The sequence below is a fragment of the Acinonyx jubatus genome, chromosome B1 (genome assembly GCF_027475565.1).
Source record: "Acinonyx jubatus isolate Ajub_Pintada_27869175 chromosome B1, VMU_Ajub_asm_v1.0, whole genome shotgun sequence".
Lineage (NCBI taxonomy): Eukaryota > Metazoa > Chordata > Mammalia > Carnivora > Felidae > Acinonyx > Acinonyx jubatus.
This window is the reverse complement of record NC_069382.1, coordinates 194,663,430-194,733,898: the sequence shown is the minus strand read 5'-3', so window position 1 is coordinate 194,733,898 and position 70,469 is coordinate 194,663,430. Positions and strand designations below refer to the sequence as shown.

The 70,469-nt window shown below is 55.1% G+C and overlaps 1 protein-coding gene across 1 annotated transcript; it reads right to left on the bottom strand.

The window, feature by feature from the left end:
• Positions 1–9,767: 9,767 nt before the first annotated feature.
• Positions 9,768–54,224, bottom strand: WDR1 (WD repeat domain 1). Its single transcript, XM_053217570.1, has 15 exons — positions 54,067–54,224; positions 53,498–53,619; positions 40,938–41,028; positions 36,160–36,307; positions 34,935–35,115; positions 27,303–27,380; positions 26,681–26,761; positions 26,224–26,457; positions 23,532–23,624; positions 21,650–21,801; positions 20,273–20,360; positions 16,620–16,730; positions 14,310–14,483; positions 12,433–12,577; positions 9,768–10,880 (listed from the first exon to the last, which is right to left on the bottom strand). Exons 1-15 carry the CDS (start codon positions 54,080–54,082, stop codon positions 10,774–10,776), a joined length of 1,821 nt encoding a protein of 606 aa, XP_053073545.1. The 5' UTR covers positions 54,083–54,224; the 3' UTR covers positions 9,768–10,773.
• Positions 54,225–70,469: the final 16,245 nt, after the last annotated feature.

Genomic DNA, 70,469 nt, shown 5'->3' with positions numbered 1-70,469 from the left:
CCAACTCCTGCTCTGTCTCTCTCTCTCTCTCTCTCTCTCTCTCTCAAAATTAAATAAACATTAAAAAAAAAAGTGAAATACAACACAGAAGAACCTAAAGGTAAATATTCCTCTGATTTGAGAATAAATTTCCCAAGATTGTTTTAGCTTAGAAGCAATAAAAAATCATGACATTTATTGATAAATTTGACTGCATAAAGATTGAACTCTTTTTACCAGAAAGCAACCTAAATGAAGTTGGAAGACAAAAAATAACCCATGAATATGAAACAGTATCAACTCCTTGAGATATGTCAGGAGCTCACACTGACGTTCCAAAGGCTAGAGATTCATATAAGGAAAAGCAAAAATAATGAGTCTATCAGAAATGGTCAACGTCACAAGTGCAAATGGAATTGCAGTGCCATATTGGCAAAATTGGAGTGATGGTTCCCAAAGTTGGTGAGGGGTGGAGGGAGACAGGCGTCCCCTCACTGTTGGGAGCGATGCAAATGAAAAGAATGTTTCTGGGGAGCAGTGTGGACAAATCGTTCCTATATCTTGAAAATGTGCGTAGTCTTTGTTATAGTTATCCCATTTGTGACCATTTGTCCCGAGCGGGAATCACAAATGCGATGACTGATGTTAAAACACGTTCATCAGGACATCTGCACTGGCAAAGATGGAAACAGAGTGAATCACGAAACAAATTATGGTATATCCATCCACTTGTCCGATACAATGCAGATATTAAGGGAGTGTTTACTTACAGCCTTTAATGACAAAGATGAATTCTTATGGCTGTACGTTAAACAAAAACAGCACTGGAATCCTCGTGATAGACTCTTCCCGCCAAAGAGACGGCAGGTTTTTGGTGGGGTTGGACACATCGGGGTCAGATCCCAGCGACACTACCAATTTGCTGTGTACCTTTGCAAAGTTGCTTCATCCTTTGGAGCCTCAGATCTGCTCAGAGCATTGCTTTAAGGATCCAATGAGATCACATAAACAAGATAGCCCTGCGTATTCTAGGTCCTTCAGAAATGTCCTGCTGCCTCTTGTTAATAACATAGAACATGGGGTTTATGTGGCAGGCAGAGGGAAGAGGAAAGGATACCAAATCACGTATAGACTGATTATGAGTTTAAAATACATCTTTCTCCACTAAGAGAAGGGTGGAAACAGTTGGTGTCAGTGTTCCATTTTTAAGGAAAAGTGGAAAAGAGTTGCCTGTCTGCATTTCCAGGAGAGTGGGGCTTCTGTCTTGGGTGGAGCCTGTGACAGTCTTGGGTTCACAGGACCCCAGCACCCGATTTTCAGGTGAGAAATCTCATACCAGTCTTATTCCCTAACACTCGACCTCTGAAAAAAATCTTGTAATGCTCTAACCCAGATGGGAAATGGGGTCTGGTGTGTGACCAGCCTGCCATGCTGGTCGTCAACTTTCGCTGTGCATCAACACCAGCAAACACACAAAATGCAGATTACCAGGGTCCGCACCAAGAGATTCAGATTTGGTAGGTCTGGAACGAGGCTGAGAAGTGCGTGTGTGTGTGCGTGCATGTGTGTGTGTGTGTGTGTGTGCGTGTGTGTGTGTGTGTGAAACATATTAAAGTTTGTCACTCGTAAGCATGAGCTCAATGCACATGTATACACCTGTGCATGTAGGGTATATGTGCATATGTGCTATATATGTACCGTGGTATACATATGGTATACTACGTACAGATAATACACCAACGTATATACCTGCATGTATACGTTTTTTCACATGTGTATATACGTGTCTAACCACCATTCATATCCAGATATAGAACAGTTCCAAAATCCCATACACCCCCTCCCTTCAATAATCCCTACCCTCATGCTGGGTAACCATTATACTGTCAACATAGATGAGCTTAGTCCATTCTTCTTTTAAAAAAAAATTTTTTTTAATGTTTATTTATTTTTGAGACAGAGAGAGACAGAGCATGAACAGGGGAGGGGCACAGAGAGAGGGAGACACAGAATCCGAAGCAGCTCCAGGCTCTGAGCTGTCAGCACAGAGACCGACACAGGGCTCAAACTCACGGACCTTGAGATCATGACCTGAGCCGAAGTCGGATGCTTAACCGACTGAGCCACCCAGGCGCCCCGAGCTTAGTTTGTTCTTAAATTTCATATAAAGGAAACCATCTCATATTCACTCCTTTGCACCTCGTTTCTCCTGCTCCACCGTATGTTTACAAGATGGATTCCAGGTTGTTCCCCGGAAAGGTAGTCGGTTCACTTTCATCGCCCAGGGTGGACAAGCCACAATGAGTCCCTCCATTCTTCTGTGGGTGGGCACCCAAGGCTTGAGGCTCTTTGGAAGAGTGCTGCTCCAGTGTTCTTACCCGTGTCTTTTGCGGGACGTAGACTCCCATCCTCTTGTTCATACTTGGGCGTGGGATCGATGGGCTGCCAAGGCAAGATGCGTCTAATGCCAGTAGACATTACCACACAGTAGAAATCCATGTTTGTATAAGGAGTTTTGACGCAGGTGGTCTTGGACCACACTTTGAGAAACCCTACTTAGCCACAAGCCCCATTACGCGAGCAAACACATTCCTTTGAGTTGACCCTTTCTTGGGGTGCAAGTGGGGGCAAGCTTGTTGACACTGAGATGCCAGCTAAGTGATTTGGGGAAGGGGGGAGAAATGCAAAATTAAATTTCCACCATCCCTTAGCACCTCTTTGGAACAAATGTTTGCAATTTACTGCTTGTGCCCCAGAACTTCGAGAAGCTGAGAGCGGCGAAGTTTTGATGGGGGGGCGGGTAGGAAGGTGAGAAGCCAGGCCACTGTGCCCCATCAACCAAGCCCTAGCTCACCCCGACCACGAGCCAGAGTAATGTCCACTTAATTGCTGATAAAAAGGGATACGCTTGGGACCTTGGGTTGTCCCTACGAGGAACAACTGTCCCTTCCACTCACCTTAAGCTAATTGCAAAGCCATTTCCCCATGCTCCTGACAAAGGAGGTGGCTTGCAGGAGGTGAGACAGATGGTCTTCCTCCTGCTGTGCCCAGCAGGTCTGACAATAAAGGCCGGTTATAGGAAAACTGGCTCTTTTAGCCAAGTCTGGCCGTTTCAGCACAGACTCAGCCAGCTTGTCTGAGGTCAGAAGGCCAGGAGGCAGGGCTTCGTGTTGGCACACTGGCAGGGGTGTGGGAAGGAGGGCCTGCCTGTCCAGCTGGCCAATGCCCTGCTTCCCCGGTCTCTCAGCCAGGAGCCGGTCACCCTCCCGGATTCCGGTGACCTCAGCAGGCGTGATCTCAAGCTGCTCTCTGCTGTTTTCAGCAGAGCACTGCAATCAGGGGCCGCAGAGACCGGAGACACGAGCAGGTCTTCTCCAGAAATGGGAGAATGGCTTCCACTTGGAGGCAGGTGGGGGGACGGAGACGTGGGTTTAGCAAAAGAGCCGGGGCTCTGTCCACGCAAGGTGGGTGGTAACCCCCACCCACCCCACCCGCCGGGCTGGGCCTCACGTCCCTCCCTCGGGCCCCACAGCTCCCTGTGTGTCGTCTACCAGAGGACTCCTCCCTCACACTCTCTCCCACTTCTCTGGAAACCCAGTGAAACAGGACAAACCGTGTCTGGCTTTCCTCAAAGCTGAGTATGTCCCCAAAGCTGGACGTGTTGCCTGGTACAGAATGATGGATGAATATTTAGTTGAATACACGAATGGATAAATAATTGAGCGGACTTTGAACGAAAAGGAAGAAGTCCAATATCTCATTTGTGCTCTCTTTAAGAGAATTAAGCCACTAGGATCACGGAGTTATAAAGCTCTTCTGCCCACAACAACAACAACAACAACAACAACAACAACAGATCCCTGGCTCTTTCAAAATGAAATCCCTAGCTCTTGTCGGAACTGGCAGGGACCGGAGATACTTGGGATCATCACAACCAAAGTAGGAAGCTACCGGGATCTAGGGTGTAGAGGCCACAAACATCACCAAACCTCCCCAGATGGACAGGCTGGTCCAGCCCAACACAGCGGTGTCCCGGGCAAACTGTGAATAATGCCGAGGCCGAGAGGGCGTGATGGGAGCGCGCGGTCTGCTGGACGGCTGGTGTTGACCTTGTGGGTACCAAGTGGAGGCAGCAAATCTAAATCTGCCGGGGAGAAACTTGCTCCAGTCAAAAGCAAGACTGGAAAACTGAAACCAATAACGACCGCTCAGAGATTTTACAAGCGTTATCAGCAGAAGCCAAAGATTTGGTACATCTGTGTATCAGCAAGTGAATGCGTGCTGTTTCTATAGGACATCCCGGCTAAACCCAGAAGCGTGTTTGCGTCTTGTAGCTAAGGTAACGCACTGATAAAGGCGCTTCCCAGACCGAAGATTGTGGGTTTTGGCTTTTTAATTTGGCCAGACCCGGAATACTAGCTTCATCTAGACAAACAGTATTTTGCAACCTTCATCTATTTTCAGTGTTCTACCCATATGCAATGAGTTGGATGCTATAATGGAAAGGAAAGAAGGCAGGAAGAAGGGAGGGAGGGGGGGAAGGAAGGAAGGAAGGAAGGAGAGGAGGAAGGAGGGAAAGGGAGGAAGGAAAGGGAGAGAGGGGAGGGAGGGAGGAAGAGAGGGAGGGAAGGAAGGAAGGAAAGAAGGAAGGAAGGGAAGAAAGGAGGGAAAGGGAGGAAGGAAAGGGAGAGAGGGGAGGAAGGAAGGAAGAAGGGAGGGAGAGAGGAAAGGAGGGAAGGAAGGAAGGAAGGAAGGAAAGGGAGGGAGGGAAGAAGAAGGAGTGAATTAAAGAAGATGTTAATAATCAAAGATAGAAGTTATTCAGGGCACAGGCTCGACCTGCATTCATGCAGCACAGAGGACACCCAGGTGAGCACAAAGGCGGAAGACAAGGCCACTTGTGGCTCTCCTGGAGCAGTCAGAAGTGTGACCTCCCCACTCCCTAGTTTGCTAAAAAAATAACACGTCTCAGACTTACCATCCTCGGGATGCCGGGAAGTCTAACTTATGCCCAGATCGTTAGAGAGCAAGTTGATGGTCATAATTCAGTTGCCAGTAAGATGGCATCTGTGTCCATCTGTGAAATGATGCTGCTCCCCAGATGGCCACGCCGATGGTTCCAGCCAGCATTTCTTACAATCTTTTGTGGGGGTGGGAAACAAGGGGATACACAACATGACCTTCGGTGAAGGCTCTACTAGTTTAAGCTAATTTGTTTATTATACAAGAACACAAGTCCTGGATTAAGTTCTTAATAATAGTTCCTTGCATTCTTCCCTCAATAGCCCTATTAATACAAATCCCCTCCAAATCTGGCTTCCCTGCGTCCCCCACGCCCACCCTATACCCGGAGGCTCAGCGTGGACACTTAGCCTGTCCCAGACCCCTCAGGAGGTGGGCGGCACATCGAGGGCTAACGGCTCTTCTAATCAGCGTCTGATGTTGGACGTGGGTCCTGGAAATGCACTCCTGCGTCTCTGGTCTGCTTGCTTCGAGCCTAATCGGTCCAACGGCGCCTCCTTTGCTCTGCTGCGCCCCCAGGCAAGTCACGAGGTCTCTCCCCTCCCTGCTCACGGTGGCCCCTGCCATCTGACCTGCTCCACAGCAGCAGGGGGACCTGCCCTCTGGGGCGTCCAGCAGGGCCCGAGGCCTGTCTGGCAGCCAGCTCGGTCACTCTGTGTCCTGTGTCCTGCAAATCAACTGCTCCCCAGATCTAGTCCGCACGCCTGAAAATGGGACAGAGCGTGAACTCCCCCACCAGGCTGGGGAGATCGTCCGCTTTGTGATGTGAATGATTGAGCGGCTCCCCCCAGGCATCGTGGTTGCCATTTACCTGTGAGACACGAGTCTGATGGGCAAGACAGTGTTCATCTTCCTCATTTTTTTTTTTTTTTAATTTTGGCATAGAAGGTACCAGAACAGATAAACGCAATCACGAAGTGCAGCGGTATCCAAATCAAAAGGCTCGATTTAGGGTCACTGGAGCTAGTCTGGCTCGGGCACAAAAATGTTATTTTATACGCTTCCCTTCTTCACACGGGATTTCTAACATCCCGGGACCTACTGGGTCGGTTGTTTCCAAGATTCTTTTTTCCTTTCAAAATTAGTCAGTTATTGGGGCACCTGGGTGGCTCAGTCGGTTAAGCATTCTATTCTTGGTCATGATCTCACAGTTCATGGGTTCGAGCCCGCTGACAGCTCAGAGCCTGCTGGGGATTCTCCCTCTCCCTCTCTCTCTGCCCCTCCCTTGCTCACTCTCTTTCTCTCTCTCTCTCTCAAAAAAACTTAAAAAAAAAAAGAAATCTACTAAAAACCCAAAATTAGTCCGTTATTAAGAATTAATTGCATTCACTATATTAATTTATAACTAATAGTCATTAATAATTAACCAAAGTATTGATTTTAATTATTACTATGATGATAAACCAAGAAATAACTAAATGATGGGGCACCTGGGTGGCTCAGTCAATTAAGCGTGCCACTGGCTCAGGCCATGATCTTGCAGTTTGTGAGTTCGAGCTCCTTGTCAGGCTCTGTGCTGACGGCTCAGAGCCTGGCGCCTGCTCTGGATTCTGTGTCTCCCTCCCTCTCTGCCCCTCCCCTGCTCATGCTCTTCCTCTCTGTCTTGCAAAAATACATAAACATTAACCAAAAAAAAAAAGAAAGAAATGATAGTAAACTCATAAATGACGAGTCACTTAGAAAGGGCACTTCTGTGGTGACAAGTTCTTTACCTTGAGCAGGAAGGCACCTGGGTGGCCCCAAAGTTACACCTCAAGTGGAACGCACATACAGGTAGGTATCCCTCGCTTTTCCAAACTTTGCGTGACGCTCCTACGAAAGCTCCTACGACGCTTTTACGAAAGACCTACATTAGTACCCGTTTTCACTAGCTGGAAGAAGTCCAAAGAGGATTTGCACTTTTGTGAAAAATGGCGAAAAGCAAAAGGAGCGGTCGGAGCTGGTTTTGCAGCGAGGGGAGCCGGTGCAGAGGCAGCGCCCCCCCGCGCCTTCCCCGGGAACCACACTCAGCCCTTGATTGTCAAGCCGCCAGCTTGGCACCTTGTCTGTGAGCCTCCGGGCGGCATCCCGACTTGTCGTGTGCGTCTGTGAGCAAGGTGTGCCCGAAAGTATGGGAAAAGCCTTAGAGAAGTTTCATTTGGGGGTCTGGGGACGCTAAAAAAGTTTTCTGTAGAAACAAATGGTAACTACTTGTTTGCTTTTGGCCATTTTGGCTCAGAAAGTTTCACAGGCAGACTGTACTTTCAGATTAGCCAGGCCACCCTGTATGTTGTCAGTACTCAATTCCCTCATCCTCTAAGGAGATTCTCTATGCCCCGTGGCCCTCAGAATCCTGGCTTACAGTAAGCCTATGAAAACAACCTCCCCTTCCCTCAGTTTCTGTTCCCTAGTAGTTGCTAATTACTGATTTTAGACAGGATTATGATAGCCAGGAGTAAATCCGAAAACAGCAGACTCCCAGAAATCTAGGACTTAATGCAAGAACACAGGGGAAAAAAATCGAGGTTTTTGTACTAAATGCGAGGTTTATAATTGTTTATCTCCGTAAAAGGGACAAATGAATAAATCCAAGCAAGAACACCGGATGATATTAAACCCTGTCTTGGGTATTTTTCAGGAAAGTCACGGCCGGATTTCCCGTTTAGCTTTCTGAAAGCCTCTTCCCAGCCTCGAGAGACCACCTGCTCCAGGAAGCCTGCCCTGATTTCCTTCCTCAGAGTTCCCCCTGGACTTCACGTGGGCTCCTCCTGGGGCACAGGTCACTATTTGTTGTATGTTATCACTAGGTGGGTACTCATTTGGTGCCCCGCATTCACAGTGCTAACTTCCGTATGTGTGTTACTTGCAAATCAATTTCCTAATACCTTCTACATCTACAATGTCTCACATTTATGGCGTTAACTGTGGGCCAGACACTGATGTAGGCTTTACCTGGGGTATCTCACATAATCCCTGCACAACCGTGAGGTGTGTACCATTATTACCCCCAATTTACAGATGTAGAAACTGATGCAGACACCAACAGCCCCGATACGCAGGTCTTTGTTTCTGTGTTAAGCCAGCTTGGGCTAGGCTCTGCTGTGGTAACCACGAAATCAGTGGATTGATGGAATAAGGGTTTATTTGCTGCTTGCACCGCAGTCAGGGTGGGAGCAGAGATGAACACACAGCCCTTACCCACCTCTGCCTGAAAGTGCCCCCCACCAGCCCTTACAGGGTGCAGTATGAAGGCGTCCCTCCTCGAGAGTAGAGATCTTGGGTCAACTCAAGCTCTGCTTTAGAAAGCCTCTAGTGAGGGGTGCCTGGGTGGCTCAGTCAGTCAAGCGTCTGACTTCAGCCCTGGTCACAATCTCACAGTTTGCGGGTTCGAGCCCTACATCGGGCTCTGTGCTGACAGCTCAGAGTCTAGATCCCACTTTGGATTCTGTGTCTCCTTCTCTCTCTGCCCCTCCCCTGCTCATGCTGTCTCTCAAAAATAAACAGTAAAAAAATTTTTTTAAACACAAAGCCTCCAGTGAGGAATTGAGGCGGGTGACTCCCTGTGCTGTCTGGTGAACGGCCCTCCTGCCTCCCAGCTTTGTGTCTTCTCAACCAGAAAGCCTTGGTTTCAAGATCCAAGCCTGTGGTCTTTTTCCATAAATGTAGTCACTTTATATGCATTATTCTATCAGTTTTCTATCAAAAATTTTTAAAATGGTCTCATGTATGCACATATAATTTCCATTAAAAAAAAAAATCCTGTGTGCTCAAGGAAAATTATACCGAGCATAAAAATGTACACATCCTTGGGCCTAGTGCATACAGCATGGCGTTTGCTGTATTTTTAAATGTTTACTGTGTTTTTTCTGCTTCAGTGCACTTTAAAAAAATTACAGCCAAATGTAACATTCTTTTATCCTTTATAGCTTTTCTCATTCTTAGCAATACTCATATCTGTGTGGACACAAAGTCCCCGGATTTCTTCTAGTATTATTGAAACTCTGTTGTTTAAAATCAAAAACTTGGATCTGCTTTTGATTTAGCCTGGTGTAAGAACAAGGTACACAATCTTATTTTTTTCAGATTGTTACCAAACTTAATCTTCATTGTTTAGTGAATAATTCGCCATTTCCCCATTGATGTGAAGTGAAAAGTAGCCCGTCCCCAGTCCACACAGGAATGAACCACACTCCTGGACTTTGTGATTTGTGGTGGCCCCAGCTTTAGATATTATAGACTTCACATTTAATTCTCTCTTCCTTTCACAGGTCCTTTTTATACATGAACTATGGAAGCAGTATGATGAAACCAGAAGAAGAACTACAAATTTAGACAGCTTTACGATGTTGTCTTTCCAGCCAAGAAGATAACCTTTCACAATTAAAAGGAGTGTTTGGGAATTTCGTTTTTTTCCCGACATCTAAACGCACGCTATTCCTTACTTTTGAAAGCAACCCCAGAAAGGTCACAGACTGCCCCAGCACTTGAGAATCAGTGAGATCTGGGGATCATCTGGTCCTCTGTTTTCAGTTTACAGATAATCCATTTAGGCCCAGAGAAGGGAGAGGAGGTGGCCCAGGTCACACAGCAATCTGGCAGCTGGGATGAGGATCCAGAAGGCCCCTTCCCTGGGGCTGCTCTCCCACCACTGGGTAGATCCAACCATCCGGGTTCCGGAACTGTCTCCCTCTGAGGGTGCAGGCCAGGGCGAAACCAGAAGGTCCCGCACAGCTCTCCCCGTCCCCACCCCCACGGGCCCCCCACCACACAGAGTCAGCAATCCACAGTGAAGAGAAAGACATTTAATCACTTCTTGGTCTTATCTCTTAAAGCGCTCAAAGTGTTTTCACAAGTGCAAAGGGAGCGATTGCTCTCGGCCAACATTTACCAGCAATTTCCGACACACGCAAAAGAACTACAGATCACCGTGCTTTATACTTACTTTTAATTTCTGCACTGAAAAAAAAAAAAGGTGAAAACCATAACAGGTTAGTTTACAGTGACTTCACCTCTGCCTTTAAATTAACCTTTGCTCTAGAGGGCAGAAGGGGGAAAGAAAGACAGGAACACATCAGAGCGGGAGAGCAAACGGGGGCCGAGACACCTGGGTCCGGCTAACAAGGGCTCTGAAACCCGGAGGTGGTGCCCTCAGCGCGCTAGCCCGTAAACACGGACAGGCAACAGTTAAGATACACTTAAAAAAAAAAAAAAAAAAGCCCGCAATTCCGTTCTTAAAATCAAGCACAAAAACGAACAGTGAACACAAGGTCCGCTGCGGAGGCCACCACACAGCGCGCCCCCCGGCTCCGAGCGGCACCTGCTCTACACACAAGGCCGGCTTCGCTGAGCTGCCCGGGGCGCGCCCTCTCCTCGCCGGCAGGGGGCGCTCTGCAGGTGGCGGACAGAGAGCAAGAGCCGCGGGGGCGGGGCCGGAGGGGGGGGTGGGGGAGCGGGTCTGTGTGCTTTCGAGGCTCTGCCTCTGGAATGTTCTGCACTCGGGCTGGGCTGGGCTGGGCTGGGTGGTGGGTTTTAGTTACGCTCCACACGCTGTTTAAGTGCTTGCTTTATTTTTCATGTGCAAACAGTCACTGTCTAAAGCTTTCAGAAGGACGTGTACAGACAGGAACACCCTGCAGAGACGAGACGAGACGCGGGTGCTCGTGAGCTAAGGCCCCTCCCTCTGGAGCGGGGCGGGGGCGGGGGGCGCACGACAGAGAGATTTAGAGAAATGACGTGTTCTGCTGCGGTTAGGCGCTAGTCCCTGATTCGGTCCGTCCACGGGAGGGGGGCTCCTCAGTAGGTGATTGTCCACTCTTTGACAGAGGCGTCGTGGGAGGTGGTGACCAGCGTGCGCTCGTCCAGCCAGGCCAGGCTGCTGACGTGGTGGAGCCGGTGCGCATCTGGGAAGAAAGAAGGCGCTCTGAACGAGGGCCCGGCGTCCCCACTCCCACCACCCCTTCGGCCTGGGGCACCAACAACAGGCCCGGAGAAACCCAGTTGGACAGCTATTCATCGGACCCCGCCCCTCTCCGCAGAAGCATGGTGGGGGGGGAAGGAAGGAAGGTGGGCGCAGGCATTCTCGACCCCCTCCCCCCCCCGGACCCCCCGCATGACTGACGCTCGGGCTCAGCAGCGTCCTTGCTGGACCTCCCAGACACAGGTACCGTCCTGACAACCGGATACCTCCCCTGGGAGACAAAACTGCTCCTCCCCCGAAAAATCTTTCTTTTTGTGCATAAAACAAGACACAGACAGTACACAAACAGCTTCCTGGGCTGTCTGCGGTAATAAAATGCGGTGGCAATGAATAAAGGCTGAGAAGCACTGGGCGGGCGGGTCTCCTCACCCCACCCCTCTCTGTAACAGGTGCACCAGGCATGACCCGATTCCTCCCCAGTCTCATGCCCTCGCCCAACGGACACCTGCACCGGGAACTTGCTGGGTCTTACTACACAGACAGGAGGGCGCGTGGGAATCTGTCCTGTGTGGCCCGCAGTCTGCTGTGCCCTCCCTCTGCCTACAGCACCCACAACAGGCCTCGAGGTGGACTCAGAGATACTATTAAATAGAAAAGCCTCCCATTTGTTTTAACACGAAAGGCTGCCCGCTGTGCAGAAAAGGGCGAGGGGGACCAGATGGCACAAGGAGGCCACTGAGGAGCAGTTCAGGAAGGAGAGGCGGGTAGCGGGGGTGGGGGGGGTCACCAGGCAGAATTTCAGATCCACCTCGGACAGGCGTGGTCCCTCCCAGGGCTCTGAGCCGCGTGTGACTACAGAGCCACAGGCAGAAAAAAATGTGTTGCATTAAATAAAACTTATGGAGAATAGTTTCACCTGTTTTTAAAAAGGGGGGGGGGGGTGCTAGGAAAGCGTGCAGGCCAGGTGAGGCTCCACTACACTGCCCGCCATGGGCCGAGAATCTACCCTGCTCAGCGGTTTGGTGCAAGGGGGTGAGGAGGCGGAAGGGAAGTGCCGTGGTCTGAGTGTTGGCGTCTGCTCCCCAAAACTGCACGCTGAAAACCTAGCGCCCAAGGCGACGGCATTAGGAGGTAGGACCTTAGAAGAGCTGGGGTCACGAGCGGGAGCACTGCTCCTTCCCCCCCGCGTGAGGCCCGACGAGAAGTGTCTGACCTCGAAGAGCCCCCCCACCCCTCCAGCCACACCGACCTCGTCTCCGGAGCCGTGAGCAGTCACTCTGTGGTTTGAGCCGCCCAGCCTGTGATGCTTTGGCACGGAGGCCCAACGACTAAGACAGGAGGAGAGGTCAAGAGTGACCCCCGTGCCCTGTAGACGGAGACCACCTGCTCTCACGCTGGGAACACGAGTGTGCTTGGTCACTCGTGTCTAGCAGGGGCTGGCAGAACGCAGCAGACGGAACCGTGCCTCCCGGCCAACTCCCCGGAAACAGACGGGACACTCAGGCCCGGGGAGCCGAGGCGGGAGCGAGAGTCACCTTGGATCTTGACCCTGGTCTCGGGGTCACTCAGGGTCCAGACGTACACCATCATGTCCATGCCGCCGGACGCAAAGTGTTCGTTGTCTGGGGACCAGGCCAGGCAGACGATCTTTGCATGGTGTCCATAAAAGACGTTGTTCTCCTAGTCGCGGGGTGAGAACAGAAGGTGGTAGTCAGGGTTCAGGCCAGAGTGGCATGTGTCACCTCGCCCGGCCCTCGCGGTGACAATGAGGGTCGACTTCAGAGGCGCTTTCTCTGCCAGGCACCGTGCACGTCTCACGGACGCCTCAGAAGAACCCGCGGTGCCCGCTGCTCCGTGAGAGGAGGAAACTGAGGCCCAGGAAGGAGCGCCCCAACATCAAGCAGCAGCCACTGCGTCCCCTGGGCCCCCTGCATCACAGCACTTATCCTGAAGTGCTAGATGTGTGCGCGGTCCACACTGAGCCCTTGGGCCAGCAAGGGGACAGGAACACCTGCCGAGAAACAGCCCCCCAGGCTCAAGGGGGTCCCGCTCCGTGCAGGCAGCACTCAGTGAAGTGAATGCTCAGGGCAGAGGGAGGCTGGCCTGCCTCTCCCCTCACACACCTGCCCTCTACCCTGGAGCCCAGGCTGGGGGCAGGGGCCCGGACAGAGGCTGTGAGCTGGACGAGGCCTAATGCTTCCCTTGATGCTTTAGGAATGCTTTTCCTTCAGAGCATTCCGTTTTCTTATTCCCTAGAAAGGGTCGACCTGATGGTGATTTTCTTTCCCAAGTGTGCCTGGTCCGTGCACTGCTGGTCCCGCTCCCGAGGACCGCTTACTTAGCAGGCTGTGAACCAGACCTGGGCGGTATACAGACGAAATCATTTACATAGAGTCTGAGGAACGTGGTAAGGGGCCGAAGGAAATCTGGGAGGCGGGGTGTGATGTCCGTGGAGGTCCGGGTTCCAGGCGTGTGCCTGACTCTAGCATATACCTGCATTTGCTCACACCTGCCGTCAGAAGTGACGTTACAGGAAAGACATAAACTAAAAGGAGACTCCCCTCTAGTTAACGATACATAAGCCTAAGTATTTACGGGGAAACCTACGGCTGTCTGTAGTTTACTTTAAAAGCACCCAAAATGAAGATGAAAATGACTGGATGGATGAGGGGACACAGCGAGACATTAATGGCAGAATCTAGATGGTAAATTCTTCAGCCTCTGCCATGTTCCAACCCATCCTAAGTGCGGGGGCTGGCACACTGAAGGGCCCAGGGACCCGGAACCCCCCAGCCAGTGCCCCCTGCTGTGGCCACAGACAGCAAGCGACAGAATCCCTAGCTGAGCTCAGTCCCCTGTCTGTGAACCGGGGCGAACAGCTCTGGGCCCGAGTTCTCCCCACGATGAATGCTCCTGCCCCTTGGCTGTGAAGTTCCTTGGCTGTCCTCCCAGGCCCAGGCACCTCTACCCTCGCCGAGCCGCTGCCCAGCTTCCTACCCACCGCCTCCCCCCCCCCCCCGCCCTGCCCCCACATGAACAGTGCTGGGATGATCAGTGTCCACCTTCCCAAGACTTTAAATGGCAGTGAGACTCCAGAGGAAAATCTAGTCTCAGCCCTTTGACCTTGGCGAAAAAGAAGGTCCCTGAGACCCGGAAGTCACTTAGCCAGGCAATCCGGGTGACCGATCGGTCTGTCTTCCCAGCACGCCTCGCCGGTGCCCGGGGCCCTTCTTGGCAACCGTTCTGCCTCGTTAACCAGCCACAAGCTCCTGGACGACAGGGGGTATCTCCCTGCCCTACGTCACTCAGCTCTGAGAGCATGGGTGCCACGTGGTTTTGGGCATCCATGGCTCCCCACTTGCCATCTGCACCGCCCGGCACGGGGACAGAGCCGCGCGACCCGCCCACTCACCGAGTAACCATCAGCGACGCTGAAGACCGTGACCACTTTGCTGGCGTCACACACGGCGAGGAAGGCGCCATCGTGGGAGTATGCCACATCGGTCACAGGGCCCTTGGCCTCCAGGAGCTTGCCCTCGTCCTTCAGCGTGGTGCCCAGGATGGAGTACAAGCGGACATTCCCATCCTGCAGGACAGAAGAGCGGCAGGTCACTTCCCGTTGTGTGCACACGAGTGCACACAGGCGTGTACACATGCGCACGCGCACACACACACACACACACACGCTCCTGACACCCTCCTAAAACCTCTCAGCAGTTCCCAGGGCTCGCTCAGCACATTGGGAAGAATTACTCGGGAAGGTAATTGAAATGCAGAATGCTAGGCACCCCCAATTCTGATTCTGTGTTTGGGTGCTCAGGATTCTGCCTTTTTTCATAAATGTTCCAGTAAATTCTAACACAGGTGACCACAGGCCAAGCTCTGAGAATGACCTATACACGACAGCACTCCAGTGAGGGCCCTTGGTCTGGCTCTGTCCCCTCTGGCCACACTGCCTGTCCCCTGTGCTCTGTCCCTGCCCTGCTTCCTTCAGGTACCAACTCACTCCGACCAGGCCCCGCTCTGTCCCGCCTGCTGTTGCCTAGGATGTCCCTGTGGCTGCCCTGGGAGGCAGATGGAGGGCCAGCCCACCCCCTCGGGGCAGCCGAGCTGTCAGTGTGGCACAAACAATCTCAGGTCTCCTAGCTATGTCCACGACGCACTCCTCTCTGCCTCTAACATGGGAGGAACAGCCACGTCCAGACCCCGCAGGGTTCCTGACCATGGGAGTCCTAGAGCTCACGCAACAAGCCCATCCGATGCCTAATGCAGCGGGGGTCTGGGCTCCACGTCTCGTGAGCACACTGCCCACGAGGAACACATTCCAACGAAGGAAAAGCCTATGTTCACAGATGGCACATGAAGCACATCCTGGGAGGCCCACACCGATGTCCACTACTGGGCCAAGTACGTGATGGGACAGCTACCTGCTGCAAGGTCATCAAAATAAACCAAGACGGCTAGTGTGTGTGAGACGTGGGGAAACTCGGTATAGACATACGTATGTCCTGTGCCATCATGGCGATTCATAGGCCAGGAGTGGTAGACAACCAGGAAAGATGGAAGCTGCCGAGGCCTCGGGGTACCAGCTGAGGAGACGACGAACTAGCCATCTTTCTTTTCAAGAGAAACAGTAAAGGTCTGATAAGCAGGGCACAGTGGTACGGCCTTGCAGGGGGAACACCAGGTTCAAACCCCACATCTGACCTTGACCTCCTACCCCAGGACCATGGCTGTGAGCTCCTCCCTAAAAAGGTGAAACCTGTTTCTCAGAACCTGCCAGAGGACAGCATCTGGAAAGGAATGGGGGACGGGCCCAGGAAAGACCACTGGGACTGCAGGTGCGCAGGCCGACGGGGACGGTGTCTGGGCCGGGTGGGAGCCCTGTGGGAACCGCTGGGGCTGTGGCCCAGTCCCGGCCTTGGGCTGCCTGGTGGGAGGAGATGCGGTGCGCCCTGTGGAGGGGCAGCCACACTCACAGGGACACATCTGCTGCTGCACGGACAGGCAGCAAGGACAAGTGGAGTGGCCAGCGCGGAGCTGATGCACCCCACGCGCCAGGTGCAAGCCACGCCCTCAGGCCAGCCTCTCGACCCTCACGGCGGCTCCATGAGGACGGCCGTGCGCCTCTCGGTGGGCAGCTGGTCCCCGGGTCCTCAAGCGGCTGGGGAGCAGGCGGCCCCCGGCCGGTCTCTGACACGGCAGGTGCTGCCTGACGCCCGCTTCCTTCCCTGGAGGCACGAAGGTCTGCCGGACCTCCTCCGCCAGGGGCCCCCCAGGACCAGACGGGAAGAAGGGAACCGGTTTGCCTCGGCCTGGCGGGCAAAGACCAGGCCCGAGGCTCTAGGTTTAGAGAGCGGGAGCGCCACACGGCGCACGACGGGGTCAGCACTGAAGGAAAACCCTGAACCTATCGGGTCAGCGCTGCTTCCGAGGCGCTGAGCATCTTCTCGTCACGCTCCCTTCTGCAACCTGCAAGCCCAGCTCATCCATGCCGGTCCTCTCAACATGCCAAGTCACGTGTGCCCCAAGTACTCACGTGGCCGATGGCTCCTGCCGCAGGCCCTCCGGCCCAGTACTGCCCCGCCCAAGATCACTGCCTGGGGCCCCCACCACTCCCCTCCCGTCCTGCCTCGGGTCAGCCCCGCACTCATACGGCTCGTGTCACCCCCAAACCACCCAGACAAGCCAGGGCAGAGGACGTGAGGGACGGGAGCCTTACCGCGCCCCCGACAGCCACCGTCTCACCGCTGGGGTGCACCGCCACGACTTCGGGCTCGTAGCCAGGGTCGTCGATGCTGAAGCACTTCTTCTGATCTTTGAGCAGGACGATCTGAAAAGCACAGTCCACTAGTCAAGGTGCAGTGGCCAGGGTCAGATTGCTCGGCCCTGCTCTGAGCTCTGTCCCGAAGATCGCTGGGGGCGGGGGCCCTGGGACCCTGGTTCCGTGCGCCCTCCCTTGCTAGCCGTTGGGGACAGTGACAGTTCCTAGTCACGGTATCACAATACCAGCTGCTGTCACCATCGCCACGTTACTGCCATTGCCACTACGAGCACCCACTCCTCGGGGAAGCCATCTGCCATCTGAACTCCCTTCCTCTCGTTACACAGTAAACGAGCCTTGCCGAACAGTGTTCTCACGAGGTTCAAGAGACACAAACGTTTGGCTCTAAGGCAACACTGGGAATGAACGGGACACATGACGATTCTCAGTTCTGGTTTCCCAGGTCCAAAGAAACCAGCTCCGATCTGCAGCGTGTGAAACCTCCAACGTGTCAGACGGGCGTCCCCCGCGGCTGGGGAGATGGCGTTGGTACCCATCTTGCAGACAGAAAACCGGGCCCCAGGTGTGGGCGCCAGTGGGCAGAGAGCAGAGCCAGGCCCAGGTCCACGGAGGCTCTTTCCCCCCAACAGGCCTCCTCCAGAGCGCGCCTGGTCCCAGGGAGCGGGAAGGACAGCGCGGGTGGCACACAGAGAGGTGGCTGGAGGCGCCCCACCGCGCCCCCTGGCAGCACATCCCTGCTTCCCTCGGACTCCGTCGGGGGCAGGACAGAGTCCTCAGGCAGGGCTGAGCGCCTGGGCGTCCCAGCCCCACTGAGGGGCTCCGCACACAGACCTACTCAGCCTCCCAGGCTAAAAGACGCTGGAGGTGCCTCAACATTATCAAATATAGTCCCCTCCAGAAGCGAAATAGCCTGAAGTTCACGCAGCGTTTGCCACAGCCTTGCCAATGGTGCTACACGCGCTGTGGGCCCCTCCCCCACCCTGGAGAGGGCACCGTCACCCCACCCTGGAGAGGGCACCGTCACCCCACCCACCGTGCGGAGGAGAAACTGGGGTACACCCAGAGCCACAGGTCCAAGGCCTCACAACTCGCAAAACCAAGCTGTGGGGCGCCTGGGTGGCTCAGTCAGTTAAGCCACCATGATTTCGGCTCAGGTCATAATCTCACAGTTCGTGAGTTTGAGCCCGGTGTCGGGCTCTGTGCTGACAGCTCAGAGCCTGGAGGCTGCTTCGGATTCTGGGTCTCCCTCTTTCTGCCCCTCCCCCACTCACATGCTCTTTCTCAAAAATAAACATTAAAAAAATTTTTTTAATAAAAAACAGGAAAAAAACCAAAATAAACCCAGAAAACAAACAACCAAGCTGGGACGCACATCCCGGCCCACAAGACCTCAGCGTCCCCGGCTAGCACAGCCTACCTCCTGCCATCTGGTGGGGACCCTCTGCTGCCCTGCACCCCCACTCGCTCCTTGCCTCCCCTCTTGCCACCAGCTCACTGGCCTGTTCCCAGACAGCATGGCCCTGATCAGGGACAGCTTTGTCTTCACCCCACCGCACCCCGGCCCGAGCTGCCAGCTGTCTCCCCCCCCCCCCACCCCTCCCCTCCAGTGGCTTCCGCTTCTGGTGTCCTATGGGCTGGGGGCCAGGGGAAGAGGAGCAGGTGGGTGGGTGCCGGTACCCTCACTGAGACATCAAAATGCACCTGAACAACCTGCCCCTGTCACCCGCCCAGCAGGTGCGGGCACTGGCTTTACCCGACAGGGGAGGCCTTAGGAGCATGAGCATCTGAGACGAGGCTGGACCCTGGCTGTTTCCTGACCTAGAATCACAGCCCCCTTCTGGCATGTTCCGCTGACCCTACGGCCTGCACTGGGGAGTTCAAGAGAAGCTTCCTACCCGGAGCGGGGGAGGGGCAGGGCCAGGGCAGCAGCGGCATGGCACGGAACTCCGTGGCCCCCCTGACCTGCTTGCACTCGCCTCGCCGTGAGCCTTGGAGGAGGGCCTGTCAGGACGGCCCTCCGCAGGCAGGAAACTGCCGCCCGAGGCCCTGCCACAGAGCCCAGCCCCGCCCATCCTCCTGGAAGGCTGCCTCTCCGTGCCCCCTCCCCCGCCCCACAGGGCTCCACGCGGTTCACTCCAGTTCTCCCACTGACCACCCAGGCTGCCTGGTAATCGCCCGGCTGAAGTTCCTGTTATCTGGGACGCGGAAGTCCGCTGGCGCGGCTACTCGGAGCGGCCAGCCTTCTCTAGCAGGGCTGTGGCTCCTGCCATCAGGGACTCGGTCACTCCTGCCCTCCCTGATCTACATGCCGGGACGCCCGGGTGTGCGGACCCGCACCGCCTGCTTCGGAGCAGGACGTGGTATGGAGCGGGTCAGGCTGGGGTCTCGGTCAAGAGACCAGAGATGCTGACATGCTGAAAGATCAGGTGTGTAGGTGGCCCGTCTTGAACAGGAACCCAGGCTGCACAGCTGGAACGGCCCAGGCGCCCCGGCCATCACGCAGCCTCGGGAAGAAAGCAGACTACTGTCTGCCTCGGCCTCGTTTACGAACGAACTTACACGGGCACGAGGGGCCGGACCCACACGTCCTCGAAATCCTCCCCGTGAGCTGCTGGGGAGGGAGGAGAAAAGCAGAGCCCAGAGAGGGCGAGGAACGTGCACGGAGTCACACAGCTCCAGGGCTCGGGGCTGGGAGGTGAAGTCCGGTCGTGAGGAGGACGCCGCCCCTGCTGTGCCTCCAGCAGGCCGTGTGGGCCGACGGACACGGGGGGTGCTGTGGGAGGCCGGACCCCGGTGCCAGGCTGAGACCGGGTCGAGCAACAGCTCCCTGTTGCCTCAGCCAACCCGGTGGTTCCCCCTCCCATTCCCCCACTTGCAAAGGCATACGAAAGCCTTGTCAAGGCTGAGAAATCTAATTCCTGAAGCCTGTGGTCTGTGGGTGTTGGCAGTAACGTTACCCACCTTTCTACCCCGGGTCAAAGAGAAACAAACACGGGAACTGTGTTTTGCTAGCAATCTATCAACAAGGTCTTGTTGTGACCCGTTTAGAAAGTTCACAAGGTACACAGAACTAAATGTTTTGGCTGGCAGTGATCATGTGAAACCTGTTTATTCTTAGAATGACCTGACCCATGAGAGTCTTGATATAAAAGATTGTGTACGGCAACAATAAAGCCGTCACTTGGGCCATCAGCCCAGGGGACCCTCCTGTTCCCAAACTGGCTTCTCTTCTTCTTTTTTTTTCTTACGTTCCCCTACCCTCAGGACCCTGATCTCGGTGTTTGTTGCGCCGGTCGCAACGGGGTGCCTGATGCCCGACAGCTGCCCAGGTACGAATCGCAGCTCCGCCCTCTGTCCGCCGCAGACCGTGGGCAAGCGGCTTACCCTCCTTGTGCCTCTGTGTCCTCATCTATAAAATGGCGATGATGCTGTCCTAGAGGACAGGACTGCTGAGGATCGACTGAGCGAACACACGTGCAGTGCTCGGTACAGACAGGTGTCAGAGCTCCTGTCAAACGGGAGAGCAGCACAGCTCGGACCTCAGACCTGGCGCTCTGCCGCTCCCTCCGGCCAGACCAACGCGGACCTACCTGCCCGATGCACACGACCACGGTGTAGCCTCCGGGGCCCACAGCCACGCACTTGGGTTGGACGTCCAGCTTCACAACCCCCTGCCCGCTGTTGGAGACGAGGGAAAACACATTACACCCGCCTCACGGGGGGCTCAGTGTGCGTGTCAAGCACACCACACACTCATTGCACACCCGAGCAACTCGGGGTAGGAAGTGGAAGCTCTACTCCGTCCGTGCCACAGGAGCCACGAGCGGAGACCTGGGACCACAGAGAAGGACCCTTTCTGGGACAGAGACCAGAGATCACACAGGGGCTGGTGGCGGGCAAGAGGAAGTAAGGAAGGGGGCCCCTGACGAGCTGTTGGCCCTCGTCCCTGGCGTTCCCAGGGCACAGATCGAACTGAGCCCACCCCTCACACCAGCAGCCACACAGCCACTCTGCTCAGCACGGTGACCCTTCCGAAGAAGCTGGCACGTTCATGGGTGAAAATCCTGTTTGCTTTTGGCGGACGCCCTGAACCACGCCCTAGGGGAACTTGCACACACAGACCCCTGTGACCAGGCCAAATGTGGGGTCCACATGGCTCGGGGGTCTCCCCCCGGTGAGGCTCAGGGCGCCGCACCGCGTGCAGCTCCCGGGAAGGCTTTCACGGGGGCCGTGCTGATGCGGGGTCACTACGGGGCAGCATGGAGGGCGGCTGGAGTCTGGACACCGGGTTCTGGGCCAGCTTCTGCCCTTCACTGTGAGGCTCGGCTGACTCCAGGCCCGGTCCTGCCAGGCGCGGGGGACACACCGCATCCAAGTGAGGGTCATCAGCATGTCTCCAGGAGTCTGGAGGGACGGGGGTCCGCGCACGGAGCGCAGTGGGAAGGCAGGGGGCGGGGGGAGACAGGTGCCCCATCCGTGCTTCTACGAGCCAGACCTTGCTCTCCTTCTTCCCCACTGTGCACGGGAAGCTACAGGCTATTTGCTAACAGCCGCTATCCCAGCTCCGGGGCCGGCCAGTTCAAGACCCCAGAGCCAGACCAAACAACACCGCCTCTTACTCAGATCACCTGGGTGCCTGTCTGTCCTCTGGAGCCACCTGCCACGGGCCAGGGGCCTTCGAGGGCCTTGCTGGGCCTTCCCAACAGCCCTCAAGGCAGCCTTGCCTCCTCTGTTGCCTTCCTTCGCTGTTGAGGAACACAATGAGGAAGGCGCTCGGGCTGAGATGTTCTGCCTACTTCCCAGGCAGAGTCTACACCTGGACCCTAACCCGGCCCGTGGTCGAAGGCCTGGGCCCGGGAGCCTTTGGGGACAGCGCTGAGAAGAGCCACGTGTCATCGGCAGCACTAAGCGCTGCAGGCAAAGGGCTTCCTGTTCCAGGGCGCGCGCTCCGGCCATGGCCCCCTCACCTGTAGTCCCTCAGCGTGAGGTTGGTGTACCGCACCGTATCGTCCATGCTGCAGCTCACCAGCTGCCCAGACTCGTCCACAGTCATCCTGGACACCTGGTTCGTGTGGCCCTTGCCGGCGAAGGAGTCGTTCTCCCCTGTCTCTGAATCCCAGTAATGTGGGGCGGGGGGTTAAGGAAAGGCCACCTGCAGGACATGGTGCAGGCCCCACTGGGGAGGCCTGACCATCCCTTGTTCGGGGCGGCATATTCGGGACAGGACCGTGGGCACGGGGCCCGAGGGGAAGCCCAGGGCGAGTTTATGTCTCAATTCCAGGACAGGCGTTCTGGTGTCGCAGCGAGCCCGCAGTGAGCGGGCCACTGAGGACACGCTGAGTTACAAACAGTGCAACCTGAGGCCACGGGAGCTGATTGTGGGACCGCACCAGTCCCTGCCAGCTGACGGTGTGCGCGGGTCACAGCCCCCCCGTGACGGGCTCCTGCAGTGAGGGGACGGGGCCCTGCCAGAGTGGAGGCTGGCCAGTAACCTGTCACCGGGATGGGACGCTGTGCGGCTGAGTCCATGCTACAGCCTGCTTTCTGCGGCGAGCCATCCAGCCTGGGACTGTCGGCAGGAGTCTGGTCCCTCCCCACGCAAGCCGATGGCCAGGTAGGACCACCACGTAACAGGCCGGGGCTGACCCACCTGGCAGGGCGGGTTTATAGACCGTGGGTTTGGGGTGTTCCGGTAGAAGGTGTGTTTTAAGCTATGGGACTTCTCTTTCATATGAACAATCGCAAATCTCACTTTAAACAAAGATCATCACCTCCATTAGAAAGCTATAGTTGTGTTCCACTGTTGACATGCTCTTGTGATGGAGACTCCAGCCCTCCATACCCGAGGGAACATTAGTACCTGGGAGCCTTGGGGGTTCATGTCGGCGTGCTCCCATGCCGGGGCAGACCTGGAAGGGGAGGGGGGCCACGCCAGGGCAGCTGAAGATGGCACGCTGCTCCAGGAGAGACAGATTCTAGAGCCTTCTCTGCCTCTGATTCTAATGCAGCTCCCACCGTATGCCACCCTCCTTACATTTGACGGGGTATAGAGTGACCTATGTGCCCCCTCCCCTGGGGTGTGGGGAGACCTCCTTAGTCGGATCTCTCCTCTGAAAACCGCAGAGCCTTGGAGGGATGAGCCGGCTCTGCAGGGGTGAGGAAGGAGCACACGGTTCCGGGACAGCCCCTTCCAGAAGCTAAGAAGCACGCAGACTAGGAAACAGTCCACACAGGGGCAGGCCTTTCACATGGCGCCAGCAGCTGGATGACCCGCCCGGGCCCCACCCAGCACCCTATGGACCGCAGTCCTGGGAGGAGGAGGGGCTACCGGCCCCAGGCCACAAACAGCTCGGCTGTGAGGGCGGCTTCAACGTGCCTCCAGAGAAAGTCTCCAGGGACCGTCAGGAACCTCACCAGAGGGAGAAACAGGCTCCAGTCCCTTGCTGCCCGCAAGCAGTGTGAGTCTGCGGAAGGCCCTGGAGAGTTCTGAGCTTCAGTCTTCCATTTTTAAAACAAGGGGACCGTCCTGAAAGGTTCTAGCTTCTACTGAATTCTGAGACTCCTGACTTACTGCTTATGAGAGGGATCGGGCCGCTCGAGGGGCCCACGCGGAAGAGAGGCAGCTTGGTCCAGAGTTCCATCCAGAGCCACTCCCAGCCGCCCAGGAAAAAGTGACCCGCCAGGTCTGGGCTGCAGCCTTGTCCCCAGTGTGGACACGGCCTGTCTGAGCAGCCAGGGCTGGCTGCGCCCTGCTGCTGCCACCTGGCTGTCCTTGCCTCTGGCTCCGCGAGGACAGAAACCTCCCACATCTCCTGCCAGCGGCCCCACAGCCAGCTCTGTGAGTCAAAGGATATTAATGTGTCCATCGTGGCTCCCAGAGTAGATGTAGGACTTGCCTCCGTTTTTGTGCACCGTCAGACACTGGATTGACTTGCTGTGACCCTGTGGGGGACACGGACGGGGCAGGGTGAGCGCGGAGCACAGAGTCCTGCCGCTGCAACTTGCCAGCCACCCTCTACTGACTGACACGTGTCCCTGGGTGACAAAGAGGCGGAAGACCCTCGACACTGCTGCTGACGTCAGTGGCAACACCCGGCGGCCCCCCGTGTGCCTGCAAACACCTCCCCGGAGCCCTGGTCGGCTTTATCCCCAGCTGACTGAGCAGGTGACAAAATCGTATCGTGCAGCCTCTTCCCTCCTAGTACCTCAGCTCAACCCGGACCAAGGACAGGATCTAAGGGAGCCCAGGAGTCAAGAGCCTCGTCTCAGTAGCGCCCCCGAAAGGGGGAAATGCTGCTCACACCTGTGGAGCTGCAGCAGCTAACAGACGGGTCTCGGGAGGGTCTGGCGCTCAGAGGCGGGTGGAGAGGCGTCCGGGCCACCCAGAGAGACCCAGGCAGTCCTGGGGTGCTGCTGACAGCCTGTTCTCTTCCCAGACCTGTAACTCACAAGCTGTTCGAGGGCTCTGACCACCCCCCCCCGCCCCCAACCTCCCTCCCTGGCAACGTGGCAGGCACAGGACTCTACAGCCGGACCTCTGCTGCAAAGGGGACACGTAACCCCTCTGTAACTGCTAAGGGGGGTGGGGGGCCTGATCACTGATCCCCCTTCACCAGGGGTGGGAGGAGGGCCTTTGCCAGTAACGCTCTGCTGACGGTTGGCACAATTTTGCACAGGCCCTCACCCAGGAACTTCCAAGCTTTCTGTGGGGTTCCACTTGTTGCCACGATGCGGCAAGTGTCTTCAGAGGAACGGTGCACAGTTCTCAGGGGACATATTGGGCTACTCCCACCTCCTGTCTCCTTCTAGGACAGGGCCCTGCCAGCCCTGACACTTTAAGTGTGGTCCTCAGACCAGAGTCTGCCCCACTGGGCATCCACCTGTGTCCTGGGGACTCGGGACCTGCACTCGGTAAGATGCCCTGGGGCTCTGTGCACAATCCCTGCCTGGGGTCGCTGCCTCACCTGGGAACTTGTAAGAACCCCGGGCTCTCGCGTGCCCCACAGATGTCCACGGACGAACCCAGCTGCCGTGTTTTAACAAGCTGGCCCTCTCGGATGAGCCTGATGGACCTTCTCCCTTGAGAATCGGTGCTCCGGCTACACAGGAGAATCCCCTGGGTGTGTTTACAAGTACCAGCACCTAGGCCCATCCCTACGGGGATGACCCAGTCCCTCTGGGGCAAGCCAGGCACCAGCCCTTTTTAAATCTGAACATGCAACCAAGGCTGAGAACTGCTCTTCTGACTCCAGTCTTTTCCTGGGCTCCCACATGTGGCTTAGAAACCCCTGCAGCCCAGGATCGGCACCAGATACGTTGGGATTCACACACCTACACACTGGCAGGCACGGGGCCAGGAGTCTCTTCTGAGAACTGTAAAAGCCCACAAGATTCCCTGAGCTGGCCTGGGAGGACGGAAGCCTAACTTGTGGTCCCTGTGCTTCTGGTGGCCTACGGGAAACCGCGCTCCTGGGCACAGGTGGGCTGATGGCGTTGCCTGAATGTCTCAAGCAATTTCTCCCCATCACATCTGGAGGCCCAGCAAAGTGACTGTGTCCTGGGGTGGGGCCCACCCCCAGCTCCCCCATGCTCAGTGTCAGGCCGGATACACCTTCACGGCACGTCCATCACGCCAGGCTGGGGCCTAACTCAAGGAGGGGTCCCCACGCCTTGTCCTCAGGGCCAAGGTGGGTGAAGCTTCATGAGAGCAGATGGCACGAGGCCAGCAGTGAGGACAGATGTGGCCGTTGCAGTGGCTCAGTCCTCCCTCCACGCAGCATCCACACCTGAATGGGACACAGTGGTTCCCACCCTGGACCATGCCTCCCTTGACTCCTGGGCAGAAGCAAGGCCTGCAGGGATAGCAGCAGAGCCCGCCCTGTCCTCAGGGAGCTCCTGGCTCTTGCCTGGCTGCTGATTTCCAGAGATAGCGAGATCACAAGGGCTGAGGCGGGAGAAGACGCACCCATCCCTGTCAAAGGAGGGGCACTGGGGGCAGACCCTGGGCATCACCTGGCCCAAGGAAGCCTGCAGGTGACAGGACGGGAGCCGGGGACAGGGTCCTACCACCTCCCGTGGCCTGCTGCTGCACAAACTCCCAGCTGGGCATTCAAGGCCTCTGTACCCTAAGGTCCACCTGCTTCTCCAAGCTCATTCCCTGCCACGGGCCTTCCCTGCTTGAACCACCCAAAACCCAAAGTCTCTCCTTCCCACGTTCAAATGCCACCTAAACTAAATGCCAAGGTCCAGCGCCAAGGCCTCCTGGTCCTCCTCGAGGCTCTCTGCGGGCCCTCCGTGTCTGTAGCGATGCCCTTGGGCTCCGTGTGTTACACCTGGAAGCTCCGAAGTGAGGGAGGCTGCCCCAGGGAGGCCAGAGGGGCTCCCGACCGCAGGGTGAGGGCCACCGTCCAACACCCCAGGCGGCCCTGAGTCCTGGCGCTTCTAGAAACTCAAGGGGAGAGTCGACATCCGGACTCTCACTTCTGCTGAACGCACGTCCCACTTGCCAAGCCCCCAGGGCCGGCCCCTAACTCAGCCTCACCTTGATGACCCGCAGGGGTTTGCTGGGGTTGTTTCTGTCCAGGTAATTGATGTACCCGGACAGGGAGACGCTGAGCAGGTGGTCCTTCTGCCACAAGCAGCCCAGCTGCTGGTCCAGGACGGTGGAGCCCATCGTAAACGTGCTGACGACAGAGTTCACGTTGACGTCCCAAATCTTAGAGGTTTTGTCTCCGGAGGCAGAAAGCAAGTGGGTGCTGTCAGGACTCCAACTGATCTGTCAAACGGAACAGTGGGCCATGTGTCAGAGAACAGAGTGGGAAGGGGCCTCAGGAAGCAGCCTGTCCACAGCCCTCAGCCCGGGAGGGACCCGCTGGGACCACGACACCCTTTCCACGGGACCCTGAAGCCCACTACCGCCGCCCCTGCTTCCAACTCTTCACTGATGACGGCAAACACGGACGCCGCCCGACCACAGCCACAGACAAATCTGTACTCACGGCGTAAATGCCTCCGTCGTGAGCCTTGTTTCCTCCCAGGGCACACACTTTCTCTCCCGTCTTTCCGTCATAGATGTAGATCTTTCGAGGAATAAACACACACACACGGGTCACAGGTGTGAGGATGCTCTCGCCAGCTGTGCGTGAAACCAGCCCTTCCTGCCACGGCTCTATCGTCAAGAGTTTGCTACCGTGACTCCTAAAAAAAAGCAACCTAAAACGAGTGCTAACGGGATTTCCAGCTCTATTAAAAAGGAGAAAGGCAGGGCGCCTGTGTGGCTCAGTCAGTTGTGTACCTGACTCTTGATTTTGGCTCACGTCGTGATCTCAGGGTTGTGGGATCGAGCCCCACGTCAGGCTCTGTACTGAGTGCAGAATCTGCCTGGGATTCTCTCTCTCTCCCCCTCTGCCCTCACCCCGCTCACACTCTCTCCAAAAATAGAAAACAAAAGGAGAGGTGAAAAGGGGTCCACCAACCCAGTAACCCGAGCGCCTTCCAGGAGCGGGAGGGAGGGGGAGTTCTAGTTCCTCATGGGAAGACGGGCTTTGGAGGGTCTGCCTGCCCGGAACCGCTGGGAGACCATGGATCCGCCCCTGCCCCCGCCCCTGCCCCCGCCCTCACCTGGCCATCTGCGCTGGCTGTGGCAAACCTGTTCCCGTCAGGAGAGAATCGCACACAGTTGACGAAGCGGCTGTGGTCCTGTGGGAAAGTGCACAGTTATCCACCAGACGACGGGAGGTTCTGGAAAGTTCTTTATGAAATATGCAGTCTGCTTCACACATCCACTCTGGCTGCCGATGTGAACTGCCAGGCGACAGGACGACCTCAGGGCTTAAATAAACAAGTCTGAAGCAGCCCCTGACTCACTGGGAGGGCCAGGCCTCCCCATTCCCACACTCCGGGTGCATTCCTTCCCCTCTGGCAGACACAACCCGCCCTCCTCCCTCAGGGGCCCAGTGAGAACTGCAGTCCAGAACCTGGAGGCCTCTTGGCTGAGTCTCCAGGGTGCAGCACCTTGGGTTGGAGCTAACGACCAGAAATTCAACGATGGTCATGTACTTCCTGGGAGTAAGACTCCAAGTGACCCTCCAGGGGTGAGTCCCTTTCCTAGAGGAACAACTCATTCTTTCCCAAATCGAGGGTTCGTATAAGAAAATATCCTCTAAACACCCCCTGCCCCTCCCCACCCTGGCAAGCACTATTAGCTCGCCCAAGGGTAGGAAGGGTTAACTGCTTCTGTGGGTATAAACAGCTAACCTTCAGGAAAAACCCCCACTCATCACCTGCCTCACAGTGCCCTCCAAAGCCAAGCACTGACTTAATCAGGAGCTGCGTGCGAGGGGTCCGCATGTGCGTCTGTCATGTTATGGGTTGAATTATGCCCCAAAGACACAAGCTGAATTGGTGCTATCTGAATGGAAACCTCACTTGGAAAGAGGGTCTTTCCAGAAGCAATCAAGATGAGGTCATTAGCACGGTCCTAATGCAATGACCCAGACGGGTGGGGGGGGGAGGGGGGCAGAACAAGCCCAGATGGAGGCGGACTGGGGTTAGGCTCCCTTGAGTCAAAGAACCCCAGAGGTAACAGAATCGGGAAGGAGTCGGGGGGTGGGGGCACAAGCTGGGGACACCTGGAGCTCAGGCTCAGGCTTCTAGAAACGAGAACAAATGCCTGGCGATCACGCCGTGGGTTGCCGAACTTCGTTAGGGCACGTGGAACGCGTCATCCAAGACGCTCCTGTGGTCACAACCCTTCACGGACACTGTGACCACTGTCCTCATGAAGAAACCCAGGCCAGGAAGGAGAAGTCGGGGCCGGGTTCCCGGGCAGTGGAGCCCCAGAGCCGGGATCAAAGGAATCCATGTGTCTGCAAAGTCCAGCTGGGAGGGGGAGGACGGGTTTCCCTGGTGGAGGCAGCCCTCGCTCCACAGCACCACATGACTGCGATCTGGCTCCAGGCCAGGCGTCAGGCCCCACGAGATGCGGTCCCCGTCCTGAGCTGGAGCCCAAAGCAGGCCCGGCACCTCCTATTCAGCACTTCCTCCCCTTCCCTCAGCTGTAGGCCAGAAGCAGCCGAAGCCACATCTCACCGGGAGGGACCCCCTGCAGGGGTGGGGAGGCCAGGTCACCCTCGAGGGACCAGCTGGGACAAGAAAGGAGAGACCAGCTGGGACAAGAAAGCCTGAGCACCGAGGGGGGCGATGCTGGTGGCTGGTTTACACAGCCTGCTTTCCTTTCTGCCTCCTTCCGGTGAGCACCGTCATGGGGCTGGGACTTGGCTCTGACCGAAGAGCTTGTCCTCTGGGGCACCATCACCGGTGCCCCTGACGGAGGCACGAAGGGCTCATGGCTTCAGCCCGCACTTGGCTTTGGTTGTGCGACCGCTGGGAGGCGGTCCCTATTACGAACAGGCCACCCACCCGCCTCCCGGGGCCCAGCTTCCACCGGGGTGACAGGGACCTGAGTTTGCTGTGTGTGCTCATCTGTGTTAAGGCTGGCCTTCCCTGCTCCCGGGTCTGTGCTCCGAGACCAGCAGCAGGAGCAGTCTGGCAACGTGAGCCACAGCGGAACCAAACTGCTCTCCAAACCAGGATCCTACGAGCCCTCCTGGCTGCTTCTGCCTCCACCATCATCACCGGTCACCCGCCACCTAACCACCACGAGGGCTTCAGGGAGCCTCCAGGCACTTCCCAGGAGACAACAGGGCTGGGAGAGAACCCGGGGCTCCCATTTCTCCTCCAGAGCTCTGCACTTGACCGCACTGGCTCTGGGGCCTTCCGGCGGGGAGCCACCCAGGTGCTGTCCATCCAGCCGCGGCCAGCCCAGGGAAGCAGGGCCCCCCAGACTGGGATACCAAAAGCACGCACGACAAATGGAGCAGACCCTGGGCTAAATAGGTGGCTACGGTGGGGTGCTGATTCCCCTTTACACGGTGGGGTGCTGATTCCCCTTTACTGGGAGTAAGGAATATACTATGAATTAGCTGGCCAGCCATCATTTAATTCCGCCTCGTAACAAACTTCAGTTTTGCCGGTTCCCTTAGAGAACAGGAACGTCCCCGTATCCCAACCCCAGCTGGCCTTAGTCAGGACGCCCTCCTGAAGGGCACCGGACACCCAAGCCCCGCACCTGCCCAGGTCCAGCCAACAGCTGGAGTGATCCCACTGTGCTGCCACGGCCTCTCCCCAGACCCTCTGCCCCATCTCTCTGGATCGGGTCTCTCAGAGCACTCAGCACCCCTGATGTTACAGGGGACACCACACAGGGTCTGTGGCCCTTCTCCCTGCTGGAACGCAGCATGCCCCTCCCCAGGCCCGGGAACAAGGCAGGTTGTGGGACAGCCCCGGCCGGTCTGGCGCGGGCCAGGCACGGCAGACAAGCTGAGGCCCATGCGCTGTGTGAACCCAAGGCCTCGGGCTTTAGAAACTCCTCCCCGTCAGCTTTTCCTGCAGCTTGAGCCAAGAGCCCAAATGAGCTGGAGACTGATGTCTGCTCCTGAAATAGCCCACTTAAAGGGAGACGGCAGTGAACAGCCCGTTAACCAAAAAAGTGAGGGCTAAAAATAGCCCGCTCCACGGGGAGGTGAGGCCTGAGTGCAAGAAGGACCGGGTCTGGGGAAACTTCACAGGGAGGGTTCAGACATCCGAAGGCTTCCTGCGGCTGCCTAACCCAGCCACCACCTACTGAGCGGGGGCTCCCGGCCCCTCCCCAACCCCCCAGAGGAGTCACGGCACAGGCCATCCCCATCCCCTGATGTGGAAGGCCCTCGGGGTCCGGTCTAATCCTGTCCGCCCATCAGTCACGGCGAACACTCACTGGAGCTCTGGCGGGGACCCTGTCAGTGGATCCTCCCCAGAACGCCCCACTGTCATTATCTCCCCATCATCACCTGACCCCCCCCATCACCCCCTCTCGACACTGAGAACACGGAGTCGTTGAAGCCATTAGGTAATAAGTAATGTACCTGAGCCCACGTCACTGATAGGGTCAGAGCACCACGGAGCTCCCTGGCCTGACTCCAGCTGGTCAGCTCAGATGTCCCCTCTGGGAGCCCTCCCTGGCTCCGCTGGCCTCAGCTGTCCCCTGAACATACGACTGCTACTGACACTCACAGCGACGTGCCCCAGGCCCACCTGCCTTGTTCCCTGTCATGAGCTCGTGGAGGGAGGAACAGGCTCCAACGCTGGTGCCCTCCCCCTCCCCGAGCCCAGCATCCACAGCCAGTGCTCTGAGAAGGGGTTTCTGCCTTGACCTGAAACATGGCGTCGCCTTGCTTCGGTCTGTGTCACCTCCACACCCGGCTCCCCCCCTCCCGCTCCGAAGTCTCCCGCATCCTTCGCCAAGTTCCTCGCCAGCCTCAGCCTGGCTGAGAAGCACCAAAGTGACCCCTACGCTCTGCCTGCCTCTCCCGCCACCCTGGACAGACTGGTTCAGCTACCGCGGACTCCGGAGAAAGAGGACTAGAGGAGGCGACGGCAAGCTTCTCCGTGTGAGCCTGGCTGGGCCAGTCACCCTGCCGTCGGCCACGGCTTGTGCGGGAAGCCAGGAAGGAAACGGGGGAGGGGACGTGCCCTGCTGCCCCCCAGCACACCCGTCGCGAACGCACCCACAGCTCTCTGAAAAGCAAGACCAACGCACATGAGGGCGGAAAGGCTAGGCCTGACCAGGCAGGGCATCCTGTGGGCCCAGCCCAGGCCCCCAATACACTTCGAAGGAGCCATATGGCTGCTTCGTGCCCTGTTGTGAGTCAGGAAACAGGAGAAACACCACCAGAAAATCCTGCATATCAGAGCTCCAATTTTACTTCACAGTCTGGAAAGGCAGCAGTTCTAATAATAGCGAAGACAGATTTGTAGCTCACGTCCCCTCCCGCTGTGTAGAGGGACGTGGGACGCCCCCGCCTGGAGCCGCCTGTGGAGGGAGAGACGCCACGGGCGGCAGGGGAGAGCCGCTCCCAGAGCAGCCGACCACACCGCACCCGCACCTGGGAGGAGAGGTCACCAGGCGTCCCCCCGCCGCAGGGGCTCCCTCCGCTCTCACACACTCGGGCGGGAAGTTTCCACCTCCAGGTCGGCCGGCCGCAGCCTGCGGAAGCAGGCCCGGGGCACAGGAGTGCCGATTCGGCAATCATTGAGTTAGACAAACTACCCTAGCGACCACAACACCTGGAAGTGGGTCGGGATGTGGACGCAGTCTTCCGAAGGGCCTGCTCCAGAAGGGGAGTCCACGGTCGGCCCAGGGCGGCCAACCTGCTCACCGGACAGAGGAGGAAGCGCGGGGCCAGAGACTCGCAGAGCACCCCAGCGGGCAGGTGCACGGGTGCGGCAGGCCAGCGGACGATGCTCAGCTGGGCCGGTTCTCACCCGTCCAGACGCATCCGTTGCGGGGACGCACTTGGCGGGGAAGACATGCCTGCGGTAGGCGAGGAGTGGGCAAGGGCCCACCCACCCCTTCTTTCTTAGCTCCTCAAAGGGAACCTCTACCTTTACCCACAGAACGTCAGGGCCAGGGGCGGAGACAGCGATGCCCAAAGCCTCTGTCCTACACCCGGCCTCCTATGGTCCTGGGGGTCCGGGGGGGCCCACGGCCTCTGAATATGGGTGGGCCCGGGCCTATTCAGGTGAAGGTTCCCCCACCCTGTGTTTCTACAGCCTCCTGGGCTCGCTGCGGTTTTAGGTGACGGAACACTAACGCTGAACCCAGAGTCTGAGGGCTCAGCAGAGGGTGGCTGACGCTGATCCAGGACTCAAGCCTGGAGGAACCAGGAGTCTATACTCCCTCTGTACGACATGAGCGGAGTCGTACAAACGCGAGAACAAAAAAGGAAAGCAATTTGATTCCCCCCCTCAGGCCAGCAGGACGGGCAGGTGGTCTGACCTGAGTATGGTCGCTCTGGTTTGTCTCAGAAACCCCTGCACTTCCCCTCGGGTATGAGCACCGTCGGCTTCTTATTTCAGTGCGTGCTGACACTGAGAGCACAACTTCCTCTTTCTCAGGGCAACTGGAACTCAGCTCCTCTGTGCTCCCGACGTGCCCACCCCTCATCCCATGGCCTTAAACGTGCTCGAGAGGAAGACGGCAAGAAGCTGGAGCCTGGACGGGTGGACAGCCAGCCATCCACTCCACTTTACTCCGGGGTTTTGAGACTCCAGGGCAGATACACGTGTACAAGTCAGACTCATCTACAAAGCTGTCAACACTTTACAAGGCATTTTGGGTGGGTGCCCGGGGGGCAAGTGCTCTCCCCATCCTTTACTCTCTAGGCCAACTGAGCCTGTTAGAATCTTCTCCAACAGAAGCCCGAGGAACTCCTCGTGGACACGGAGACATTCACCAGCAGCTCACGTGCGCCCACAGCTCGGCGGGGCGGGCGGAGGAGGGCCGTCACCATCCGTCTCCTGAAGAGACCCAGAACACCAATCGCCCACCCGAGGGTCGCAGAGCCAGCCAGCTGCCGTGCTGGGCTGCCACCCAGTGCCCCCCATTCCCGGCCCACAGCCCTTCTGACCTCTCCCAGGTCCTTACGCAGGACCCACGGGTGACAGGTTCCACAGGCAGACTGTGGGGACGAGCTGTGTGCCCTTTCTGGGCACAGGTGCCAGCCGGGCCAACGTCAGCACCTGACCCCCACCCCGGGCCAGGGTTTTGGGGCGAGAGCTGTGTTCTCAGATTAGAAAGGAAAAGGGAATGAGGAAGGGCATTCCGGCCAAGGCTCCAAGTGAGCACGTGGAGAAGGCTGGCAGTGGGGTGAAGTCACAGGCTCAAGCTGACTGGACTCAAAACCTGGCTCTGCTTACTTGCCACTGAGCTGCTCCCTGCCGGGTTTTCTCTCCATCTGCGAAGAGGAAACCATCCCTCCTGGGGCGGGGAAGGGAGCCCCACCAGCTCAGAGCCCAGATCACAGCCAAGTGAAATCAAACAGCGGGGGAGGCGGAGAGGGGTACCTGGGGGCAGGGACAGCTTCACTGAGACAAGCTAGGACGACCTCCTGTTGCCACAGAAACCTCCTGTCTCCGTCCTCCTTCCTCTCCTGGGTGCGAGGCAGGACGCTCAGTTATCCGACTCCATCTGACTCAGCACTCACTGCTCACCCTGTATCCCATGGTACGTCTGCCTTCACGTAGGAAGCACGGACCTGGAGCCACAGCCTTCAATAAAGCCGCCACCACCTACAAGCCAGGCAGCAGCCACAGGAGACAGCCACACGGACTGCTGCAAAGGGACCTCTGAGCTGCACGCTCTGCAGGGCACAGAAAGCCTTGCTGTGCTTCCCACGCAGCCGGCCAGGCCCTGCTCAAGGGCCCCGGGGATGGATGGAAGCCTGTTTCACTACCAGCAGGAACCCCTGCAGAGCCCTTCAGTGTCTGACAGCAGATTCCGCCCACTGCCCCAGTGCTGCCCTGTGGGGGGACCTGCTGAGGAAGTGTCATCATCCTTTCTAGCCACACCCTGCCCGCTATCTATGAATCACTGTGGTTAGTCACCGGAGTTAAGAGCAGGCCCCAGTGAGTCTCTTTAAGGGCATTCTCTCATTTAATCCTCCATGAGGTAGGGCAAGGAACCGCTCTGGACCCGCGGGCAGCTGTGCAGTAAAGTTCATGGTTAAAATGCTCTGGTACTGATGCCTCCATACCCACCTTGCAGACGGGAAAAGGGAGGCTTAGGTTCAGACCCTCGTCGCAGGCAGGGAGCACGTGCAGGGCTAGGACAGGCTCCGCTAAGGCATTTAGAGCATGAGTCTTTGAGAGTCGAAGCATCTAACTCTCTTCATCACATGTCACGTTCCAGCTGGGACCCTGCCCTCATCACCTCACCAGACGAGACAAATCCAGGTATCCCCGGAAGCTGGCCACCTCTATCGCTTGAGGGCTCAGCAGGTCTCAAGCCGGCACCACCAGAGCCAGGCCTGGGCCACCCCTTTCTGACAAGGCTCCTCCAGCCAGAACGCTCACCTGGCCACACGGCATCAGAGATGCACCCTCCCTGCAACCCCAAAAACATACACCTCCTCCGGGGCGAGCGCCTCCCTGCTGGAAGCATCCAGGCGGGCCTGAGTGCAGGACCAGGCGGGCCGGGGGCTCGAGTGCTGCCCCACGCGCTTCACGTGTGAAGTTCCCCTGTAAACTCCACTTCCGTCCACGCATCAACACGTCACGGCGTTAATGGCACGTGCCTGCGACCTGGCTGCCATAGCTGCAGGTCTAGACTGCTGGTTTCGCGTGCAAGCCACCCCCAGGGGAAAGTCCACTTACGCCGATTGTGAACTTGAACTTGAACGGTGGCCCCTCAAAGAACGCGGCACAGTTATCGTCACTGCCCGTTGCCAGCCGGTACGGTCTGCTCTGCTTGATGTCCACGCTGTTGATGACTTTGTTGTGTCCCGTGATCTCGCCCACGGAAGAGCCACTGTCCCACAGGAAGACGGCTCCAAACCTTGACCCAATGAGAGGAGTCACAGGAAAAAGTCAACCCTGGGGACAGTCAATGAGATGTGGGCAGCTGAGTGGCCAGTGCTCGGGGTGGGGGTGGGCAGTGCTCGTGGCCACACTTCACGCATGCTCGTTAAAGGAGTCAACGCTGAAGGCCTCCCATGGTTTCAGCTCTGCACAGTATTTGCTGGAGAATCCGAGAGCAAGTGCCTTCGGGAAGGGACTGGAATCCCTATTCGGTCTATATGGTCGAGGCCGACAGGCCTCCCATGTGGAATGTGCCTTAGAAACACCTGCCAGGGGAGTAGCCCTATGGCTTACCAGTTTCCTACCAGTTTTACTGGGCGGGACCAAGATATTTAGCAGCCGCCACCTCTGCTGGAAAGGCGAGGATGTCCTGCACTCAGCTGGCATCTGATAAAAACGTACCGCGGGGGTTACTTACTACGTGTGACTGAATGAAAACGGAATTGCTGAGACCAACAGGATGACTGGGAAAGCTGTGGCAGAATTAATACCTGTCAGAACACGCAGTAAAAATAGCCTCTGAGTAGGGAGATGTGTGCCTGCCAAATTCCAAGTGCTTGACGGCGGCCGTGGTGCCCTGGGGGGAACCCTGACCTCGCTCGGAGTCGGAAACCTGAGTCGCGGTACTGACCCCACCGGTCACTAGAGCCGTGAGCGCGGCGGCCACTGCGGGCCACCTGCCCCCTCTTCCTTCGTTAAGTGACCATCTCAGGTGGGGTGCGCAGCTCCCTGCGGCCAGGTGTGGCCGTGGCATGCTGGGAGGGACCCCAGGAACGCTCCTGAGAGCTGTAACTCTTTTACCTTCTCGTTTCCTGCAGCCTGGACTGTGGGCATGACGGCTGGAGCTCCAGGAGGCGAGGGGCCACGGATGTCAGAGACAGAGGGAAGGTACCAGGGCCCCGGGGGGACTCCACACGAGTCCAAGCTGGCACAGGTGTCACTGCTCCCCTCCCACCGGGGGCACCGGAAAGAAAGCGAAGCCAAGGGACCCGGGCAGGGAGGGCCGAGGCCAGAGACTCACTTCTCTCTTCCTTCCCCGACCACTGCGATCCTCTTACTGTCTTCCGTCCAAGCAATGTCCTTGATCTTTCCAGCGAAAGGCTGATACTCATACTTTAAGAGGTGCTCCTTCTGCGTGGTATCCCAGATCCTCAGCTTCCCAGATACATCTGTGGGGGACACAAGGGGGGAGCGACAGCCATGTTTACCCCTGGGGCAGGGCCGTGTGGGCACAAGGCATGCCCGGACAGCACCGCCCAGGCTTCCCAGGCTTGCTGGCGTTGCCCGAGGCTGCTGCTGGGAGGAGGGACGTGTCTCAGGTAAGCAAAACCCGCCACCAGTCAACCAGAGCCCGTGGCCTCTGTGAGGGCCACTACCGGGTCTCTGGGGGGTGCCAGCAGTCACCTGGATGACGCACCCTGGGTGTGGGTCAGAACGCCCAGAGACACGCGGAGGCACACTTCCGAGGCATCAGGAAGCGGTCTGGTTCTGGGACTGTGGTTTCCTCGTAGGGGGATCCAAGTGGCGCATGGGTCTCAGGCAGCTTTCTTAACGCTTGGGACCGAAGTTCTTCATTTCCAAAGTGTGACAGTACTGGTGACAGCCACCTCTCCCGTGCAGTGGCCGTGCTCACACAGACAAGGAGCGCAGCTGTGTGCAGCTAATGCATGCCGTGACGCGCACGGTGGCCCCCACCGGGGCTCCCCTCCACTCCACCCGTGCCGCCCTCTGGCATCTAAGGCACACCCCACAGCCCAGACGACTTGGGTGCTGCAGGATCCCCGTGTGAGGCCCACGAGGGTCCTGGAAGGGGAAGCGGCACATCCTTCCCTTCCCCACCAGGGTCCCATCACCAAGTTAGTCATCGCTTCACAGCGAACTAAGGCTCCGCAGGAGGCTGCCGGAGAGCCTGACCCATGAGCAAACCCCGGGGGGCCCACAGTCCTGTGCAGCAGACAGGGAGAAGCTGACTTCCACATGGAGAGCACCACGTGGGGGTCCTGGGGACCTGGTGCTCTCTGGGCGAGGTCTGGGAAGGCTGCCTGGCCGAGGTGAGCTGCAAAGGGGACCTGCAGCTGGGGGCATCCGTAACAAGGCAGCCAGCAGGAAAGGAAAGGAAAAAGCAGAGGCTCTGTGTGCACGACGGACACTCACGCTCACACGTGCGCACACACTCATGCACACACCAGGCTGTGGTCGGCTGTGCCCAGGCCGGTCCAGGGGGCTCTACGGAGGGAGTCACGTAGAATCGGCATCTATACTTGAGTGTAGCAGAGGCTGACAGTGTCCCACCTGCTCGACCAGGACGGACCCAGCCTTCCCGCCTCCCTGGGCTCTGCTTCCTGGGCGGCTCAGGCTCCTTCCCAGGCCCGGCACCAGCTGCTTGCCCCACGCCTCCCTCACCAGACCGCCAGCCGCCTCCCACGGGCCCTGCTCGTCCGGTATAACTGACGACGTGACGTTACTTTCAGGGGTACAACTCAGGGATGTGACAAGTTTGCACATTACGCCGTGCTCACAAGTAGCTACCTTCTGTCCCCACACGTCGTTATCGCAGTGTCACCGACTGTATTCCCCGAGCTGTGCCTTTCGTTCCCGTGACTTCCTTACTCCACACCTGGAAGCCCGTATGACCGACCCTCTCCCCTCCACCCATTTTCCCACCTGCACCCCCTCCCCTCTATCCACCACCAGCATGTTCTCCGTATTTATAGGTCTGATTCTGCTTTTTGTTAATTCATCCTTTTTTTTAAGATTCCACTCCTAAGAGGAATCACATGGTATTTCTCCTTCTCAGTCTGCTTTGCTTAGCAGAATACCTTCTAGGTCCTCCCCATGGTATCTCAAGTGGCGTGGTCTCATCCTTTTTATGACTGCGTCATGTTCCGCTGTGTGTGTGTGTATATATACATATGCGCATATATATATACGTGTATACGTATATATGTACATACGCATACATATACACGCCACGTTGTCTGTATCCGTTCATCTACTGAGAGACCCTTAGCTTGCTTCCATACATTTAATCCTTTCTGGAAGCAGCTGGGACTAGAAAAGAAGACAGTGGGACTTGAAGGCCAGGTGCTCAGGCCCAACTGGGGCAGGCAGCACCCTGTGCAGTCACGAGATACTGATCAAGGGCCCACGAGCCCCAAGCCCATGCTAAGTGCTGAGGGCACAGCAAAGACACCTCCCCTGGGATAGAGGACACCTGCAGGAGGCCACAGACGACGGGGAAAGAGTGCCTGCTGTCTGCCACCTGGAAGGCGTCTCCCCCTCCAGGCAGTAAGAGGGGGGCAGTCTGGGTGAGCCTGCTCCCTCTCTCCAGCAGCTTAGTAACATGGTGGGGGGGGGGGCGGTGACAGGGAGCAGGGAGTGTGAGGGCCCTCCAGTGCCTTTCATCAAGGCCTCTCCTCTATGTTCCTCACTTGAGCAACTCTCCTCTCCTCTCCTGTAGGCATGGGGCCCTCTCCCGGATGCCCGCCACTCTGCAGCCTGGGATTCACAGCCCGGGGGTGCCCCAGGGACTGAGCGTGGGGCACAGACCGCCAGCATCAAAATTACACAAGGAAGACACTGCTGGAGGGGACTGGGACTGCCCTGGAAATGGCTCTGCACTGAGAACATCGGACCGTGGGCTACATCAACCCCGGGGCAGAGACCGACCGTGTTTTTTGGGGCTGGGGGTCCAGCCCCTGCCACGGGCTCCTTACTCAGGCCTTCCGGAAGGCTTGATCATTGAGCAGACACAGACCATTCAGACTTACAGGAATCTAAAGGTCCCGCAGAAAGCTAGAACCCCATCTGGGAGTGAGCTGCAGGCCTCCCGGGGTACTAGGCCCCTCCCCTGCAGAACCTGGGCACCCTAGGTTCCAGGTAACCCAGTTAACCAGAGCACGCACTTTCCCAGCCTCCCTCCTGCACACTCCAAACCCTACTACACGACCACACTATTTTTAGCCCAGGACCTAATCTCTGCAGTGGAGGCTTCCTTGTGTGCACTCGAATAAAGGGAGCAGCAGGCTAGAAACGAAAACGTGATCTCCACCCAGAACACCTGATCTGCACACAGCCCAAACCTCCCTCAGTTCCTCTGCCAAGTCAGGGCACTTTTCCGAGAAAGTCAAGATCAAACCGATCCTTTACTTCTGTGGACTGTCCTTTGCCACGGTCTCTGGGCCAGCCTCCCCCACCAATTCAGCGCTGGGGTCTGAAGCACCCAGATTTCCGGCCGGTGCAGCACCCCGCCTGGGGCTCCCAAGTGATTCAGCGGCTGGACCTGTGGCTCCTGGCACCAGGGCCACATCCTGCGGCTTTCAACGAAAAGGCACTTTGCTGGCAAGCAGGAACAGGGGGCGGAACTGCAGGGCGAAAATAAATCAAGGAATATAAACCAAAGGTTTACAAGGGGTGCCTGGATGGCTCAGGTCACGGTCTCTCGGTCCATGAGTTTGAGCCCCGTGTCGGGCTCTGCGCTGACAGCTCAGAGCCTGGAGCCTGCTTCAGATTCTGTGTCTCCCTCTCTCTGCCCCTCCCCCACTCACGCTCTGTCTCTCGTTCTCCCAAAAATAGATAAACGTTAAAAAAAAAAATAAGAAAAAATAAAAACAAATAAATGAAAGGTTTATGGATAGCCTTGGAGTAGATCTAAACACAAGCGTCATTAAGTGCCCACTATGGGATAGACTCCTGGAGGAGCCCTTCACACACATCCCTGACCGCCGGCATTTGTCATCAGCCAGCACACCTGTTGCCCTGGCATGTCCTACTTTTAGTGGCAGACACTTGGGTCACCTGCTGTCAGGTGGCCACCAGTGCAAGACAATCGTAGGCCTCTCACACCCATTGCTACTCTGGATCCTCTGTCCAGTTTCTGGGAGAGAACTTCAAGGCCCAGGAAGGTAAGTTACTCAAGGAAGCCTGCGCAGTCAGTAAGGGGCACACCCTCCAGGGACAGGGAGCGACCCAGTGCAGACCAAACGGTTCCTGGAGTGTATGAACTCCAGCCTCCTCTCCTGGCTGGTTAGTTCTTCCAGCCATTCCTTCATCTGTTGTTCTCTGGGGAGGCTGACAAGGCCCAGGCCCGCATCAGCTCACTCGCCTGGCTCTCCCTGGGGCTGGAGACAGGGCTGGGCACAGGCAAGGCAGCCATAAGCATCTTGTAGAGCATAGGAACGAATGAGTGAGTGAATGCATGCGAGACACGGGTAAGCCACGCTGACTTCTGTACCTCCCTTTCTCATCAAAGATCTACCCCAAAGACCCAGGGTAAACAAAGCATCCTACGTGGCAAAGATCTTTCTGTCCCTCCGCTTAGCCAGGCTCCCACAGAGCCACACAAAAGCCTGGCTAGAGAGAGCAAAGGCACAGACCAGAGCGCTTGCCTGAGGCCAGCATTGAGAGGGACTGGGAAAGGAGCAGCTCATGAATAAAGGTGACACGAGACAAAGCTGCAATTCAGAAAGCACACACACACACAAAATGAGCTCCAAAACATCATGATACAGCTGCCCACAAAGGCCTCTGGCCAGCCTCAAGTGAGCATTTCTGCTGACCTCAGAGCCGGAACCAGCTGGAACACTGCCAACTACAAAGTCCTGTCATGGGGCTTTTTGGAGGCTTCTACATCCCTTGTCAGCCCCAAGTGGAACTAATCACACTGGTTCCACCTGCTGCCCCCCCTTCCCCCCCCCCATCTCCCACCACCCTACCCTCCCAAGCCCGTAGCCCAGTTTGGCCTGGGGGCCTCCCGGACCCCACCACATGCATCCGTGAGCCACCCGCGCACACAGGTACCTCCAGAGGCGATGTAGAACCCGCTGGGCGCATACTTGGCCACCACCACCTGATGGGCATGCTCCGTGTAGATGTCAGCAACGGCTGGGTTCTGCAAGGAGACAGAAGGAACACAAGGAATGCTTCCCACTGTCCCGGCTAGTGGATGTTGGGGTGTGGGGACTGGGATAACACACACACAAGCACCCAAGTCAAAACCTCCATAAAGAGAAATCTCAGCAGCACCTCTACCCGCCCGCACATCTTCGGGCGACAGAAATCCAGGTAGTTTCGTCTCTTTCTCTTTAGCCTACAGCTGTAGAACTTGAGAGGATGGTCTGTCTTTTGCTTTTCCGCACTTGCCATAGTACCAATACGTACTTGTGAAACACACACACGAGACAGAAGTTGCACTGAAAGTCGACTGTCCTACTTCCCTTGGCGGGAGGCTGCCATCGGCAGCTGCGTTCTTGAGGCACCTATGGTCCCCCTGTTCACAAGCATCTCTACCCCGGCTGCCACTGGACGGCCTGTCACGGGGCCCTGCTTCGAGCTCCAGGAGCACAGTGGGGCGTGCGGGTGGGAGCCTCTCTTTGTTACAACCTTCGCCGGGAAACGTGGGCTTCCCGCTCGCTTCGCAGCACAGATGGAGGGTTGGCTGGACTGGCACCAAGAACGGGGCCGGCATCTGGGAGCAGGAGTACCTCTACTACTCAGCAACAAGGTTTTACCGTAGAATTTACTAAAAGTAGAGCACGGCGTCCCCCACTCGCACACACAGCCGAGAGGCCTCAGTGAACCCGACACACGCATACTGAGATGCTCTCAATTCGTCTCGGCAGCCGGGCTTTCTTTCAGGGGGGAATAAAGACACGGTCATCTACTCCTGATTCCCGCTGTCCACTTTCTCTAAACCGAGGGCTCTTGAAAGAGGCAGCTTCCCACAGGCTGGAGACTGAGGCCATGTCAGGTCCCAGTGTGGGATGCTCAGCGTTCCAGAGGCGGCTGCTGCAGGTACACCTAACCTGATCCCCAACCGCCCCCACCTCTCCCCGACCTGACCACAAGATCAGAGGCCGGCACTCTTCTCCGCCCTCTGGCTATGGGATCCCCATCCCTCAAGACTGAGTCCAGACGGGTACACCCTGAATTCTAGCCCCGCCCACCGCCAGCCGCCTTTTGGCTTTCCTCTTAGTCCCGTGTCTCTGCAAACATTGTTCCCCTGGCCAGGAGCAGCCCTCCTGCCTGCTGACACCTACTTATGAGGCCTAACCAAAGACCTGTCTCCTGCATGAAACCTCCCGGGACGGCCTCCTCTCTCTTCGGTGCCTCCAACGCTTGCGCTGTGCCGCTCTGCTTTTCCAAAAGACGTACATTAAGTACCTGTTTCCACTGACTGAAAGAAATCTGAACAGCACTTTTCACTTTCATGACGAAAGGTAAAAGGCCAAGATAGCATTCGGCATCGGTGCCACAGCGAGATGAGCCGGTATGGGGCGGTTGTGCCCCCCCCCCCCCCCCCGGAGCAGCGAGCGGCGCCCCCCAGCTCCTTCCCTGGGAACCACACTCATCACCTCAGCGTCAAGCTGCCAGAGCTCCAAGCTGTGTCTGAGAGCATCTGTGCTTTACCTCAATTTATTTCTTGCATCTGTTAGCAAGATGTGTCCTAAGGTCTCAGAAAAGCCTGAGAAAGGTGATTTGGGGGTGGGCCTAGGACCACTCAAAAATTTTTTCATTATGAAGTAACGATAACTATTTCTTTGCTTTAGGCCATTTCGGCTCACAAAACGTTTCCTAGAACACTGTGTTTTTGGACAGCGGGGAGAGCTGTAGTCCTGAACCTTCTTGTCATCTCTTCTCATCTGTTTTTCTGCAACCTGCTTCCAGGGCATTTATCTTTTCAGCCATGACGGCAGTTAACGAGTAGCAGGTGCTCAATAAACAGTTTTTTGGAGAAAGAAAAGTGGACGGAGTCCCTTTTACCCCCGAGACTCAACGCTTAGCATTAAGTGACGTAGCAGGCAGTTGATACACGTTCTTCGCAGATTAATCCATCTGAGAATAATCATTTGCTAGTGAAATTAGAAAGGTACGATGTATTCAAATGGGATGTCATGAATGGCAAACAGGCACAGGAAAAGGTGCTCGATGTCATCAGCCTTTTGGGAAAAGCAAATCAAAACTACAATAAGATACTGCTACATGCCCGCTGGAATCAGCAAGACCAAAAGAACAATATCACCAAATGCTGGCAAGGACAGGGGTGCGGGGCGCTGGGACGTTCACGTGTTGCTGGCAGGAACGCAAGACGATGCGGATGGAAAATAGTCTGGCTAGTTCTGCACGAAGTTAGGCAGACGCTTCCCACACAAAACCCTGCAATCCCACTCCTAGGTACGTACCCAAGAAATAAAAGCGCACGTCCACAAAAAGACACATGCGTGAGGGTTCATAGCTGCTTTATGCGTTAATAGCCCCAAACTGGGAACAACCCAAAGGTCCACCAACAGGCGAATGAAGAAACACCGCGCTGGATCCATACAGTGGATACAGCCCTGCGATAAGGGGGAACAAACGACCGACTCCCAACTCAGCAACCACACTCAGCAACTCCAGTGAACCTTACAGGCATTATGCTAAGTGAAAAGGACACAAAAGACCACCCTGGGTTGCGTGGCTCCTTCTCCAGGTTGTTCCAGAGAAGGCAAACTTAAAGGGACAGAAAGCAGATTGGTCCTTGCTGGGTGCTGGGGTGAAGGGAGCCCACTGGCCGCAACAGGTTAGGGGAGCGCTTCTGGAAATGACGGGAAGTTCTGTGTCCAGATTACAGTGGTGGTTACAGGCCATGCACATTTGTCAAGCTGTGCAGCAGAGGAATCTTCCTGATCTTCCTATATCTAAATTATGCCTCAATAAAATTAAGATGTCTGGTATCCAACCCACTCCTGGCCCAAATTAGTGCTTCATGTTCTATAACCCAACCATGGGACGCCTGGGTGGTTCAGTCGGTTAAGCGTCCGACTTTGGCTCAGGCCATGATCTCACAGTTCGTGAATCTGAGCCCCACGTCGGGCTCTGTGCTGACAGCTCAGAGCCTGGAGCCTGCTTTGGACTCTGTGTCTCCCCCTCTCTCTGCCCCTCCCATGCTCACGCCTGTCTGACTCTTGATAATAAATAAACGTTAAAAAGAAAATTTCAAAACCTGACTATGGACAAGACCCCTTGCCCAGAAACTGGCCAAAAGAGGTGCTCAGACAGGCCACCACTACCAAGATCCTTCTCCAGATGTCTGTTTCAAGGCTGACTGAGGGGCACCACCAGCCCACTTTACAGATGAGAAACCCATCCCAAGGACAACTTGCCAATATGTTGGCACTCAGGCCCACTGGGGGTTCCGAGGACCCAGGGCAAGGATACCAGATAAGTAGGTAGAGGTTCTGGGCAGAAGTTCTGCCCCTAAACGGTCAGGGTTGCCAGTTGCAGGGGCTGTGAAACGCCCGAGGTCATCCCCAGCAGGCTCGGCACCAGAATCCCAGGCTGCATGAGACATGGCTCTTGTCTGCCTTGCAAATGCAACTGAGCCAGCGAGCGAGGGGCCAGATTCTCCAACTGAACACGATGATTTCAGCTGAGTGTGTGCCAACCTCCCCAGCTCTGCTCGGCACACACAGGGAGGCTGGCTACTAGAGGCAGAAATAACGGGTCCCCTGTCCCCACTGTGCCCTGCCAGCTCAGGCTCATTCCAGATCAGCGGAATCTGGAGTCTGTAAGGCCCCAGGACTGGGACCCAACACCCACTCCCCTGCCTTACAGGGGGTGGCAGATCCCCCTCACTCGTCCCTCTCCTGCTGCCTCGGTGAAGAATACACTTGGGTGCGTAGTTTATTTGGAGCAGGGCTAGGGAAGAGAGGAAATGAGGCACGGAAGGGAAAGAAGCCAGTTCTGGGTGCACCAAGGAATAACCCTGTGGCGGCAGGAGCTCCGCCTCCCTCAGGGCCTTGGGAGATGCTTCAGGCCAAGCCTTGGGGTCATCCCCCAAAGGGTGCTGAGGCTGGGACGCCCCTCCCCCAGGCCTTCCTGCACTCCTACTGGCAGTGCGGGTGCTTGCCACCAGGGTACAGGAGACCTGAGACACAGACCAGGGCGAGACCCGGGTGCCGAGGGGATGTGGGCTGGCTGGCTGATGGCTGGCTGGCCGCAACTTTCCATCTACTCGCCCCCGACCCCAGGCCTGCTCCTGGCCCTCCACACCCCCGCCAGTCTTCTTCAACAGTTCCCAAACTCACCTCCTCTTTCCGCCCCTGCCAGATTCCGTCCAGGTCCCTCCTGGGGACCACGACAGTACCTTCTGGACTGCTCTCTACCTTCCGTGGACCGCTACACCCCTCATCCCCCGTCTCTAAGTCCCATGTCTCATCACCTGGTTCCCCTGCTTGATATCCTTCCCTCGGGAGCGGCAGAACCCGACCCCACTAACTGCACTCTTTCCGGAACCCCCAGCACACACAGGACCCCCCACTCCAGCCCCACTCAGGCCCTCCCGGGCTGAAGAGCTGCTCCCTGGGCCTTACCTGGCCAGGGCCCCTTCCCTCCCCAGGCCCACGTGGGGACTAGAACAGGAGCCACCCACCCCCAGCTCAGGGTCTGGCAGTGGGCACTCAGCAACATCACTGAGTGACACACAGAGCTCGGGGCTGGTGAGACCCCGGGGTCAGTCCCAGAATGCAGCCCCCGCGCCTGGGAGGTCAGGGAGCCTCACAGAAGACACGGGCCATGGCCGGCCATCATGCACCTGCAGACCCAAAGGCCTGTGGGGGAAGCAAGGTGAGGGTGTTTGGGCTGCTGACAGAGTGCCAGATTGGGGCCCAGCGGGGCCAGATGAAAGCAGACCTCTCAACCGAACCTCAGGAGGCCCATTCTCCGTGCGGACCAGACACCCCCTGGCCTCCCACCTGCGCCAAGACCCCTCCCCAGGGCCAGACCTTCTGCCAGGAGACTAACCCCCATACCTTCCCAGGCCCCGCCCCATCCGGGAGATTCGCTACACCAACGAAAGGCGGGGGGGGGGGGGGGTTCCCAAAAGTCACTTTGTTTTGGCAGCATATGGGCCACCGGCTTCCCCAAAGCTCCTTCACGTCCCCATGTCTGCTCAGGCTCTATCTAGTGCCAAGGAGGGGTCAGAGGCCATCACACCATGTATAGTGGGGTTGGTGACTGGCCCAGGTCACAGGGAGTAGCAGCTTTCACCTCAGCTCCTGAGCCACAGTGAGCGCAGCAGACGCATCAAGAGGTTGGAAAGGCCTCCCTGGCCCACCAGGGCTGAAGCTGTCCGACAGGGCTCTGCGAGAGGGGCCTCCAGGCTCTCCTGCAGCAGCCGATGTCCCCTGGAGCCTCCAGAGAAAGCCCTAGGCTCCTCCAAACTTGGACCAGGCAAAGTGAGCATGACCTTCCAGGAGGATTGCATTTCAGAGCTTTCTAAATTCTTCTAGTTCCTAAAAGCAGTAACCGGTAGCTGGACCCGTGTATCAGACACGATCTGCAAGAGCCTCTGTTCACTGATGACCAAGGACAAACTCAAATTACTGCACGGTAACCTGGCTCCGAAGCAGCTACAAGACATCTGTACTTCCCGACTGGCAAGGCTGAACCCAGCAGCCGAGCCCCTCCACACAGCCTCGAAAGACACACAGAACACGGACGGATGGCTCATTTACTCCTTCCAAGAATCTGGGCTGGCCCTGGGGATCCAGTGGTGAGCGAATGCTTTGCAGAAATAAAACCCGCCACCCAAGCTGCACCCAACGAGCACCGCCCTGCTCGACCTTGGAGGCTCCCTCTCGCCTGCAGGAAACGCACCCTCCCCCAGCAATCCAAGGTCCACTTTCCATGATGCCCTGTTCCTTCCTCCATGAAATCACTATGTGACTTTCTTCCCTTTATCTGCCTCAGCCTGGAACGCCTTCGCTCCTTCCTGATCCTCGATGATGTCTCCTGTTACCTTCTAACACCCAGGTGAAAAGGTGAAAGCCACCTCCGAGAATCCTTCCCCGATGCTCCCAACTGCAGACGGTCTCCCCCAACCCCAATGCCTATTCCCACCCAACCTCCCACCCCACCACCCTTACTGCTCTCCGCCATGTACCGCAGGCCATTCTGACATCCGCAAGGCTTCACGCTAAGCGAACTCCACAGAGGGCAGGGCCTGTATCTGATCCAACAGGCAGCCTCCAAATGCCCCAGGAGACCAGGGCTTGCTGGACCCTGAGGGCCGTTTGCGAAATCACTGTGTATGGAGGGTTCACTCTTGGCCAGTGGACCCTTCTGCCGAGTCCTCTGAAACCTCATAGGAAGGTAACCTCACAACCCACTTCACAGGCCAAGAGATGTGGGCACAGAACGAATGACGTGCCCAAGGCTAACCGCTGGTAAGCAGTGGAGGTGGGGACCTGAAGTCAGGTAAGAGCCTTCATTCCTGAGTTTTGGTCTCTCACTTATGGTTGGAACCATCGTTAGCCTGATTCTTTTAACTCAGAGTAGCACTTCTGTCTAGCCCACAGGTTTCTGAACGGTGTGGGGCCAGGTCATTCAGCGGTCCTGCAGGGCCCACCCCTCCTGGAGTGACTTTCCCTCCTGCCTCCCAGCTCAACCCCTTCCCAACGGAGCAAACCAAGCCTTAGAGCAGGGACCCCAGCACAGACAAGGCCACCGCCACCTCCCTTCCTGTCCCTCCTCTCCCTCTGTCTGCGCAGGGCCTCACTGAGCAGTCATGAAGGGACCCCTGGGGCTTCAGTCTGGCACCTCTAGAAAGAGACAGCACTGAGCCACCAGGGCGGATGTGAAGAAGGCACCGCGTACCATCACAGCCCAGGCAACCCTCCAGGAATACTTGTGAAAGGACTCTGTGACATCCCACAGTGACCCTGTTACCCGTTCTCCCTGTTCTTACAGATAAGAAAACCAAACTGGATGAAGTATGTACGTGAAGTGCTCGGCCACTGCCCAGCATACCAAGTGCTCAACAAAGATGAGCTCCTTTACCAGAGGCGGTGCTCAGGGCAGTGAGCTGGACCAGCAGAAGCCTGGGGTCCCCGCAGAGAAGGGCTGAACACAGGCGGGGCTGGGGCTGGGGGTGGGGATGCCCAGGCTGGGATGGCCTGCGGTGGAGAAACTGCCATTTTCTGGGTAAGGTTCCAGGGAGCAGAGATAAAACTGGTGGGTAGAAGCTACTAGCAAGCTGAGCGGAGCCTGGGATCCAGGTCTTTCTAGGGGGTCCACCACCACCAAAGCCGGGCAGGTTCTACCGAGACTCTGGAAGAGAAGCAAAGAAGCAAAAAAGGGCCCTTTCCAGTGCACAGCCTACACGTCATCTGTAACAAGGCCCTGTGGGGGATGACGGCTGGGTGTGGCACAGGGATACAAATGGGCACCTCCAACTGTTCTGGGCACGGACGACTTCCACAACCCAACGGGAACCAGGACCACCTCTCTCCACTGGCCTCAGACATGAGGCGGCAACCTTGACTTCTTTAAGCTCCAAGGCTCTGAGAGCCCGCTCTACACCCCCACAGACAGGGTTAAGGAATGTACTGAAGCCACCGCCCGGAGCCCGTGTCAAACTTCCTCCAACCTCGGTGCACATTTGGTTCCCGGTCTAGATTCTCCCCCATCTCTGCTAGGTCTCTGTCTCGCTCCTCTTCCCGGAGAACTCTTACTCATCCTCCAAAACGCAACTCAGAGGTGTCCCTTCTCCAGGAAACTTCCTTGTTGCTCTGTGGTGCAACTGGTTCTTCCCTCTTGTTTCCAAATCATTCAGGACATTCTTTTTCTTTTTTTTTTCCAGTTTATTTATTTTTGAGAGAAAGAGCACGAGCTGGGGAGGGGCAGAAGAAAGGGAGAGAATCCCAAGCACAGCACGGAGCCCGAGGCAGGGCTCGAACTTGCAAACCATGAGGTCATGACCTGAGCCGAAATCAGGGTCAGCGCTTAACCGACTGAGCCACCCAGGTGCCCCCAAATCACTCAGAAGATTCTTTTAAAGCGCCTAACCAGAGCATTAGAATGTTACTCACCAAGGTTCTCAACGCTACTGAGATTTGGGGCCACATAACTTACAGGATAGTCCTGAGCACTGTGGGATCCTGGCAACATCCCTGGCCTCTGCCCACTAGATAGATACCAGTAGCACAAAAAAATGTCTCCAGACATTGCCAGATAGCTCTTAGGGGGTGGGGCTGGGGGCAAAACCTCCTCCCAGCCACTGATTTAAATCTTGGACACGGTGGCCATGGGCAGGGCTCCGCAAGACAAGCTTGGTGAACGTGTGGGGGAAAACAGGAAGCAAGGGCTGGTTCTAGCAGCTAATCAGCACTTGCGGAGTGCGTTTGTCTTGAACCTCCAACCTGAGGCACAGAACAAGCTCTACTACAGATCTGATCACGTTACTGGTCCACACAGCTCCGTGGCCTTGTCTGGGCCTGACTCCTCTTAAAGATCAGACCCTCCCCCAGGTCTCTCCCGGGTTAAGCTCTCGCATGTGCTACCCTGCTCATTTTCTGCACAGGTGCTAACCCAGCACACTGCTCCCTTCGGTCACCTGCTGGCTTGTTTCACTCCCAGCGAGGCCATGAGCTCCGTGCAGGAGGGGGCCTCCCCTGGATCTGTGCTCCCAGCACACACAGCAGGGACTCAGGAGGCACGTGCAGACAGACAGGAGCGACAACGTCAGCCCTTCTCAAGCCATCTGTCCCTTTACATACCCCCTCCCCCAGGCGGGGGGATGCACAGGTGGTCCTTCTACACATGACTGGCTGCAGACCGCACCATGAGAAGCTCAGCACTCAGGTTCAACAACCCTGAACTTCATACTGCACTTGGAAGCAGAGAGTGTTGAACTGCAACAAACATTTCACTTCCTAGAATTTGATTTCATGCACCTAATTTTTTCAAATATACAGATTTCAGTTCTGGAATCTAGGGACCGGGTCCTTTAAAAGCGAGCCCCAAACTCGCTTGTAGCAAATCTGCTGACTGCTTGTGGCAGCTTTCAAGGGCCTTCTGACACTGGGCAGTTCAGAATCACGGAGAAGCTTCTTCACTGCCACTGGGAGAAAGCTCTTCCCTGTCTCTGCAGAATAGGCAGGGGCAATGGCGACGCTGGCCTCGAAGTAAGAATATACCAGGCTCTCCCCTTCTGGAGTTTTCTTTTTTCTGATTTTTATTTTAGAGAGAGCACAAGGGGGCACAAAGAGAATCTTAAGCAGGCTCCACTCTCAGCACGGAGCTCAACACGGGGCTCCATCCCGCAACCCTGGGATCATGACCTGAGTCAAAATCAAGTGTCAGATGCATAGTGGACTGAGCCACCCAGGCTGCCCCTGGATTCTTCTATTCCAGATGGCCACATCACTGCAAACTTTTCATTCTGCAGGTGTGGCCACGGATGTGCTGATAGGAAATAAATACTCTTTCCTCAAGTTTATGAAGTGCCAGTGTGCTGGGTTCACAAAACAACTTTTAAGTCCACACAATGAATGGGAACTTCCAAATGGGAAGTCACAAGGGTATGGATACCTGTTTGGTATGAAAGGGAGACGCCACAAAATAAAGATCCAGCAACCTTATGCAGGCGGAGCTTTTCTTATTTCTAGGCAGTAAAACCTTCAATGGCTGCCTGTTATCTCCATGGCACAGCCTGGCTTTCAAGGCGTTGTGACAAATACTTACTGAGCACCTGTTATGTGCCAGGTACTCTCCTGGGGGAAGACACAGAGGTGAAAGAAACAGAAGAACAAAGTCCTACTTTCAAGGAGCTTCCAGTCTGGTTACAGAAGACAGGCAGATGGGCATATCTGGTCATAGGATGTGGCGGCCTGCCCACCGGCTCCTGCCATGTTAGCTGCGGGGTAGAGAAGGCCAGGATGGGAGTGCTATTAGTTCCCATGTCCTAAGACAGATGTGTGGCATGTTTCCGGAAGATCACGGAGGCAAGGGTGCCTGGAGATGAGTGAGAAGGGTGGGGTGGGGTTTTGGGGGTGAGACCGAGGAACCAGGCTCAATGGTGAGGCCGCATCAGCCATAGTAAGGGAGGGCAAAGAGGACAATGAATGCCACCTCCTATTTTACCAAACCCGGTCCAGCCGTGCTCTGAGAGCAGACTGGAGGAGAGCCAGCACGGAATCAGGGAGACCAGTTTGGGTTTTCTGTCTTGCAACCCAGAGAGGATGGTAGCTTGGAGGAGGTGGAAACAGCAGGTAGAAAAAATGCCGGATTCTGAAGTTAGTTTGAGAGGAGTCACTAGGATTCACTGGAGAATTAAACATGGCGTGGAAGAAAAAGAGGGAAATCAAGCAGAAGTTCAAGGTTTGGGGCCTGAACAGTTGGAGCGATAGCGTTGCTGTCTGGGGGACAGGACACACAGGAAACCCTACTGTGCTTAGGACACGTCAAGTAGAAGCCAATCAGACATCTGTTGGACATTCCACAACCGGGTCTCCACCTTTCTTTCGGATCTCTTCTCCTTCTTGAGCCTGTAATTTAACCAGACCATCTTCCTTCCTGTTCCCTGAACGTTCACAAGGGCTCACGTCTTTTTTCCCAGGAATGTTGTACCCTAATAAAAATGGTGCCCATCCTTAATTGAGTACCAATGGTCCCTCAATCCAACAAGAGCCTGGGGTGCCTGATGTACATCCAGATCAGGAAGGGACGCATTAGCAGCACCGTGCTGTCCTGGGCCCTGCGGAAACTTACAAATAGGTGGGAAAGAAGAGCAGAGGCACCCTCAACAGAGAACGGTGAAGTCTGGGGTACTGGTAAAAAGAAAGACTTCCGAAGAACGAGCAGAATGAGTTGCACGAGGCGGGGAATGTTGGCGAAGGGGGTGCTCGTGTGCGACTGTGAACAATTCCGGTGGAAACAACTCTGATCACTGGCCTCACCTCTCTTCGGAGCAATGGGCCCAGTGGCGGGGGTGGGGGTGGTGCTGAGAGAGAGGCTGCAGTTGAAGAACCCTCCCTGGTACCAGACACACAGTGGCCACCTCACGGGAGGCCTCCCGTCTGGAAGTACACGCAGACTGCAGGGACATGAGCATGACTGCTAGGGGCAGGCCTGGTGTTCCAATGCTCTGGATCCCTGAGAACGCTTTAGTCCACTTTGTTTGCCAAACTGCCAGTGAGTATCTACTCTGGGTCGTCTAAACTTTTATTTACTCGAAATCTCGGGACCTCACCCTGGAGACCTCCGGATCATTACCATCTAGGTCCTTGGCAAGGTTTCCCCCAGTTCTGAGCGAGGCCAGATCAGCTTTCTAGGAATCCGTGTGACTAGCACAATAGCTGTTAGCACTTTCAGAGAACGTTCACACCCACCCACCCCCTTCATCTGAGGTGCCCAGCAAGCCCGGGCAGGGCTGAAACTGTCACACGGGGCTCAGTCCTTGAGCAGAGGGGCAACGGTGACAGGCTGGCTTACCCAGAGATGAGGGCACCTCAGACCAGGTAGAGGCCTCTCCTTTTACAGGCAAGAAAGCGGAGGCCCACACAGCTCCTTCGCTCCCTCAGCCAGTTGTGAGGTTCCTGAGGGCAAGTGCACCCGATCAGCAACAATCCCAACCCACTAGGGGTAATCACTCACAACAGATGTGAATCTAAGCTGACATCCCTTGGGAGCACGGCCAATCAAAATCATCTGCCTACATACTGTGCACGAGGCCCGACCCCAAGCACAGTTCAGGAGAACATCCCCCCCCCCCCCAATGGTTGTGCTGGCACTTTCCCCTTCCATCCCGTCACTCAGGCTGGGGAAGGGTGAAGAAAGATTTCAGTGTGCAATCTTGGCGGTGGGGAGACCAACAAGCAGACTGGGTCGTTTGGGTAATTACAGAGGAGTAACAGGATTCCCCACGACATTGGCTCGACAAGCATTCTTGGCCTGAGTACAGAATGTCTGTCTCAATGCTTCATGGGAATAAACCATTCCTGATTTTGCGCCGGGGCTCAGATCCGGATGGTGTGCAGAGAGGCCTGAGTGTGAGTCCTGGCGGCTCACACTGAGAGCCCCTGGGTGTTGGTAATGATTATACACAAGGGCCATTTACCAAGCACTGGGTGTGTGCCAGGCGAGCCGGTGGGAGGGACGCATCATCTCATTCAGCGGGCACAGGCGGTCAGGGGAAGTGGGGGGGGGGGGGGGGGAGCCTGGTGTCATCACCTCCATTTTACAGATGAGGGCACTGGGATTCCCAGGCCCAAGTCACCAGCTACCCCAAGGTCAAGCAGCAGCTGGCCGGGTGTGTCCGATCCCCCTAATCCAGAGCGCTTATACTTATGATCTGAACTAATCTGAGCCTCAGTTTCCCCATGAAAAGAGTGAGAAGTGGGCCTGGCCACCTTGAAACCATCTGCTAGTCTGCTAGGCTTCCGAGGTGTGGTCCCAAGGCTGAGGGGGCGTGGCGTCCTCACCCTCCTCAGGCTGCGGAGAGCGGGAGAAGAAGCCATAGAGGGGAAGAGGAATTAACCTGAGAGTCGCGCCCAAGATAGGGACCTCGCCTGGGCGGGGGGATACGGGGAGGGGGTACTCACGTCGATGTTTCTTAGAATGACGCACTTCCCATTGGTGTAAAGAAAATTGTTGCCCTTGGGGTCGCCGCCGATGATTTTAGAGACGCCCCTCTCCACCTGGGGGAGGCTGGCGAACACCTTCTCTGCGGAGACACAAATCAAGCAGAGCACGTTAGGGGCAGCCCCCGCCTCATCCCCCAGGCCGGGCTGAGGACGGAGGGGTGGGAGCGGACTAGAGAGGGGCCCTGGACCGGTCTCAGCCGGTCACCTGTTGCCACCACCAGGAGGGGCGGCAGCCACTTTGAAGGAGCGCAAGGGACGGCGCGACTTCCTGGTCTGCGCTCCCGACCAGGCCCTTCAGGGACGCGGGGGCTCCCACGGGCCCAGCCCGCAGCGCCAACTTTGGGGCACCCCCACCCGGGCCGGGGATCGCCGCCGGGCGCCCCGAGGGCGGCGGGGCGCTCGCCGGCCTGCGCCCTCACCCCTCCCCCGCGGCCCGGGACCCCGCCGGGCCGCCCGCGCCCCACCGATGGCCGGGGGGACGGGGGACATAGGCGCCCACCCCGGGGGCACGGGGCCGCGGTACTTACTGATCTCGTACGGCATCCTGCCCACTTGTTACCGTGCCGCGCTCGCCGAGAGCCTCCGAGGCCGCCCGCGCCGCGAAGCAGACTGGCGGAGGCCGGGCCGGGGATGGGGGCCGAAAGGCGGCGCCGGGCGTGCCGGGCGCGGAGGGGGCGGTCCGAGGCCGGGGCTCCGAGGCCGGCTCGCGCCCTGCCCTGCGCGCTGCCGCTGCGGACGCGCCGAACCCGGAAGCGCGGCCCCGCGCGCGGCTCGCCCCCAGCTTTGACCATATATAGTCAAGCGCTCGGCTCGGCGGCTGCAGCCCGCGTGAGCCTGCGCGGACGGGGCCGCCCTTCCCCCCGCCCCGCGCGGGGCCCGCCCCGGCCGCCCCGCCCCCGGAAGTGACGTTACACACGGTCCTGTAAAAGGGCGGCGCGGGAGCGCCTACTCCATCAGAGTGGTCCTGGCCGCGGTTGGTGGAGGGTTGCGGAGTTCTTCGGGGGAAGGGAGAGCGGGCTTTTCGGGCGGCTCCTCGCTGGAGTTCTGCGGGCGCCGAGCTTGCGGTAGCGGGGGGCCGCGGAAGCCCTCTCCGTGCTTGTGTTTGTGTAGCGGGCGTTCCCGAGCCGCTAGCCTTCCTGCTGAGGCTGATTCGGCGCCCGTTCGGGTTTTGCAAACATAGTGGGTTTCTGTTTTTTTTCTTGGAAGCTAGATGAGTGGGAGTCCCCCTTCCTCAAAAACTGTCTCGCAGCAGAAACCTTAGGGATGTGTCTTTCCGGGCCCAAACTCACTCTCTCTCTCTCTCTCTCTCAAACTTTAGAAAGCTAAGAAGCCAAGGAGAGCAAAAGGGAACGTAGGTTCTAAGAATACCAGAGTGGGTCAATGACGGAGGGGGAAGGCAAAGGGGAACTTGGAAGATCGAGGCAGCGGCTCGGAGCCTCACTTTTCAGCAGGGGTTGTAGTTTTCCTGAGATGGGGGCGGGGGGGGGGGGTGCCAAACGAGAATCTGTGAAGCACCTGTGGGTACGTAAGCGTCTGAAGCCTGCGCTAGAAAACCTCACAGTGTGATGGTTGAATTCCTATTTTTCTAATCTGGGAAGCCTAGTAGACACTGTTTTCGAACTGGATCCGGGTTCTCTCTTCCTTGGCTGTTAGTCAAGAACCAAGCCTTGAACGCTCACCTGGGTAATTGCAGGTGCTTGTTATCTAGTCTGTTAGGCTCCTATCCTCCCTCCCCTTCAACTCAGTCTGTCTTCCAGATTGCAGCCTGAGCGTTTTTTCTAGAAGCTGAAACCTATTTTTTGCTTTACAAAACTCAAAGCTCTTAGGCTCAAAAGCTGAGGTCTTCAAAGTGGTTGACTGGGCCCTAAGTAAAAAGTCTCGGTTACAAAAGGCTCCATCTACTGCCCTTAGCTCTATCTTCTTTCTTCCGCACACCTGCTGCCTTGTTGCTCCCGGAATGTCCCAGGCATATTCCTACTCCAGGGCCTGGGTGATTTGTTTTCTACTTTGAATTATTCTCTCCAGAAGTACTTAACTGCTTCAGGGTCTCCTCGATAAACGTCACCTTCCCTGACGACCTTACTTTAAATCCCAAGCTTCCAGCCCTTAGGAATACATTCCTGAATCCTCCCTTTCCTGTGGTTTGTCTAGAGTAGATCCATCTGGCCCACATTGGATGTCCAAATGGATGCCCCTGCACCCCACGTGCAATCTTGGATCAAGAAACAAGGGATGTTAAAGTAGTTCTATGAACAGGACTATAGAAACGTAAATTAAGTCTTTGTACCAAATGAGGATTCCTAAAACAAGTGGTCAAGCAAGTGTTGGCTATTAACTAGAGAAACCAGGATTGAATGATCAGACTTTAATGGGACTTAAGGTTCAGAACAGGTGAATTTAAGTTCACCCTTAGGATATTTACGTCGTGGAAGGACCCCGGTGGAAATAAAACTAAGGTACCCAACCTCAAGCACTTGCAAGCTTTAACATGTATATAAAGCCTTCTGTTGGATTTTGATGCTACTTGGAAAGCAAACCTAAGTAAAACATTCCCCAAACCCTGGCTCGAGGTCTTGCTGCTAGCTTGTGATGTTGATCTGCGGACTTAAATTGGGGGCTGGGGATGCTGCTACTAGCTTAAAAAAAGTTTACAGACTACGTGACTTGGCAGGCAGTTGGGATACCAAGGTGTTATTCCTCTGGTTCGTCTCTAGTGTGAGAAACCCGCTGACCCAATCCAGGGGGACGCGGAGACTGGGAGCACAGTGAAGCGAGGCTGTAATGAACGTTCTTGCAAGAGCAGGTAACTGGATAGACACAACGGGGCAGTTACGGCAGGCAATTGATCTCCTAGGGTGCAAATCCCTCCCCTGGTTCCTCATTGGCTGAATACTACAGAGGTTATAGCCTTACCCGGAGGTCAGCTATGCCCACGTAAGGCAAAAACTACAGTCCTTGAGGGGCGCAGAGACTTCGGTTTTTTGGTGCATGCTCATTGCAAAGCCCAAGAAAATAAGCCTGCAAAAGTGGGGAGGGGAAGAACCAGGAAGTGAAGTATCCAAGGGTTTAGAACTCTGGGGGGAGGGGGGGGAGGGAGGCGGGGATGGAGAGGGGAGGTTCATATGTATTTCAAATAGGTTGTAAACCTATTGACAGCACTGCTTTTCCTTGTGAAAAGGAATCCTCTTCTCACATCTGGAACGTTCTATTTGGCTGTCTAAGCTGTAAGGACCCAGTGACCCCTGAGTGATATGTGCTGTGACTAACCGTAGTTCCAGTGCTTTTCCTCGGGTTCTCCTCCCTTACATACACCTTGGTTAATACAACCACCTAACAGCCTGCCCTTGGTCTCCAGTGGGGACCCTGAATGTCTGTATCCTGGTGACTCCTACTCTACATGTTGGTCCAGCCACTTCTGGCAACTCCTGTTCCCAGCTGCTCCCTGGCATCTCAGGGAAGTCCCGAGGGCACTTCCTGGGACTAAACCAGTCTAAGACCAACTCCCTCCCCCCCCCCCCCCCCACAGGGCTGATTCTTTGAGGGCTCCCTTCCCACAGCGACCAGCAATCCCTGTCTCCGGCTGCACTGGTCAGAAACCTTAGCCCGATCTCACCCGATCTCACCCCTACGTTCGACCCTTCACCAAATCTCGTTCCTTGAATGCCTGCATCTCTTAAATCTAACACTTCCATCTCCTAAACACGGCTGGCCTTCAAGCTTTCTCGCCTCCTCTGGGCTACTTTAACCACTTCCTAACTGCTGTATCCACTCAGAGCCAGAGTAACCTCAAACCTTGTCAGCAACCCCCACACCTGTCTCTTAACATGTGGGCCTGGGGAGGATGTTGGTCTCTAAGGCCCTGGGGGACCCAGGCTTTGGTTGGCTCTCCAGTAGCTCTGTCCCTAGGTCTTTTCCAGCCACAGGGGTCACCTCAGGGCTTCTCAGCTCTGCTGCTCTGCACGGCAGCTGCTTGAGAGCTGTGGCACCTGTGGTTTCTGAGCTTTCCCTGACACCCCAGGGTAACGTGGTTGCAGTTGCTTGAGTGGGGTAACTGACAAAACCCTTCCACGGGCTTCCAGGAGTAAGTACGAGGCCTCGCTGCTTCAAGTCTGTTCTGACAAATATTTTGTGGTGAAAATAAGGGTTCAGAATGCGTGGCACGCTTAGCCCAGGCGTCCTGGTTACCCCTTCCATAAATGAGGAACCTACAGGAGACCTCTGAGGCTCCTGCTTCCAGAAGCTTTGCAGAAAAACAAAGGAATCGCAGGAATTCTGGCCTTGTGTGCAAGGCCTGTAAACCTACTTGCACACTTCCGACCCTCCTGTTCTCATGTCTGAGGATCTGGAAAGGGATCTCCTTCCTGTTAAAGAATATTGGGCCCCTGCAAAGGGCACTGTGCCCAGATGCTGCAAGAGCCCAAGAATGGGTGCTGATCCTCTAGAAGAGCTTGTGGTTGGACTAGTCCATCTCCTGGAGGCAGGGTCCTGTACACTAGGGGAACTTCCCCATCACGGGCTCAGATTTCTCTAGAAATCTTGGTCTCTTTCCTGGGTCCTACCCTACCATTTGCAAGCCAGCTTGGGTAAACCTCCCTCGATTGTCTCTGGAATGTTGCTGCAATAGATAACGTCTCCATCTCTAAGCTGGCCACACCGCCATTCTCTCCAATCTGCCATGAGCAGACCCTCACTTGGAAATGGCCAGGGAAACGTCCAGATTTGGCCAAAGGGTCAAACCCTAGTTTACCTATGAATGGGAGCGGAGTGACACGGGGCAGACTTAGCTATAGGCTACCCACCCCATGATCCTGGGAGCCTGGGGCGGCAGGGCTTTGGGCTGCCCTTCTAGAAGGGAGAACTATTGGGAGTGGGGCCATCACCCAATGAGCTCTCCTGCTTGTCCTGTCAAAGAGGGTTGATAATGCAAAACCCTGGCCTGTCTCTCTCAACCTATAGAAGAGTGTTAACCTCTGGTGTGTAAATTCTCCAGCGCTGAGTGTCACGCCTTGCTGTGGATGCTTCCTGTGAAGCTGCTCAAAAACCAATGGTATTTCATGGCCCCGTGGGGAACCACGCTTTGCCACATGACTGCCTAATACCTGTAACCAGTGCGACAAGAGTGTTCAAATTCCTGCAAGCCGTAAGAACTTGTGCATAAGTTTTCCCATTTGAGCTTCTCTATAGCACCTCTATCTCTAGGAGAGCTCTGTTCCTGCGTAGCTCCAGACTAAACACAGTTCAGGGAACATCTCTTACTTGATTACTGATCTTCGTTCTTCAAAGCCGTGCTTCATGGACCGCTAAACCTCCGCTATCTGTCCTAACCTGGTTCGAGACTTGGACTTGCACAACTTCACTCTTTGAGCACAGGACTGTGAAGGCTCTGGGCCAACCCTTCGCTTCCCCTCCAGTCTTTGCTCTTTGTACTGACCTCCTGTAAGTTGTAGGATGAATACAGCCACTGCTCTTGCTTTTCTCTGCTGCCTGCTACTTGGCACAGCAGGTGAAATGGTGCCCTGAAGGGAGGTAGAGTCCCTGTCCTCACCTCCGCCTCCCTTGAAGGAAGGGCTTTCTTGGACTTCCCTGATCTTTCCGTGAGCACTTGTGAGGACTTGCCCAAGTTTCAAAGCAAAGGGCTACAGCCAGGATTCAAGCTTGGGTCTGCTGTCTCCAGAGCACAACTGTTGCCCTTCGTGGGGAAAGGGCTGGACGGGACCGGCGCAGCGTTCGCGAATCTTGGTGTTGATGAATAGACCGCTTTATCCCCTTGCAGTGAGCGGTGCAATCCCGTAGCTCTTTGGGCAAGTGCAAGGATGTCCGTCACTCTCTAGTTGAAACGCTCTGTCCTTCTGGGACAGATACTTAGAATTACAATGTGGCCTTTTCCCGGACTTACACCAGAAAATGATCCGGCTGGCTCTGGGGACCTCTGTCCAGGTTGTACCCATAAAGCAGGCATGTGGCTATGCGATCCCTTGACATTCTGCAGTGCTTGGGGTGTCTGGTCTTGTTGCATCCACACGACTCCTGAAACAGAATGCTACGGGCACCGGTGACAGTCGCACAGAGTTGCAACATTGCAACAAAGTTTATTGCAATGAGAGGCAAGGCAAACTGATCGATCGGGACCGACACTCTTGACCCGAGTGCGGTCTCGAACAACCGGTGTATGGGAGGTTTTATAGCCGACCACATCGTCTTATCACCTGGGAACAGAACAAAGGAATAGTTCCCAGGTGGAAACAGTTCAAACAGGTCCTTGCCCCAATCCAATCAAACACTAATCCATCTCTTGATAGGATGAGGCTGTTATCTTTTAATCTACAGTGTTAAAGCTGTTATTTCTTAAGGCTACAGGTTAGCCCTACACTACAATTTAACCCTTACATAAGGACACAAGCCATATGGGATTGAGGCCTACCTACTCTGGTAGGACCTCATCGTAATAGATTGTCAGCAATGACCATATTTCCAATTCACCTTCTGAGGTACTGGAGTTTAGGACTTGAATGTATCATTGGGGGGATACATCTCCGTAACAGTAGGTAAGAAGCTTGCTGGTTTCACTTGACCGTCCTCTCACCCTGAGCCCTGATTGATGTCCTGAGGCCCCCTTGGAGAGAAAGACACAAGATGCTGGAGTGTGCAGATGTATGCTTTGGCAATGACAGCAGTGACACGAGAGGTTCACCACCCATCTTTGGAGCACCTGCCCTTGGGGAAAACCAACTAGGGTTTATAAACAGATCCATGGGCAGGTGTCCTACCAAAGGGTCTCCAAAGTAATGATAAAACAGCTATTGTCTGTCCCACCCCCTGATCTGGCATTCCATTCTAAAATGCTCAAATGTAGCATCTTAAACAGCTGCCTCTGGAACAGACCCCAGAGAACACTTTGGGCGTGTTTGGTAGTTACTTGCTGCCCTTGGGACTGTGAGCCTAATTCCTCGACCTGACCTAGCGTAGCCATGAAGTTACTTCTGCGTCCAAGTGCAGCCACAGGGTGGAGGCCGCCGTGGATGGCCAGGAGCCGTTTGGCCTCCGTGCTTAAGTCTGGGCCTGCAGAAGGCCTTCGTTAGGTCCTTTGTCCTGGCTGGGTGGGCTCTAGTCCCCACCAGTGGCCTTGAGTTAGGATAGTCGGCCTCTGTGTACGTGGACAACTTATCTGTATTGTAATGTCTGTTTCCAAAGCAGTAGCTCTAAAGGGACACTGCAGAGTGAGGCTGGAGATGACAGTGTTCCAACTCTGACATCAAAGTTAACGGATCGAGGAGCACCACTACATTGGGGGATGATTCGCATCTGGTTTTGATTTTATTCCGACTCTGACATCAGTTAATGGACCAAGGAGCACCACTACATACAATTGGGGATAACTTGCATCTGGCTTTGATTTTTTTTAAATTCAATTGATGGTTACATTTGTTTCAGGTGTATAACTGATTACTTCCACACAACACCTGGTGCTCATCACAAGTGTTTAATCCCTACCCTGTTTCACCCATCCCCCCATCTCTTATAACTGCTTGTTCTGTAAGAGTTTGATTCTTTTTCCCCTTGGCTTGTTTTAAGTTTACCTGAGTGACATCGTATGATCTTTGCCTTTCTGACTTGGCTTAGCATGATACTCTAACTCCATCCATGTCTCTGCAAATGGCAACATTCCATTCTTCTTGATAGCTAAGTAATATTCCACTGGACGTAAATCTTTATCCATCAGTTGGTGGACACGTGGGCTGCTTCCATCATTTGGCTATTGTGGATAGTGCTGCTATAAATATGGAGACACGTGTATCCCTTTGAATTAGTATTTTTGTGGTGTTGGGGCAAATACCTAGTAGTGCGATTGCCAGATGGTGGGGTAGTTCTATCTTGAGAAACCTCTACACGGTTTTCCACAATGGCTGCATCAGTTCGCATTCCTACCAGCAGTGCAAGAGGATTCCCCTTTCTCCACATCCTTGCCAACAGCTGTCTTGTTTTTAGCCATTGTGACAGGTGGGAGGAGTATCCCCCTGTGGATTTGCATTTCCCTGATGAGTGATGTTGAGCATCTTTCCATGTGTCAGCCATCTGTAGGTCTTTGGAGAAATGTCTACTCAGGGCTTCTGCCCATTTTTTAAATTGGATTTTTTTAATATTTATTTTGAGAGCAAGCGTGAGCAGGGGAGCAGGGAGAACCCCAAGTGCAGGGCTCAAACTCCCAAAATTGAGATCCTGAGCTGAAATCGAGTCTGATGCTTCACTGACTGAGCCACCCCAGGGCTACTGAGCTTTAAAATCTATAAAAATAAACTTACAGCTACTCTTTACCATCAGGTCTCCCTTGCAAGTATCGTCTCCCATCCCATAGGTTTCCTTTTAGTTCTGTTTGCTTTGTGCAGAAGTCTTTTACTTTGAAGTCACTTTTTTTTGGCTTTTGTTTCCCTTGCTTCAGGAGACCTACCTAAAAAGTTGCTACAGCCAGTCTCAAAGAGGTATTGCCTGTGTTCCCTTCTAGGATTTCTATGGTTTCAGGTCTCATATTTAGGTCGTGAGTGAATCCATCTTGAATTTTTGTGTATGGTGTACGAAAGTGGTCCAATTTCATTCTTTAGCATGTTGTGGTCTAGTTGTCCCAACACCATTTGTTGAAAGGACTATCCTTTTCCCACAGGATATTCTTTCCTGCTTTGATGGACCGTATAGTTGTGGGTTCACTTCTGGTTTTTCTATTCTGTTCCATTGACCTAATGTGTTCATTTTTGTGCCAGTACCATACCGTGTGAGTACTACAGCTTTGTAAGATGATTGAAGTTTGGCTATAAGGGTGCCTGTCTGGTTCAGTTGCTAGAGCATGCGACTCTTCCTCCTTGGTGTTGAGTTAAAGCCCCATGTTGGTCTTGGAGCTTACTCAAATTCTCCAGTTTTGGTTTCTTCCCCCTCTTAAAATAAGGTCTGCAGTCTTCTCTGGATATGTCTGTTCCATTCAAGCCCTACGGGTCTCTGGGCTGCACCTATTCTCAGGATTGGGCAGGTACTTACATGTCTGAGAGAGCCCCAGACTGGACGATGGTGCAGCATTGGCTACTGTGGAGACTTGAACGTGGGAGAGGGAGTGTGGGTCTTTAAGATGCCTGCCCCTGTCGGTTAGAAATGATAAAGGTCAGGCAGTGTGTTTTCACGTTAGCCATGCACCTAGTGTCTGCCTGGTATGGTGTGGATATTGAGTAGAGGACTTCCTCCTGGACCACTAGAAACCAAAGGGGAAGAAGATTTTAAATCCCAAGAGTGTTGGGATCCAGTGTTCCTAGTGGTGGTCCTTGCAACTTTTGCACCTTAGTTGCAAATGCCTTGTTACAGAGCAGAGACAGCCATTATTCTAGCGAATGGCTGCTTGTGTAGCACAGTATATCAGTATTTGCTTGCAAAGAGCTGATTGCAACCCTCTCTTGGTGCCCACCAACCACACCCCACTTTCTAGTGTCAAGATACTTGACCGTTGAGGAATCAAGCCAACGCTTCTGGATGTTTCCATTAGGCATTCCCCAGAACCAGCAATTGCAAACCAGCTCCCAGGACCCCTGCCATACTGTAAAGGAGTAAACCAGCTGGGGCTAATCTGTTTTTTTTTTTTTTTGGTAGTGCTTAAAGTCGTCAGTCTCATTATAAACACTGCACATGCTAAACATGGGATATTCGTAACTGCAGTTAGACCGTGACTCTCCTGGGGCAAGTCATGGAGCCTAGGTCTCCTGACTCAATTAGAGATTTCCTCTTCAGGTATACAGAGGAGTTACAGCTATCGGGGATGGTGGGGGTCAAGGTCCTAACCATACAGCTAAGACTTCGGGAAATGATAGTATCGTTTGGGTACACTGCTCTGGGCTGTGGTCTGGGTCCTTTGGGTTTGTCCCAATGGCTAGAAAACCCAGTTCTACCTGAATTTCTGGAGGTTGAGTCCTGGGACATGGCTCTGAGTGAATAGAGGTCAGTTCTTGTATTTCTACCTGATGCAAACATCTAGACTTAGGACACACTGCGGGCTTCCTAACTTCTCAATCTGGACAGAACTGGCCTTTAACCCTGATGTTGGAGAGGACCTAGAATCCCAAAATTACTTCCCATAAAGCTGTCTGATTTAGTAGCAGGTCAACTCCTTCTGTGGTTGACTTGTTGATGATGGCTAAATCATACCTAGTGTAAAGAGAATTGGCTGAGCTTTAATAGTGCTGATCGTACAAAAGAAACCTTACAATTAGCTCCAGACTTAAGAGGATAGCTCGGCTGTGTAACCTTATTCCCTTGGCAAACCCAGTCACTAAAATGACCGAAACTAAGACCTTTAAATGAAATAGCAGTTCTTAAATCAGCTGCTGCTTTAAGTCACCTGTGCACACAGGACTCCTAAAACTTAAGTGACAAGACTGAATCTCCCTATCTGTATTGTTGGCCTAATTCCAGATTAACTCAATGTACCGAATCGTGCTCTGCAGACAGGAACAGGCTGCTTCAGATGCATCCTTCACCGGACAGAACGTACCTGTGAGTCTCTGCCACACTGATGTTAATTGTTTTTTGAGGCGTGGAGATAAAGGTGCTTTGTAAACTGTCAATTTTCTCTCCAGATGTGACAAGTTAATGTGGACTATGCATCTAAAGTTCTTCCTGTGTTCAGATGATGTGCTGAGGGCCCAAGACCTCCCAGCTAAAAGCCTCGGTGGCGTTAGGGCCCAGGGCTGTCTGATGCTTGGGTCCTTGCTCATAACTATTGCCTTAGGATGTGTAAGGACTCCAAAGGCCTAGTGTTGGGAGGCCGACTTTTGCTCTGGCCAGGATTTCATTGTGGGAACGAGGTTAATTACTTATGGGGGAGGTAAAAGGATGATAGTCTGTAACCAAAGGAAGTCTGGTGGATAAGTTCAGATGAGGGAGCGGCTGTTCCTACCTCTTGTGATTGGGAGGGACTTTCGGTAAAAATGGCTTTGAAGCTAGATTGCTTAGTATACAGAAGTCTACAGAAGGTAAACAGAATAGTCTGGCAGCAGGTGCCGGGTGAATTAGTGCTAAGGATTGCCCTAAGAGACTATCTAGAGAGCTGGCCAGGGAAGGGCTGGCCTGCGTGAGGTGTTGTGCTTTTCCTGAGGGGATGGTGGGTAAGGCTTTTAGAGCTTCTCGGCAAGGAAACTTGATCAGACTACTGCTTGAAGACCTGGTTCTTCCTGTCCCTAGGGACTGGCAGTGGATGCTCATTCTAGAGACAGGGTGGATAGTGCTAATGAGCATGGGAACAGGGACTGCATTAGTGCATCTATGGGGACACTTTATAGTTGGGCCTCTGAGTCTATGGGAGCATTCAGTTCTGTGGCCACAGCCAAGTTCAAGTCAGTGGGTAGGAACTGCTTTGGATAGACAGACACTGGTCCTTTCATGGCCTCCTCAGGTTAATCACCTTAATGTCAAGTACTTAAGGTAGTGTTTGCATGTTCTGGTGGCTGGCCTTTGATCCCCTAAGGCAACAATGGTGCCCCAGTTTACAGTGAGAACTGGCCAGACCTAAATCAGTCCGGGTACAAGACTTGATCCTGTCACTGAGGGCTTGTCTTCTGTAACACTTATGACCCCATGTGAAAAGATCCTTGAATTCCTACTTTCAGAACCACAAATCAGCATGAAATTGTGAACTTTTGAACCCTTGTTGGCAGGAAATTTTGCTGCTCAACTGTCTCCTAGTTCCCATATAGCCAAGGCCTTTTTTTGCTGCTTTATGCAGTTGGAGTTAGGAGAGGAGCATGTCGCCATTTTTGGCAATTGCTGTGTCCATTTTTAGAAAGCCCAGCTGTATACAGCATTCTTTCAAATGCCGGTTGATGGCAGAATGTTGCTGGCTTTCGGGAACTTGTAGAGTTCTAAGTGCTGATTCCAGCTGAGCAAAAAGATTAGCTGTTTCTTGAGGTTTCTTGGAAACCTGGTGCTAGGGTCATGGGTGGTGTGCATTAAGCTCTAAGAGAAGCTTCCTTGGCTTCTGTAATGGAATCTATTCCGGGATGCTGAGGGTGAAGGGTCAAGAACTAGCTACCTCCCTATGGGGCGGGGGGGGGGGGGCACTCTTCCCATCCTACAGGAGGGAGCTGTGCCCTTTGACCTTCACTCTTATTCACCATTGTCCTCACCACCAGGGAACAGATGCCTATGGGCAGTAAGGTCACTGGTCTTGTGTACCCTGGCTTCTGGCTCTTGCTTTCTTGGTGTTGGATCTATGTGGCTGCTCTTGAAGTCCTGCAGTATACTTCCTCATGGAAGCTCACCCAATCAGAACTTCCCATACTTGGAGTGTTGGTGCCTAAATCCAACCTTCATCTCCTTGCCCTTGGGGTCTCTAAAAAGGCAGCGCACTCCAGGGACTCTTAACAAATGGCAATAGATGAATCCCTTTTGTAATGGTAAAGTTCAGTGGAGAGAACTTATATTCCAGTTTAATAGAGGACTTCTAACTTCTCAAGTGCATGGTCGTCTTTGGGTTGAGACTGAGGGCCAATTTGGGAGAATGTGCTTCCTGGTATGGCCAGAGGTCCTGGTGTTCTCCGCTTAAATTCCTGGCAGTTGTGGGCCACCCTGGCTGAGTGAAGTCAGCCTCTATTATGGCTACAACTGGCCTTAGGGTGCCTAGCCGTGTGGAGTCTTAGAACCGCTAGAGTATCAAACATGACGTTGACTGGAACCCTCAGGCACGAGGCTCTAGCTGGGCTGGGAAAACTTATCTTCGTTGAGGTACATCCATCTGCACCCCCACTTTGAGCAGACTCTAGGATTTGAGTGGAGAATTTCTTTGCTGCGGTCTGAAGAGGCTTGAGGTGGAGATGCCAGACACAGCACCAGAGCTGGTCTCCGAGACAGAGGTTCAGCTAGCTCTTTGACCAGCCCAAGCCTCTGATGCCTTTGGGGCCATGCTCACTGGGAAAAGTCAGACTTGTTAGGCTAGAAGTGGAGCATGGAATGGAGCCAGGAGTGTTGTCTGGTATTTATGGAACCCTCTGTAGGTTGAGCCTAGTGAACTAGAGTATGACCTGAATGTGGAACTTACCTAGAAACTTGCTTGGTTGATGCAGTGCTGGCTAACTTGGGAGCCTGCTTTGGGAGCCAGAGTGGGAGGGGGGAGCTGCTCCAGGAGTGTGGTGGTGTGTTCCTGGCCTGGCATCTCTGGGTGTGCCGTCCTCAGTCCTGAGTAACTTGGAGAGCTGACTTGGGATGGCCTCAACACCCTGTTCAAACAAAGTTACTGTCTCAGTAGTAACCGTGTTCTGTCCCCCATCTGTGCCAAGTTTTTCAAGACTCAGCCTGTCCCACAGGGGCTGCTGCTAAGCCAGTGCCACCTATGGGGCCATGGCTGTGGAATTCACCAGAGGGTAAAGCCTTGCTGGGCCTCTCTCATCCTATAGAGATGCTTGAGCTATGGGGATGGAGTCTCTGGATCGATGAGAGCAGGCAAACTTGGCTCCTGTTGGATTTAAGAGGACCCTGGGAATGCAACTGAGGTTTCAGTGCCTCCTTATCCTATGGGAGACCTGGAGGTAATGGTCATGGAGAGAAATTCCCCAAATGTCAACAGCATGAGTAGCCTTCAGTGTGCCCTCAGCACTAGAGAGAACACCAGGAGTGTAGGGCGATGGCTCTCTGACAAAGCTCAATGTGGTAACTGTGGAACACCTTTGAAGGGTCCTTATCCCTTTGACATGTGACACTCGACCATGGAGAAGACTCTTTTCTGTGCTGGCCTCACATTTTCCTGTATCCCTTGGTGGAAAATCAGCTCTAACTAGAGAGAAACTCTTTAGCACACTTAATGCACAAACAGGTAAGCAAGGCCTTCTCTTTTGTGTGCATCTGTCTCACTGGAGGGCAGTATGGCATCAATGTGGAGATGGCCTCAATGTTTGTCAGTCTGAATTTTGAGTAAATCTGGATGGGGTTTAAACGTGTCTCCCTTGTTTGCTGTAAATGAGTTGGTCGGGTTCTTCAAGAAATATTTTTGCAAGACTACAATGAAGGTTCTATTAGTTGCCTGAAGCCATCCTGAATAGCCCCTTTAGGTGGGCTGTGGGATTCCTGGTGTTTTGGTCACAGCATCTACTCAACCGGTTATACAGAACTTAAGATGGAAGACCAGGGCCTGTGTTTATTGCTTTGAGGACTTGGTGGTCAGGGGTGACTTCTGTGGGGACTGTACTGTTGTGCTGGTAGCCCCTAAATGGAGACTGCTTTGCCCTGGTCTTAAGTTCTAGTACTGCAGCCTTCACCATTCCTCTGTAGGAAGTCCTACCATTCTGGGAGGGCCATGGATACAGGAGGTTGGCCTAGAAGGGGGCAGGGGGTATTTCAACTTTCCTTTGCACTGATGTTTGTTCACTCTTGGAGTCTTGTCTCCCAAATATGATTTGATGTCCTAGAATATTGCAGGTGCACTAGAGGTGGGAGGGAGGGGAGACCATGAGGAACAACACGAATGGCCATGGGAATCTGGATACTACTGGGTTGTGTGATGGGCTCAAATGAAGTACTTGACAAAACTGAACGAAATGTTAAAAGAAGTCAAGTCAAATAGAAGAGAACTGTAGTAAGAACAAACATCTCTTTAAAAGTGAAAAGACCATTTTTGAGGGGGTACAGAGAAGGTTGGCTTTACCTTTCTCTTGGCCCAACATCCTGGAATCTTAGCTTTTCCCCAAGTTGACCTTCCTTCTGTAGGGCTTTTTGACACACCTGCTCTTGAAGTCTGTATTGGTCTCCACAAGCTAAGGGCCCTAGTCCATGAACAGGGAGCCCCAAATGTGATAGGGTGTCTGAAGGGGACACGAGTGGGAAAGTAGCTAGCTCTGCACAGGAGCATGGAGCTTAAGTGGGCTGCCAACCCTTCCCACAAGGAGGCCCTGGGATCTGGACAGTGGTGGGATGGGGAGAGATCAGGCATCCCATCCTGGGAGGGTTTTGCCAACTGGGCAAGGTGGGCAGAAGGGTGTCAGCTTCTCCCAGTTACTTTGGGAGAAGCAAAGTACCCAGTCCTGACGATCTGGAATCTAAGACCAAGTCCTCCCTGTGGGAATCGGGACTCCCAATTGTAACTTAGTGCCAAGTGGTGTCCTTGTCAGGTCCCATCCAGCAAACATGTCCTGTAACTTTTGAGGAACAATCCTTGAAATCTGGGTGCCTGGCGTAATTCAGGAGATAATGTCTGGACTTGCACGTGAGTATGGGAGCCCTTGGGGTAGGGTCACATAGGGATGTGGACAAGAAGCTGGAGTCCGTGAGCACAGGATGGGGTTGCATCCAGGTATATTTGGAGACTATCAACCTGTACTGAGTTTCTCATTTCTGGGCTCTAGTGGAGATTGCCACATAAATCCTTAGAGAATAAATGGGATGTTTTCGGTGATCACATTGGAGAGCCCACGCAGATTTCATGGTAACTGGTTGAAAATGGGAGAGAAAATTTAGGAATGGCCTCTTCAGCCCTTCACTTTCCTGTCTGTGTAGGTGTGGAACCTTACCTAAACCAGGGTGTCCAATGTCAAAGACCTCTGTAGGATGACCAGCATCAATTGGGTGCCCAGTTGCCTCCTAAGGGCCTACAGATGGGAGCCTCCAAATGGGCAAAGCAGGGAGACCTTGCTTGCTTCCTGTGAAGTTCCTAAAGCTGCACCACAAGGTCTGGGATGGGCCACAGTCCAAGGGGCTTCTTGGACTGCTTAGAAAAGGGACCTTGGGGAATCTGTTCATGAGATTTATTGGTAACACCTGATGTCCTAGAGGGCCATGACCAATGATGCTGTGGCTTCCTCTGGGGGCTTTGGCCGGCTGATTGGGGTGGGGGTGCTGGGCAATATGGAAGCAGGTTTGGGGGCAGCATGCTTGGCTTGGTGGTTGCCCCAGTGGACATGGGCTCCTTCCTACACACCCACACCTATGCCATGCTTGTGAGTTTGCAGGACATGCTGATTCTTCTCTCGATGGATGTCAAAGTTCTGTCTTCTGAGATGGAGTCTCTGCCAGACCAGAAGCTCAATGAGGGCGAGGAAACATGCTGATGGATGTGTTTCTGGCTCTTAGCAATGAAGCCAAACCTTCCATTTTACAGCTTAGGATGTAGGCCTTTTAAACAGTAATTCCTGGTAAACTGTGTTCTCTGGATTCTCCAAGTATGCATACTACTGAAAAGAACAGTTAGGGGCACTTGGAAGTTCTGTTCCCCTGTTCAAACTGAGACTTCACCCTTTAGGGTGGACAGTGTGCTCAACCACAGGCACTTGATAGTGGAGTTTGATCTGCCATGAGTGGGGTGAGGCTGGTAGTTGCTGGATGACCACCTAGTGTCTGGCATGGAAGCTCGATTCTGAAACCTCTCCAACTCCTGATCTGTGATTTACACTTTGTCCTTGGTGAGGGTGCCATGAAAGTGGGGAGAAAGAATGGGGTCACAGATCTGGCCCTGAGAAGGGGGCCCAGTGGCCTGCTGTATACATTCTGATCACTTAATACCCTCCATCTGTAGACTCTTCCTATTCACCAGATAGCTCTGCACTTTGCTGAACTACCTGGACCAGATGATCTCAGCCTTAGGACCAGGAACCTCCTCTCTTCTGTGGCATCTGTACTTCATTAAAAATCTTTAATCACGGAGGGGCCTTTCATTGACTTTTCCCATGTAGACTTTTGAGGGGGCTTGATCTTTGAGCAACTAGTCTTTGCTAGACTTCAGTTCCCTCTTTGCTTTCCCCCTGACCTATGCTGATCTTCCGTCGGAAGTGATGTGTAAGCCTTACCCACAGAGAGAAGGCCTAGTCCCTGTCTAGTTAGCTATCAGCTACAGAATTAGTATGTGAGGAAGCAGTGGTCTTTGATAGAAGTCAACAGTTTTCCCCACTCACATGCCAGACCTTGGGTCATTGGTAGCCTT

Excerpts from the sequence above, each read along its gene's own strand:
- WDR1 (XM_053217570.1), bottom strand. Across the intron at positions 27,381-34,934 it reads AGTTCAAGTTCACAATCGGC|GACCACAGCCGCTTCGTCAA; the intron begins GTAAGTGGACTT and ends ACTTTCCCACAG. Across the intron at positions 26,458-26,680 it reads ACGACGGAGGCATTTACGCC|ATCAGTTGGAGTCCTGACAG; the intron begins GTGAGTACAGAT and ends TCCGTTTGACAG.